Source organism: Arachis hypogaea, chromosome 16, assembly GCF_003086295.3.
Source record: "Arachis hypogaea cultivar Tifrunner chromosome 16, arahy.Tifrunner.gnm2.J5K5, whole genome shotgun sequence".
Classification (NCBI taxonomy): Eukaryota; Viridiplantae; Streptophyta; class Magnoliopsida; order Fabales; family Fabaceae; genus Arachis; species Arachis hypogaea.
In genome coordinates, this window is record NC_092051.1 from 99,436,993 (window position 1) to 99,509,081 (window position 72,089).

General features: G+C 36.4%; 2 protein-coding genes across 2 annotated transcripts; both read left to right on the top strand.

Annotated features, from left to right (window-relative positions):
- The first annotated feature begins 21,019 nt into the window (after positions 1-21,019).
- On the top strand, positions 21,020-27,523 carry LOC112754539 (kinesin-like protein KIN-5C). The gene is made up of 22 exons (XM_025802210.3): positions 21,020-21,443; positions 21,648-21,806; positions 21,890-22,239; positions 22,325-22,463; positions 22,556-22,653; positions 22,773-22,929; positions 23,370-23,439; positions 23,545-23,621; positions 23,820-23,873; positions 23,971-24,051; positions 24,132-24,243; positions 24,329-24,415; positions 24,500-24,675; positions 24,861-25,022; positions 25,138-25,245; positions 25,446-25,604; positions 25,682-25,765; positions 25,863-26,068; positions 26,146-26,247; positions 26,411-26,520; positions 26,720-26,871; positions 26,979-27,523. Exons 1-22 carry the CDS (start codon positions 21,255-21,257, stop codon positions 27,171-27,173), a joined length of 3,027 nt encoding a protein of 1,008 aa, XP_025657995.1. The 5' UTR covers positions 21,020-21,254; the 3' UTR covers positions 27,174-27,523.
- A 2,942-nt stretch (positions 27,524-30,465) lies between these two features.
- LOC112758674 (beta-fructofuranosidase, insoluble isoenzyme 1-like) lies at positions 30,466-34,834 on the top strand. Its single transcript, XM_025807395.3, has 7 exons — positions 30,466-30,740; positions 32,022-32,030; positions 32,426-33,285; positions 33,762-33,920; positions 34,021-34,259; positions 34,359-34,452; positions 34,569-34,834. The coding sequence occupies exons 1-7, from the start codon at positions 30,551-30,553 to the stop codon at positions 34,746-34,748; spliced, it is 1,731 nt and encodes a 576-aa protein (XP_025663180.3). The 5' UTR covers positions 30,466-30,550; the 3' UTR covers positions 34,749-34,834.
- The last annotated feature ends 37,255 nt before the right edge of the window (positions 34,835-72,089 follow it).

Below are 72,089 nucleotides of genomic sequence, written 5' to 3' on the forward strand. Positions count from 1 at the left end.
GAATCTGCAAATCATTTTGAAAGGTTAGCGAAAATTGATGAATTTATTAAAAGGGGTAAGAGAAGGGGATTAGAGTTTAGAAAGGGGGATTTTAGATTGAGAAGGGGGGAAGTGCGTTGGAGATGGGGGATTAAGATTAGGGAGGGGAGGGAAGGATTAGGGTTGGGGAGGGGGGAGAATGCATTCAAGAAGGGGAAGGGGGGGGGGAGTGCGTTGGGGAGGGAGAAGGAGAAGGAGAAGAATTAGGGTGGGGAAGGATATTTGCCATGTCATCAAAACGCAGTGGCCATGTCAGCACTGTGCTTGCCAGAAATGTGCTCCGGTGAACTCGTGGGTACGCTTGTCAAATTTTAAAATCTTTTAAAGACTATTTTGTCAATAACAATAGTAAAGTACCAAAATGTCAGCATTTGAATCTTTCGAGTACTGATTTGGTCATTACCTCTATTTTTAAATGACATTTTCATTCAATATTTTGAATATGGAATGATATTTTTATCAAATAACACATACCCATTTAGCGCTTTTGGATAACACAACAATATGCTTTAATTTTGGATTAATTTTTGGAACTTATTTAAAAACATGATGAAATCTTTTTTTTAATGACAATGCTACATAACTAAGTCATATTAGTACAAATTAGTTCAATAGCTAATTGAAATAATAAAAATCAGTCGAAAAAAATATAAAAATTATAAAAAAATTTTAGTTAAATTTAATTATAAAAATAATTTATTCATTTAATATTTTTTTTCTAATGACATACCTTGTTTGTTATGCTAGCCTATAACAGTCATAATTCGATTTTATGTTTTAATATCATCATTTAATGTAAGTTTTAGCCGAAATTTTTTATAATGATAATCATCGTTAGAGGTCACAAATGAAAAAGTCTATCCCACTCTAAAAATTTGTTTTTGGTGGGCAGTGGGTTAGCCGAGCAAAACCGCTAAATTTCTCTTTTTTTATTATTAAGTATTAAATAATATATATAATTTTATAATTATTTTAATAAATTTATAATTTTTAAAGAAATAAAAAAGTATAATTTTTAAATTTACAAACATTAAAGTCTTTATAATTATAAATATATAATAAACATAATCATAAATTAAATTTTTTGAAATAAAATAATAAAATTAATATTGTCTAAAATAAAATAAATATTGTCCAAATACATAATTAGACATCTACAAGTTTAGAACATAATCAATCAAACGTAAAACATAATTCAAAACACTAAATTAGAACATCTTCAAAAAAATCCTGAGCCCAGTGGGAAAGTCCGCCTGGCGCCGCTAAAATTCGTGGTTTAAACGGTGCGGAGTAGGCGAGCTTTTGATATGTGACGGTCTCAATTTTTTCAACTCGACCCGCCTTTTTAATAGATTACGTGAACCGACCCGACGAATTTAGGCTCGTTTACCACCCTAATCATTGAAAATTTAATGGCCAACACATAGTCAAAAATATCAATTTTTTATGGTAATTCATCCATTAAATGATTACATATATAGTTATCCAATTATGCTAAGTAATCAATTAGGATATCAAGCCAAACAATATTTAATTATTAATTAAGCTACAAACAAACAAACAAAAATATTAGTTGAAAAGAAATATCCAAAAACAAAAGAAAAGAAACATTTAAAATATAACAAAAAAATATCTAAAACTAAATAGAAAAAATCCAAAATCATTATAAATATAATAAAAAATTTTAATTATGGTAAAAACATCTACAATATAAAAAAGAAAACTCGTTCAAAATCTATAAAAAAAAAACACATACAAAATCTAAGAAATGCAAATATTTAAAACTATTAAAAAGAATCATACAAAATCTGAAAAAAAAAATCAATATTATTAAAAAAAATCCTTTTATTTCTCGACTTTAGAAAGGTGGAAGTGGCGGTAATTCAAAAAAGAAGGGAGAGACGTAGAGGGAGAGGCGTGGAAGAAAAGAAAGAAGAAGAAAAAGAGACATGGTGCAAGGATGCATGGTTGCTGGCGATGGTTTTCGAACGCAGTTTATGGTGTAATCGTGACAGTTGTTCTCGTGCACCGTTCGAAGTTGAGGATGCATGGCTGCTGGGTGCGAATGACTTCTGAGAGAGAGACGTGATGGGAAAGGAGAAGAGAGATGAAGAAGAGTAGGGAGATGCGTGTTTTTTTAGCGTAAAATTAGTTTTTGAAAATTTAAAATCATGATTTTTTAAAAAGTTAACTGCTTCGCTACATATAAATAAGTTGGTTTCCTAAACTTTTTTTTTATAGTTATCAGACTCGATTTGAATTGAAAACTCAATCATCCAATCGATCAAACAAGATCCAGTCTCTAAATTAAATTAGATAATCATTTAAATCGGTTAAATAATCAATAATTTAGTCAAATTTAATCAAACCCAATCAAAACGGGCCAAATTTGGTCAAAATCGAAAAACTCAGTTAAATCTAGCCAAACCAATCCAAAGCCAAGATAAGGCTTAGTTTATCACTAGTGTTAGAAATAAGAGAGTAATCTGAAATAGTGTATTATTCAGGTTATGTAAAAGTACAATGTACAAGGGGTGTATATTGCTGCTAGTAGAATCCTACAATTAATATACAGATACGCTATATAAGTACAAATGATACTAATTGATCTAATTTGATTCTAATGATTCTCTTAACATCCCCCCTCAAACTCAAGTGAGAGCTAAGGATACCATCTTGAGTTTGGATAATAGAGTCCGGAAACGAGTCGGATGATGAACCTTCGTGAAGATATCAGCAGTCTATTCCAGTGTTCCAACAGCGATGAGACGAACAGCACCAATAAGGATACGTTGCCAAACAAAGTGGCAATCAATCTCAATGTGTTTGGTGCTTTCATGGAACACATCATTATGGATAATCTAAATAGCACTGCGGTTGTCACAAAAAACATCAGTAGAGGACGATTAAGGAGCACCTATATCTTTGAGAAGCCAACGAATCGAGACAACCTCAGCAGTGGTGTCAGCAAGAGCACGGTACTCAGCCTCTGTGTTTGAACGAGTAGTGAATGTTTGCTTTTTAGCACGCCAAGAAATGAGAGCGTCGCCAAGAAACAAACAGTAACTAGTAGTAGAACGACAATCAGTGGGACCACCAGCCCAATCAGCATCGTAGTATGCCTGAAGGGACAAGGAGGAATGGGCAGAAAAGTAAAGGCCATGAAATAGGGTGCCTTTGATGTAGCGAAGAATGCGAAGAACTACCACATAGTGAGTAGTACGAGGAGCTGACAAGAACTGGCTAAGAATATGAATCGGATAGGCAATGTTTGGTCGGGTGACAGTTAAGTAGACGAGTCCTCCAACTAGCTGTCAATAAAGAGTAGGATTATCCAAAACAGTGCCATTCATAGGAGTAAATCAAACATTAGGCTCAAGAGGGGTATACTCAGTGCGACTATCTGTAATTCTAGCTCGAGCAAGAAGATTTGAAGCATATTTAGCTTGAGAGAGATAGATGCCATCATTGGTGGATGACTTCTAGACCAAGAAAATAGTTGAGAGAACCAAGATCTTTCATCTCAAAAGTACGTTGAAGGGATGCCTTGAGATCAGAGATACCATCAACATCATCTCCAGTAATTATCATGTCATCAACATACAGAAGTAGAAGAACAACTCCACGTTCACTTTTATGAATAAAGAGAGCATTCTCATGAGGGCTGCAAGTGAAATCAAGACTGCATATGGTAGTGCTGAACTTGTCAAACCATTCACGAGGAGCTTGTTTAAGTCCATAGAGTGTCTTGTGAAGGAGACAAACTTTGCTAGAAGGACAAGGATAACCTGGAGGGGGTTTCATATAGACTTGCTTTTTTAAATCTCCATTAAGAAAAGCATTCTTCACATCCATCTGACTGAGAGACCATTTTTTGACTGCATCAATGGCAAGAAGAGCTCAAACAGATGTGAGACGAGCAACAGGAGCAAAAGTCTCTTCATAGTCAATAGCATACTCTTGCGTACAACCCTGAGCAACTAATCGTGCTTTATAATGGTCAATAGAACCATCAGAGCGAGTCTTGATCTTGTATACCCATCTGCTTCCCACAACTTCCTGATTAGAAGGAGGATCAACCAAATTCCAAGTGTGTGCTTTTTCAAGCGCCTGTATTTCTTCTTGCATTGCTTGTTGCCAATTTAGATTTGTGGGGGACTCTCTGAATGACTTAGGTTCACGTTGATAAAGAATAGTAGAAAAATAATGATAATCAAGAAGATAAGGAGGTGGATTTCTTACCCTGGAAGAATGAGTGGGAGGAGGAGGCATGACAGTAGGAGCAGGAGCGTCGGCCGGTTCGAAATCATCGGGAGATGGAGAAGGTGGAAGAACATGAGGCTGTGGAGAATGACTCGAGATAGAACCTGTAGAATCATCACTAGGAAACAGATCAATATTGGGGTTAGTGAAAAAAGGTGACTAAGTAGGAGGAATGGACTTAAAGGATGAGAACCGAAAAAACATGTGCTGCTCCTAGAAGACAACATGACGAGATATATAAATATGGTTAGACAGAGGATCCCAACAATGATAACTCTTGTGTTTAGTGCCATAACCAAGGAAACAACACATACGAGCCCGAGGCTCAAGTTTACTATGTTCATGAGGCTGAAGAAGAACAAAACAGACACAACCGAAAACTCAAAGAGAACTATAATCTGGGGAGGTATGATAAAGATGCTCAAAGGGAGTAACATTACCAAGAATAGAGGAAGGGAGTCTATTGATAACATGGACAGCAGTGAGAACAGCTTCACCCCAAGTACGCTCAGGACACGAAGACGAAAGAAGCATTGCACGAACAGAGTCAAGAATGTGACGGTGTTTGCGTTCAGCTCGGCCATTTTGTTGATACGTACCAGGGCAAGAAAACTCAGACAAGGTACCCTATTCTGCAAGAAAGGTTAAGAGTTTGAAATCACGGTATTCCATAGCATTATCACGGCGAAAAACCTTAATGACCTTGGAAAATTGAGTTTTAATCATAGTGGTGATAAACCACTATTTTATGGTTTATCTTGTGCTCAATTGAGTGGTTTTTATCAAGTCTTTGCACACTTATTCATATAAATTACATGATTTTACAATTCCTTCCCAATTTCGTTCTATGGTTGAAAACTTGCTTCCTAAGCCTTTAAATTGTGTATTTTAATTTCCCTTTATACCATTCGATGCCGTGATCTGTGTGTTAAGTATTTTCAGGCTTTATAGGACAGGAATGGCTTGGAGGATGGAAAGGAAGCTTGCAAAAATGAAAGGAACATAAGAAACTAAGGAGAGAACCAGCGAGGAGCGATGTGCACGCATGGCTCACACGTGCACGTGCTTTGGAGATTTTTATGGCGACGCGTGCGCGAATCTGACGCGTACGCGTGACATGCGAAGATGACAATCGACGCGTACATGTGACTGACGCTTACGCGTGACATGCGCCACGTGCAGAAAGTGCAGAAGACGATGGGGGCGATTTTGGGCTAATTTTGGGCTGAGTTTGAACCCAGTTCTAAGCCCGAAAAACACAGAATAGAAGCTGAAGAGTGGGGGAATCACAATGATTCATTCACACAACTTTCATTCACATAATTTTAGGTTTTAGATGTAGTTTTCTAGAGAGAGATACTCCCTCCTCTCTCTAGGTTTTAGGATTCTTAGGTTTAGTGGTGCACGAAATTACAATCACACTTTTGCAATCCCGCACAACTAACCAGCAAGTGCACTGGGTCGTCCAAGTAATACCTTACGTGAGTAAGGGTCGATCCCACGGAGATTGTCGACTTGAAGCAAGCTATGGTTATCTTGTAACTCTTAGTCAGGATATCAATAATTCTGAGATTTAATTGTAAAAAGTAAAAGAACATGAAATAAATACTTATTATGCAGTAATGGAGAACATGTTGAGGTTTTGGAGATGCTTTGTCTTCTAAATTTATGCTTTCCTACTGTCTTCTTCTTCATGCATGCAAGGCTCCTTCCATAGCAAACTGTATGTTGGTGGATCACCGTTGTCAATGGCTACCATCCGTCCTCTTAGTGAAAATGGTCCAAATGCGCTGTCACCGCACGACTAATCATCTGTCAGTTCTCACTCATGCTGGAATAAGATCCATTGATCCTTTTGCATCTGTCACTACGCCCAGCACTTGCGAGTTTGAAGCTCGTCACAGTCATCCTATCCTAGATCCTACTCAGAATACCACAGACAAGGTTTAGACGTTCCGGATCTCAAGAATGCTGCCAATTAATTCTAACTTATACCACAAAGACTCTGATCTGAACCAGGAGGCTAAAAGATAATCACTCAGTCTAAGGTAGAACGGAGGTAGTTGTCAGGCACGCGTTCATAGGTTGAGAATGATGATGAGTGTCACAGATCATCACATTCATCAAGTTGAAGTACGAGTGAATATCTTAGAATAGAAGCAAGCGTGATTGAATGGAAAACAGTAGTAATTGCATTAATTCATCAAAACACAGGAGAGCTTCTCACCCCCAACCATGGGGTTTAGAGACTCATGCTGTAGAAGATACAATATGAAACGTGTAGAGTGTCATGAGGTACAAGATGAATCACTAAAAGTAGTTTTTATAATAAACTAGTGACCTAGGGTTACAGAAAATGAGTAAGCTAGAATAGTTAGTGTAAAAATCCACTTCCGGGGCCCACTTGGTGTGTGCTTGGGCTGAGCATTGAAGCTTTCATATGTAGAGATCTTTCTTGGAGTTAAACACCAGGTTTTGTGCCAGTTTGGGCGTTTAACTCCAGCTTTCATGCCAGTTCTGGCGTTTTGACGCCAGAATTTCTATGCTGACTTGGAACGCCAGTTTGGGCCATTAAATCTCGAGCAAAGTATGAACTATTATATATTTCTGGAAAGCCCATAATGTCTAATTTCCAACGCAATTGAGAGCGCGCCAATTGGGCTTCTGTAGCTCCAGAAAATTCACTTTGAGTGCAGGGAGGTCAGAATCCAACAGCATCTGCAGTCCTTTTTCAGCCTCTGAATCAGATTTTTGCTCAAATCCCTCAATTTCAGCCAGAAAATACCTGAAATCACAAAAAAACACACAAACTCATAGTAAAGTCTAGAAATGTGATTTTTAAATAAAAACTAACTAAAATATACTAAAAATGTACTAAAAACAATGCCAGAAAGCGTATAAATTATCCGCTCATCACAACACCAAACTTAAATTGTTGCTTGTCCCAAGCAACTAAAAATAAAATAGGATAAAAAGAAGATAATATACTATAAATTCCAAATTATCAATGAAACTTAACTCCAATTAGATGAGCGGGACTAGTAGCTTTTTGCCTCTGAACAGTTTTGGCATCTCACTTTTTCCCTTGAAGTTTAGAATGATTGGCATCTCTAGGAACTCAGAATTTAGATAGTGTTATTGATTCTCCTAGTTCAGTATTGTTGATTCTTGAACACAGTTACTTTATGAGTCTTTGCCGTGACCCTAAGCATTTTGTTTTCCAATATTATCACCGGATACATAAATGCCACAGACACATAACTGGGTGAACCTTTTCAGATTGTGACTCAGCTTTGCTAAAGTCCCCAATTAGAGGTGTCCAGAGCTCTTAAGCACACTCTTTTTTCTTTGGACCATGACTTTAACCGTTCAGTCTCAAGTTTTTACTTGACACCTTCACGCCACAAGCACATGGTTAGGGACAACTTGGTTTAGCCGCTTAGGCCAGGATTTTATTCCTGTGTATCCACTGATGCTCAAAGCCTTGGATCCTTTTTATTACCCTTGCCTTTTGGTTTAAAGGGTTATTGGCTTTTTCTTTTTCTTTCTTTTTCTTTTCGCCAAATATTTTTTTTTCACTGCTTTTTCTTGCTTCAAGAATCAATTTTTTTTTATGATTTTTCAGATTATCAATAACATTTCTCTTTTTTATTATTGTTTCAAGAGCCAACAAATTTAACATTCATAAACAACAAATTCAAAAGACATATGCACTGTTCAAGCATTCATTCAGAAAATAAAAAGTATTGTCACCACATCAAAATAATTAAACTAATTTCAAGGATGAATTCGAAATCATGTACTTCTTGTTCTTTTGTGATTTAAAACATTTTTCCTTTAAGAAAGGTGATGGATTCATAGGACATTCATAGCTTTAAGATATAAACTTTAAATTTTTTTTATTAATTATGGAAAAAAAATAAGACTCAAAAATAAATATAAGAGCAGACCAATAATAGTAGAAGACAAAAATTAAAAACAAAAAAATAAATGACTCTTAAAATAGATTCCTAATAATAAAGGTTATCACAGAGTTAGGACTCAACAACCTTGATTTTGAGAAGTGGATGCTCCTTCAATCTGTGGGGTGTTTGATCCTTCAAGGGAGAGCTTCTGGCGCTTCAGCTCCTGTAGCTCACGCCCCTGCTTCTCATGTTCCTTAAGCAGCTTGCAGAACATGCAGTTTTGATTCTGTTGTTCTTCCTTAAGTTGATCCATAGCTTCTTGCAGCTTGGCGACATATGCTTCTAGGCGGGTCCAGTAGTCAATTTCAGGGATTTCTAGGAGGAACTCCTGCGCCCTCCTTTTGATGAAGTTGTCTTGCACTTGTTGTCCTTCCATTGACTTCTTGGTGATTGGGTGTTCGATTGGGATGAATTCATCTACTCCCATCCTCACCCCAGCATCTTTACATAGCAGAGAAATTAAGCTTAGGTATGCCAGTTTGGCTTCAGTGGAGTTCTTGTTTGCAATTGTGTAAATCTCACAAAAAATCAGATGATGAATCTCCACTTCGTTTCCCAACATAATACAATGAATCATCACTGCTCTTTTGATAGTGACCTCAGAACGGTTGCTAGTGGGCAATATGGAACGCCCAATGAAGTCCAACTAGCCTCTTGCGACTGGTTTGAGATCTCCTCTCTTGAGTTGGTTTGGGACACCTTTTGAATTGGTTATCTACTTAGTTCCAGGGAGGCATATGTCCTCTAGAACTTGGTCCAACCCCTTATCCTCTCTCACCATTCTCCTATTAAAGGATTCTGGATCATCTTGTAGTTGAGGCAGTTTGAAGACCTCTCTTATTTTGTCCAGATAGAAGTAAATAATCCTCCCTCTGACCATGGTTCGGTAGATATAAAAGGCGGTTCTAATTATTCTCTGCTTATCTGTCATCCACAGATTTGAATAGAATTCCTGAACTATGTTTCTTCCAACCCTTGTTTCAGGATTAGCTAGAATTTCCCATCCTCTGTTTCGAATTCACTCTTGGATCTCTGGATATTCGTCTTCTTTCAGATCGAATTTAACTTCCGAGATCACTGATCTTAGACCCATTATTTTATGGTAATGGTGTGCATGTTATTTGGTGAAGAACCTCTCTTGATTCTAAAGATTCTTTGGAGTATTCTCTTTCTTACCTCTTGAATTGGTTTGTTTTTCCTTAGGAGCCATGATCTTGATGAGTCTTAGCTCGGTGATCACAGAAAAATATACCAAACTTAGAGGTTTGCTTGCCTTCAAGCAAAAGAAAGGAAATGGGAGAGAGAGGAGGAGAGGAAAATTCGAATGGTGGAGAGATGGGGATGGCCAAATGTGTATTTATAAGTGGAGGGGAGGGATTTTGTAAATTTTGAAAAAGATATGACATAAAGATATGATTGGTGGAAGAAAATAGAGTCATGATATGAAAAAGATGAGATTTTTAAATGGAAAGGATATAAAGAGGTTAAATCTGAAAATTTGTTTATTCATCTAAGAATTAAGAGATGATATGATGAGTTGGAAAAGATTTGGAAAGAAATTGAAAAGATACTTGAGTTTTTGAAGAAGATTTGGGAAGGATTTGAAAGAAATTTGAAAAGAGATTTAGAAAATTGTTGAATTTTTGAAAATTGAGGGTGAATGATGAAAGTTTGAAACATGTTTATGTAGAAAATTATGAGTCAAAACATGAAAATTTGAAAAATTTTAAAGTGGAAAACAAAATCTTCCCCCTGTCTTTCTGGCGTTAAACGCCTAGAATGGTATCCATTCTGGCATTTAACGCCCATATGTTGGCCATTGTGGGCGTTTAACGCCCAGCCAGGTACCCTAGCTGGCGTTAAATGCCAGAAATCTTTTGTTACTGAGCATTTTTCTGAACGTCCAGGATGTTACAATTCTGGCGTTAAACGCCCAAAATTGTATCTTTACTGGCGTTAAACGCCCAGAATGGTATCCATTCTGGCGTTTAACGCCCAAAATGCCCCTTACTGGCATTTTCTTACCAGTGAGCTCCTTTTCTATGCTTTTTGCGCTGAATCCTTCTGTAACTCTATGAATTCCTACAATTTGATGATTAATCTTAAAGAGAATTTATATTAAACTTCTCTAAGTATTAAGTAAAACAAATAACTTGCTAATGGCTGAGTTGCCTCCCAGCAAGCGCTTCTTTATTGTCTTTAGCTGGACCTTGACTGAGCTTTATTCAAGCCTCAGTTTTGAGCATTCTTGCTCAAAATTGCTTTCAAGATAATGTTTGATTCTCTGTCCATTAACAATAAACTTTTTTTCAGAGTCAAAATCCTGAAGCTCAACATATCCATATGGTGATACACTTGTAATCACATACGGTCCCCTCCACCGGGATTTCAATTTCCCGGGGAATAGTCTGAGCCTAGAGTTAAATAGCAGAACCTTCTATCCTGGTTCAAAGACTCTAGATGATAGTTTCTTGTCATGCCACTTTTTTGCTTTCTCCTTATAAATTTTAGCATTTTTAAAAGCATTGAGTCTGAATTCCTCTAGCTCATTCAGCTGGAGCAATCTTTTCTCTCCAGCTAACTTGGCGTCCAAGTTTATGAATCTGGTTACCCAATAGGCCTTATGTTTCAGTTTCACGGGCAGATGACAGGCCTTGCCATACACAAGCTGGTAGGGAGAGGTTCCTATAGGAGTCTTGAATGCTGTTCTGTATGCCCATAGAGCATCATCCAAGCTTTTTGCCCAATCCTTTCTACGGGCAATCACAGTCCATTCCAAGATTCTTTTTAGCTCTCTATTAGAGACTTCAGCCTGTCCATTTGTCTGTGGGTGATATGGAGTTGCTACTTTGTGGCTAATTCCATATCAGACCATAGCAGAGTATAGCTGTTTATTGCAGAAATGAGTGCCCCCGTCACTGATTAATACTCTGGGGACGCCAAATCTGCTGAAGATATGTTTCTGGAGGAATTTCAGCATGGTCTTAGTATCGTTAGTGGGTGTGGTAATTGCTTCTACCCATTTAGATACATAGTCTACTGCCACCAGAATGTAAGTGTTTGAGTATGATAGTGGGAAAGGACCCATGAAGTCAATACCCCATACATCAAACAAATCAATCTCTAAGATCCCTTGTTGAGGCATGGCATAACCATGGGGCAATTTGCCAGCTCTTTGGCAACTGTCACAGTTACGCACAAACTCTCGGGCATCTCTATAGAAAGTAGGCCAGTAGAAGCCACATTGGAGGACCTTAGTGGCTGTTCGCTTACCTCCGAAATGTCCTCCATATTGTGATCCATGGCAGTACCATAGGATCTTTTGTGTCTCTTCTCTGGGTACGCATCTGCAGATCATTCCGTCTGCACATCTCTTAAAGAGATATGATTCATCCCATAAGTAGTACTTTGCATCAGAAATTAGTTTTTTCGTTTGCACTCTACTGTACTCCTTGGGTATGAACCTCACAGCTTTATAATTTGCAATGTCTGCAAACCATGGTGCTTCCTGAATGGCGAAGAGTTGCTCATCAGGAAAGGTCTCAGATATCTCAGTAGGAGAGAGGGACGCCCTTGCTACTGGTTCTATCCGGGACAGGTGATCAGCTACCTGGTTCTTTGCCCCTTTTCTGTCTCTTATTTCTATATCAAACTCTTGCAGAAGCAACACCCATCTTATGAGTCTGGGTTTTGGATCCTGCTTTGTGAGTAGGTATTTAAGAGCAGCATGGTCAGTATACACAATCACCTTTGAACCTACTAAATAGGATTGAAACTTGTCAATGGCATAAACCACTGCAAGCAACTCTTTTTCTGTGGTTGTGTAATTCTTCTGTACATCATTTAAAGCATGGCTAGCATAGTAAATGACACGCAGAAGCTTGTTATGCCTCTGTCCCACTACTGCACCAATGGCATGGTCACTGGCATCACACATTAGTTCGAATGGTAATGTCCAGTCTGGTGCAGAGATGACTGGTGCTGTGACCAGCTTAGCTTTCAGGGTTTCAAACGCCTGCAGACACTCTGTGTCAAAGACAAATGGTGTATCAGCAGCTAGCAGATTACCCAGAGGTTTTGCGATTTTTGAAAAATTCTTTATAAACCTCCTGTAGAATCCTGCATGTCCCCGAAAGCTTCTGATTGCCTTTACATTGGCAGGTGGTGGTAATTTTTCAATTACCTCTACCTTAGCTTGATCTACCTCTATTCCCTTGTTTGAAATTTTATGCCCAAGGACAATTCCTTCAGTCACCATAAAGTGACATTTTTCCTAGTTTAAAACTAGGTTGGTCTCTTGGCATCTTTTCAGAACAAGTGCTAAATGGTCAAGACAGGAGCTGAATGAGTCTCTGAATACTGAAAAGTCATCCATGAAGACTTCCAAAAATTTCTCTACTATATCAGAGAAGATAGAAAGCATGCACTTCTGAAAGGTTGCAGGTGTATTGCACAGACCAAAAGGCGTCCTTCTGTAGGCAAATACTCTAGATGGACATGTGAATGCTGTTTTCTCTTGGTCTTAAGGATCTACTGCAATTTGGTTGTAACCTGAATAGCCATCCAAAAAGTAGTAGTATTCATGACCTGCTAGTCTCTCTAGCATCTGGTCTATGAATGGTAAAGGAAAATGATCCTTTCTGGTGGCTGTATTGAGCCTTCTATAGTCAATACACATACGCCACCCTGTAACTGTTCTTGTAGGAACCAGTTCATTCTTTTCATTATGAACCACTGTCATTCCTCCCTTCTTAGGGACAACATAGACAGGGCTCATCCAGGGGCTATCAGAAATAGGATAAATAATTCCAGCCTCTAGTAACTTAGTGACCTCTTTCTGCACCACCTCCTTCATGGCTGGATTTAGCCGCCTCTGTGGTTGAACCACTACCTTAGTATCATCCTCTAATAGGATCTTGTGTATGCATCTTGCTGGGCTAATGCCTTTAAGATCACTTATGGACCACCCAAGAGCTGTCTTGTGTGTCCTTAGCACTTGAATTAGTGCTTTCTCTTCCTGTGGATTTAAAGCAAAGCTTATGATCACTGGAAAAGTGTTACCTTCTCCCAGAAATGCATATTTCAGGGATGGTGGTAGTGGTTTGAGCTCGGGTTTAGGAGACTTATCCTCTTCCTGAGGAATTTTTAGAGGTTCTTTTATTTCCTCTGATTCCTCCAGATCAGGCTGAATATCTTTAAAGATGTCCTCTAGCTCTGATTCGAGACTTTCAGTCATATTGATCTCTTCCACCAAAGAGTCAATAATATCAGTGCTCATGCAGTCATTTGATGTGTCTGGATGCTGCATAGCTTTGACAGCATTTAACTTGAACTCATCCTCATTGACTCTCAGGGTCTTCCCCTTTTTGGACGTCAATGAGAGTTCATCCAGTTGCTAGGAAAGGTCTTCCTAGAATGAGAGTTGCACTCTTGTGCTCCTCTATTTCCAGCACTACAAAGTCAGTGGGAAAGGCAAATAGCCCAACCTTGACAATCATGTCCTCAATTATGCCTGATGGATATTTAATGGAGCCATCAGCAAGTTGAAGACATATCCGGGTTGGTTTGACCTCTTCAGTCAAGCCAAGCTTTCTGATAGTGGATGCAGGGATTAGATTGATACTTGCCCCAAGGTCACATAGAGCTGTCTTGGTACAAGTACCCTCTAATGTGCACGGTATCATAAAGCTTCCTGGATCTTTAAGCTTCTCTGGTAAGCTTTTCAGAATGACTACACTCCATTCTTCAGTGAAAAAAACTTTTTCAGTTTCTCTCCAATCCTTCTTATGACTTAAGATCTCTTTTATGAACTTAGCATAAGAGGGTATTTGCTCTAGTGCCTCTGCAAACGGGATCTTTATCTCAAGAGTCCTGAGATAGTCTGCAAAGCGGGCAAATTGTTTATCCTGTTCCGCTTGGCAGAGTTTCTGAGGATAAGGCATCTTGGCTTTATATTCTTCAACCTTCATTGCTGCAGGTTTATTCCCTACAGAGGTGGTTGGAGAAGCCTTCTTAGAGGGGTTACTATCAGCACTTGCAGGTGTCTGATCACTCATTGGCGTTTGAACGCCAGGATTGGGTGTTGGATGGGCGTTTAACGCCAACTTCCCACCCTTTTATGGCATTTGAACGCCAGAACTGGGCAAGGAATGGGTGTTCAACACCAACTTTTCTCCCTTTTCTGGCGTTTGAATGCCAGAAGTGGGCATCCACTGGGCATTTGACGCCAATCTTTCATCCTTTTCTGGCGTTTGAATGCCAGAATTATTTCTCTCTGGGCTCTTGCTGTCCTCAGAGGGATTTTGGGCAGTGGTTTGGTCATCCTCTGTCAGTTGTTCCTTTCTTGGCTTTTTGCTACTTTGAGCTGAATTATTCAATGTCTTCCCGCTCCTTAGTTGGACATCTTGTCATTCTTCTGTTATCTATTTAGATAGTTGCTGTCTTGTCTGATTCAATTGTGCTTCCATATTCTTGTTAGCAGTGTCTTGGAGCATCTCTTTAAATTCTAATAATTGTTTTGTCATAAGGAGTAATTGCTGATTAAGTTCAACAATCTGTTCTTGAGGATTAGGATCAGTAGTTACTGTCCTAGCCTCTTCTTTTATAAAGAACTCACTGCTTGAGTACAGATGTTGATTTCTAGCAACCGTGTCAATGAGTTCTTGAGCTTCTTCAATCGTCTTTCTCATGTGTATGGATCCACCAGCTGAGTAGTCTAGAGACATTTGAGCTCTTTCTGTAAGCCCATAGTAGAAGATGTCTAACTGTACCCACTCTGAAAATATTTCAGAGGGGCATTTTCTTAGCATCCCTTTGTACCTCTCCCAGGCATTATAAAGGGATTCATGATCCTCTTGTTTAAAGCCTTGGATGTCCAGCCTCAGCTGTGTCATCCTTTTTAGAGGGTAAAATTGAGTTAGGAATTTGTCTGATAGCTATCTCCATGTTTTTATGCTTGCTGTGGGGTGGTTATTTAACCACCTTTTAGCTTGATCTTTTACAGCAAATGAAAATAGTAATAATCTGTAGACATCCTAATCCACTTCTTTATCACGTACTGTGTCAGCAATTTGTAGGAACTGTGCCAGAAACTCAGTAGGTTCTTCCTGTCAGCAAAAAACGAGAAAACAGACGACAAAATCGGAAAGAGCTCACCAAAAAATCTTAGGGAGGGCCCCACTGTATGACACGTCAGCTGCCACATCAGATTACACGTCAGTAGGAAGGTGACACGTGGCAACGTATGAGTGGATAAGAGAAGCCTCGTCAGCGCTGAGTCAGCGAGGTGGTGCGCGGGTCGCAAAGCTGTCTGGGTCGGGTCGGGTGCGAGCGCGGGTTACTGGAGGCGCTGATTTCGCGACACGTGACGCTTGCTGGACCGGTGGATCGTTGCTGAAGATCGAACGGTGCAGGGTGGGCGCTGATGTTGGGGGCGTGGCTTCGCGACACGTGGGTCAATCCTGGGTGTTGATGCTGAGATCAGACGATCCTGGAAGCGTCTAGAAGAAGGAGAAGAAGCAAAACAGACGGTGACCTTCAGACGGCGCGTGGCGGCGCGTGCTGTGGTTTCTAGCGACGAGGCTGGTCTCGTTGAACTCGCAACAACGAGACGAGACGGTGGTAGGGGCGGTAACGAACCAAAACTTTAGGAAAGGATCGAAAAATGATGCCAAAGAACACTGCCGGAAGAGGAAAAAATCAAGGGGCTATGAATGAATTTTCATTGGGAAAAAAAAATATATGCTCTTGATACCATGTTAGAAATAAGAGAGTAATCTGAAATAGTGTATTATTCAGGTTATGGAAAAGTACAATATACAAGGGGTATATATAGCTGCTAGTAGAATCAAAATAATAAAAGTATAGAATCCTACAATTAATATATAGATACGCTATATAAGTACAAATGATACTAATTGATCTAATTTAATAGGTTAAATTGTTGTTTATTATACATGATTTTTTTATTTTCAAATTATATTTTTAAATTTAAAATAATATATTTTTTATTAATTTCAATATATTTTATATTTCTATATTTATGGTCTTTATTTAAGTCATTTTATCTTCCAACAGAGAACAAATTTTAAAAGTTCTATAAATTCTTTTTCATATTTTTTTTGTAGTAAATGACTAAAATAATATTTAAAAGTTCATATTGCTGATAAAATTAACTTTAAAAAATACTAACAATAAATAAATTCTCAAATAATTTAAAAATAAAATAAAAATAACACAAAATATAATATTTTTTATAAGTAATAAACAAATTTTGTATTTAATAAACGACTTATCTATTTGATTTCAATTATTGTGAAAACATTTGAATAACTATGTAGAAGGTACATAGAAAAAAAAATTCGATCTATAGGATTTTTTTTTAATTCTTTTAAAAAATTTTGTCATTTGCAAAAAAATATTAAAAAATATTCACTTGATGTAAAATCATTAAATTTTAAGAATAAATATGTATTATTTTCTAATAATACTACAAAAAATCTCATCAAGATCTTATTTTTAAATTTTTTTAAAAATATATATTTAATATCTGATTATGTTTATGACATTTTCATATATTTCAAAAATTTATTTGTTATTTGTATTTTTTAAGATTATTTTTGTTTTCAATATAAATCTTCGAGTATATTTTAGTAGTTTACTGTTTACCCCTTTTTCTTATAATGTTCTATATCATGTATTATACCAGTCATACATACTCATCACTTGAAACATCGATTTTTGAGAAAGGGTTGAGAGTTAAGCTTTCTATCCTAGTCATTAATCATAACAGTGATTAACAAGAATTTATCTTATTTCGTCATCTCTAATGTTGGAAGAAGGTGTAAGTTATCTTCCATGAGAGAAAGTCAAACAAGACTAGTTAATCTCAATCCAAAAATCCTAATCAACTCACTAATTGAATTAGCAAGAGATTAGAATCAATGTAAATAATATTTACTAACAACTCTAGATCACCAATCTAAATTGGGTATTAATGACTCAAGATTGCCTAATTTCTCTTTCCAAGCCAAGAATGCTCAAAAAGTTACTCTAACATGCAACCAAACATTTTGTCAAACACTTGGAAGACATAAAAGGAAAACATAATAAATTGCAAGGAAAGATAAAATCTACAACTACTCAATTCAAGAAAAGTAAAATTAATAACTCAAATCAATAATAAAGGAACATCAAACATCAAATTGTATTGAAGAAAACCAAATCCAACAAGAGTTCGTCAACAAAATGAGAAATTAACAAAAAGACATAGGAAAATCAAGACAACAGAACAAGAAATTATAAAGGAAACAAGATGAGGACAAGAAATTAAACCTAGATCTAAGAGAATTTAACCTAATCCTAACCTAATTCTAAAGAGAAGAGGGAGCTTCTCTCTCGAAAACTAACTAAAGGTTCATCATAACTATTCTAAGTGCTCCCCCCTTGTCCAATCCTCAATCCTGCATGAAATAGTCTCTAGAATTAGTTGGATTTGGGCTTGGAAAGCTCAGAAATCGCCCCCAGCATTTTCACTTTAATGAGGTCACGTGCGAGCTACGACGCGTATGCATGGGTCACGCGTACGCGTCGCCATGCGACTTCATATCCATGCGTGTGCGTCTGTCACGCGTGCGCGTCGATGAATGCACTCCTAATCCTTGATTTTTCATGAATCCTCCACTTTGCATGCTTTTCTTTTCACTCCTTTGATCCATTCCTAGCCTTTTCAACCTGAATTCACTAACAAACACATCAAGGCATCTAGTGGAATCAAAGGTGAATTAAAACTAGCAAATTAAAGGCCTAAAAAGCATGTTTTTGCACTTAAGCACAAATTAAAGGAGAATTACAAAACCATGCTATTTGATTGAATAAATGTGAGAAAGTTGATAAAATCTCCTAAATTAAGCACAAGATAAACCACAAATTGGGGTTTATCAAGTACTTTCTGAATTCTTTGGCATCGTCTTGTTCGGACACATTCTGTACTTCCTTTGTGATGTAATTCTTCACGTCTTTCTCTATAAAACTTAGTTCCTGATGACTGCTGGCTACTGCTATGAATGATTGGTAAGTTTTGCTCAGTCTGATTCCGACTTTTTCGTTGGTTTTGATGGTGCGACGCACGAACATGCTTAGCTCCCTGTGTTGTTTGAGCATCTCTGCATGGTCTGGACAGCAGGGGTGTGAATGATTCAGAATAATTTTGGAAATTGTCCAAAGACCGGCGTCCTTCATTATGTGTACGTAAATCCTAGCTGAACAGTTTAACCTAGCTGAGGGGTTTGTCTTCAGAGTTGGAGATATCTTGGATTTTCACCTCCCCTCTCTACTGCATGTGATTAGTTGATTCTTAACTTCATCTCCCTTCCGAGTCGTGTTCCTTATTTTGGTAGAAAAACCGGCAAGTTTGGAATAATTTTTGTAGAACTTTTCAACTTCTTCTAGTGTCTTGAAAATCATCCCAACCTTTGGAACAAATTGTTTATCCACAACACACTTGGACTGCATAATGAACTGAACATGTTATTAAGGTGAAACAATTGTATAGTACTGAATGAACGGAACATTATCTATTATATAAATTCAAATTCGAAAGACTGTCTGCATAATGAACCGAACATGTTTCATATAGTACTAAATGAACAGAATATTATCCATGATATAAATTCAAATCTGAAAAGCTCACTGCACAATGAACCGAATACCTTATTAAGGTGAAACAATTGTACAGTACTAAATGAATGAAACATTATCCATTATATAAATTCAAATTTGAATAGCTGTCTGCACAATGAACCGAACACCATATTAAGGTGAATCAATTGTATAGTATTAAATGAACGGAACATTATCCATTATATAAAATCAAATTCAAAACACCTGTGTCTACAATTTAGAGATTATCAATTCAATTCAATTCAATTTAACAATTACATTCCAAACCTCGTCCGCTTGATAGGATTCAGAAGAATAATCCAAATCGCTCTCATTCAACTGATTTGAAGTTGAATCATTCATTGTTTCAATTCAAAGATAAATGCTATGTCTAGATCGAAGAAAAAAATGAAGAAGAATGGGAAGAAGAAAACGAAGAAGATGGATGCGTGCAGGGAAGAACGACAAAGCTTATTACGTTGAATGGAATGCAAATCGAAGAAGAAGAACGAAGAACGACAAAGCTTATTACGTTGAATGGAATGCAAATCGAAGAAGAAGAAGAAGAAGAGCAGAGAAAAAGGTTTAGGTTGCAGTAGAGAAGGTTTACGTTAATATGCTAGGTGCATGTATTACAAATGAGTTGGAGAGTGGAGAAGATGCGTCTAACAAAAACTGCTCAGATAACTTGGATGTATTTTTTGTATGGATGTGAAGCATTATTGATACTATAAACCGTTAAAAACTTTAATTTTTCATGTGTTTCATAAAACTATTTGATATCAAATATCTTAAGAAATAGTGTGTTACCAAAACTCTTACTTGTAAACCAAAGATGTATCTGGTGGCTTATCTCATCAGAGCTGTTGTGCACTGTGTTCGCGGTCGAGTTGCTCTCTAAAGGTTAGTTGTTAATATTAAATGCCAAATACCGATCAAAGCTAAGCTTAAGCTAAGACACTTTGTTCAAGACTTGCAATTTGGAAAAAGAAGCCTCTGTCCATTAATTAATACCAGTACGTCTCATCCAGGCAATCGGGTAAGGCTGCCACTACATTTTTTTGCATTTGCATAATTTAAGTAGAAGAAGATTTGTAGCTAACTTTCCATATATAGCTTTCTTGTTGTAAACTCTGTGTCGGTCACCGATGGCTGAAGTCTGAACCCTTTGTGAACTGCCCAATAACAGTTATTAAGGACTCTACTTCTTACAACTATTGTAATATCTCTCTGTTGCGCAAATAATTAAACGATGTCATGACTTATCATTTTCAAACCCGAAGGCAGAGCAGCTACATTTTAGAATTTTATGACAAAAATACAAATACATAAGGTAGCGTTTGGTGGAGAGACAGAGACTGAAAGACTGAGACTGAGAGACAGAGACTAAGAGACAGAGACAGAAATAAATCTCAGTATTCAGTTTGGTGCAAAATGAGAGATAGAAACTAAAACAAGAATGAAACTCTAATTTAATTTGTCCAAAAGGTAAAATTGGAATTAATTAATTGAAATAAGTATATTTTAGGTATAAAATGTTATTAAAGTTTCAGTCTCTGTTTCTAAAAATTTCAGTCTCCTGTGTCCTCATTTTTTGGAGGTACTGAAATACTGAAATTTTAGGGACAGAGACAGAAATTTTAGTACCAGTCTCTGAACCAACAAACATGATACTGAGTTTCAGTCTCTCAGTCTCTGTTTCAGTACATCAAAACAAACGCTACCTAAAAGTTCCACCACAATAAGCAATCAAGCGGGAAAATGAATGAGGCCCTTCTGTTTTTGTCTTTGCATAAGATTAGGTACTTAGGGATGAAGCCCATTAGACCAGGATTGGGGCTCCTTAAAAATGAGGCCATTAAGAAACACACATAAAAGTATATTAGCACAGGGCCTCCAACAGTTTAATAGTTAGGCCTTAAAAAGCCCAATTGAGTCCAGTTCTTTCCAACAACCAAAAATAGTGAGCGACAGGTAGAATATAATAAATTAATAATAGAGACTAGAGAGCCCTCAGGACCAAAAAAAAAAAAAAAAATAATAGAGCGCTCTGGAGAGATTTTATAAATATAAATATAAAGTACAAATATAATACAGATCAAGAGCGGATTACGAAAATTCAAATTTCAAACTCAACAGTCACCGCCCCTCGCTCTCTCTTTCTCTCTCTCCTTCCCCCCGACCCCATTTCACATACATCTCACGCAGACAGAGAGGGGAGTTTCTGAAGCGGATCTATCTATCTCTATCTACTAAACTGAACAAAACAGAGTGAAGAAGAGAGGGTCTTTCTCTATCTATCTCTATCTCCCTCTCCCACAACCGACAATGTCTCTTCGCCACGAGAAAGAGAAGGGAGTGAATGTGCAGGTCCTCCTCCGCTGCCGCCCCTTCAGCGACGACGAGTTGCGCTCCAACGCCCCCCAGGTTGTCACCTGCAATGACTATAACAGAGAAGTCGCCGTCTCTCAGAACATCGCCGGCAAGCACATTGACAGGGTTTTCACTTTTGACAAGGTATTCTTCAATGGACTTTGCTACTGATTTGCAAATAATTTTTTTTCTTGCTTATAAGCCTTGGATTTGTTCAAATTGAAATTAGTATTGTTTGTATTGACAGAAATGAATAATAATTTTGTTACAAGTTTTGAGCAGTGAATACTGGAGCGACTGTTTTTAGGGTATCTGATGTGTGATCATGTTCTATGTTCTATTTTGCAGGTTTTTGGTCCTAATGCACGACAACAAGATCTTTACGATCAAGCTATTATTCCTATTGTAAATGAAGTTCTAGAAGGATTTAATTGTACTATATTTGCATATGGTCAAACTGGTACTGGAAAAACATACACTATGGAAGGTGAATGCAAAAGGTCAAAGGTATGAAGTAGCATTTTGTGCTAGTTAGTATTCTACCTATCACAACGAATGTTATTTTGATTTATTTGACTGCTGTATTGTAGAGTGGTCCCAATGGAGAGTTGCCTGCAGAGGCTGGAGTCATTCCTAGAGCTGTTAAACAGATTTTTGACACTCTTGAGAGCCAAAATGCTGAGTACAGTGTCAAAGTCACTTTTTTGGAATTGTACAATGAAGAGATCACCGATTTGCTCGCCCCCGAAGAACTTTCGAAAGTTTCTTTGGAAGATAAGCAAAAGAAGCAGCTGCCACTTATGGAGGATGGCAAAGGTGGAGTTCTTGTAAGGGGATTAGAGGAAGAAATTGTGACGAGTGCTAGCGAGATTTTTACCCTTCTGGAGAGAGGGTCTGCCAAAAGACGCACTGCAGAAACTCTGTTGAACAAGCAGTCAAGGTAGTTGTTGTTATTATTGCTTGAATTGTTAGAACTTAGAATGTCATATTTTGATTTTATATTAAGATTTAGTTATCTTTTTCAGTCGGTCACATTCATTGTTTTCAATAACAATCCACATCAAAGAGGCAACCCCAGAAGGTGAAGAACTAATCAAATGTGGCAAACTGAATTTAGTGGATCTGGCTGGCTCGGAAAATATATCTCGTTCTGGTGCTAGGGAGGTAATACATTGGGCGGATACCTCCTAGTTTTATCCTTCACCCTAGGCTTTACACAATAATCTTAATTTGTTTGATTTTGTAACATATCTTAGGGTCGTGCAAGAGAGGCCGGAGAAATAAACAAGAGCTTGCTTACTTTAGGGCGGGTGATCAATGCACTTGTGGAGCACCTTGGTCACGTTCCTTACAGGTTTTTATGTTTATCTTTGTTTTTTTGTTTCCCTCCTTTTAATAAACAAATTGGTCGACGCTCTTTGAGTCTTTGTATATTCCTCATTTATATGCTTACACGGAAAAGATGGTATATAGGGATAGCAAGTTGACACGTTTACTGCGTGATTCCCTTGGGGGAAGAACCAAAACATGCATCATAGCGACAGTATCCCCTGCAGTTCATTGCTTGGAAGAAACTTTGAGCACGCTCGATTATGCACATAGGGCAAAGCACATTAAAAATAAGCCTGAGGTATGTTCATGATTAAAGTTATTTAAGTGTCGAGAATGTTTCTTACACCATGCATCTTTAGCAGTATAATTTGGCTCATAAATATATTGCTTTTACAAAGATTACATGACTGTTATTCTGTATATTACATCTGTATCATACATAAAAACATATAAACAGATATAGTGTTTTGGGTACACCATTTGATCAATTATTTGTAATGGCAACGTCTTATGAGAGTTCACTTTTTGGTTCACATGAACCAAGTGAACTGGGGCAGATTAAGTGCTTTTAATCCCATTTTGTTTTTTAAAGGAATTTTTACTAACTAGTCCTTACTAGTTTTGGCTATTTTCTTATTGGAATCTGTACTGCAAGGTAATGGAGATGTTTATCATGTGTTTTGTTGTGATTCATTGCCTTGATTTAGAATTTTTTTCTCCCCTTTTTTCTTTAATTAGGTTAATCAGAAGATGATGAAGTCAACTCTTATTAAGGATCTTTATGGGGAAATTGAACGCCTGAAGGCAGGTGAGTTGCTCTAAATTTCATTGTTGTTCATGGAAAGAATAACTTGGCTCTTCATATTACTGCTAAAATTGCATTGTTGCTGATGAAGTTTGTGATTTTGATCAGAGGTTTATGCTACACGTGAGAAAAATGGAGTGTATATACCAAAGGAGAGATTTTATCAAGAAGAAAGTGAAAGAAAGGTAGTTTTTTCTGCCATCATTAGTACCGATATAGCAATATTAGTTCATAAGAAAATATTTTTCCATGTGATTTCACCTGCTGAGATTGAAATGGAATTACTTTTCTTTTTCCCTCTCGTTCTTGTGCTTGGTATAATAAATTGGTTTCATATATTGTTCTCATGGTGTTACATTGATCCAAGATTTTTCACTGTTTAGGCCATGGCAGATCAGATTGAGCAGATGGGGCAGACTATAGAAAATCATCAGAAGGTTGGTTTTCTTAAAAAACCAATAGCTATATCTGCAGATGATATTGTGCGCCTGTGTATTCCTATTTTGCTTGATATTTTTTTCATGTTTGGACCAGCAATATGATGATTTGAATAGTAGATACATTGAGCAAGTTCGACATTGCTCTGATTTGAGCAACAAACTTGATACCACACAGGTTAGCTATCTATAGGTTTTGGTCCTTTATTGTTATGTTAATATACATCTACTTATCAGGAAAAGAATAAAAAACTACAGAAAAACTTGAACAAGACCAGTGAGTTGCTCACTAACACAGAGGATGAATTGAGGAGATGTAAGTATACCGTGAAAGAGAAAGACTTCATCATTTCTGAGCAGAGAAAAGCAGGTAGATTCATTATTGTGTTTTTGTCTTTATCTCTTATTACACAGTATTAAGTTGAGATGGTGGTTAAAACAATTGTGTGTGACAGAAAATGCTCTAGCTCATCAAGCTTGTGTATTACGGGCTGATTTGGAGAAAGTTCTTCAGGATAATGCTTCACTGTTTTTGAAAATTGGTAGGCATTTATCCTTTTCTGTGCAATTATTGACAAAGAATCCAAGTTGTACCGTTAATGACTTGTATACATCTGTTATCGTAGGTAGAGAAGACAAGCTGAACCTGGATAACAGGGCTGTGGTGAACAATTTTCAAGCAGAGCTTGCCCAGCAGGTTGGTTATCTTTGCAATATTGTTGCGACATCATTGTCAGAACAGAGTGAACATCTGACATGTGTGGAGACGCTCTGCCATTCTTTTCTAGGTGTTCATGATAAGGTGGGTACCTCAATTATCTAATGCTGCTGCTTTTTTTTGGTCATATTCTTCTATGTTTTTATTTAATATGTTGAATCCTCTTAATTCACTGTTCGTTGTTATTTTGGCTTGTTTATTTCATCGCTATGCATTTGCTTGGATGTTATGATATAATTCATTAATTCTCCTCATCTTGTTGCGTATAGGTGGTTTTGGATTTAAAAAACAAAGTGACAGGTTTAAGAAACCTGTACTTATCACACATTGAGGCAGTGCAAAATGTGGTCCGTTTGCATAAGGCGAGCTCAGATGGTGTTTTAGAGGAATTATCTTCTCTGATATCCTCCAATGGTCGTTCTATTCAAGAAGTATGTTTGAACCATCTCAATTTGTATTCCTTGTTATTATATATTTATTTATTTATTTATTTATTTACATCTCTGTTCAGCATTAACAAAGTATTTTTTCCCCTTGGTCAATCAGTTTCTTGAATCTGAGGCCACTCAAGCTGGAGCAATATTTGATGAACTTCAGAGCTCTCTTTCAACTCAGCAGGGTGAACTGGCAGTTTTTGCTAGGGAAATGCGCCATGTATGATCTTTAACTTCTCTCTTCGGCTATAAGACTATAACATAACTATGCACAAATCAATCTTACCTGTTTCATTTTTATTTCTTTATTCTATGCAGTTTCTTTTGCTGTATTTTGTTTATCTTTAGCTGAGTGGTGTTTTTTTCTTTCTTTCTTTTTTTTTTTTGGGGGGGGGGGGGTTCTGTTTATTCAAAATGCAGAGATTCAATCTTAGCGTTGAACAAATAAAGGATATATCTGATCGCTCTCAAGAATTTGTTGATAAGCTTTTTGAAGAATCAAAAAAGCTTGAAGACTTTGCATCAGAGGCTGAGCAAACACAACTGAATTGTATTGCTGACTTTAGGAAGTCTTTCGAGGTTGTGATGTAAAATATTAATATTTATTAATGCACTCTTTCTATGGTGGCTTATGGTGGTTGACCTATTCTTTACAGGAGCAATCAAGATCTGATTCAGAGAAGCTTATTGCGGATATGACCAGCTTAGTTTCTGATCATATTCGTCGTCAAATGGATCTGGTCCGATTTGAGTATTACTTCGTCAATGTTTCTTAGTAAATGTTTCTTATTTGGGGTTGGCAGTTTAGTTTCTTATGGACGATGGTGAATTATTCAGGTGGATGAAAAGCTTGTTGATCTTAGACAGAGCAGCATTAAGAGCAAGACTTTCTTGGACGAACATGTGTCATCAGTAGGAGAAATTGTGTCCCATGCAAAAAGGAAATGGCAATCTTTTTGTGTGCAAGCAGAGAAAGAGACCAAGGATACTGCTGATTATTCTGCAGCAAAGCATTGCCGTATGGAGTTACTCATGCAGCAAAGGTCAGTGGCTTGCCCATGGTTTCTTGATCAAGCCCTCCTTTAGCAAAATTCGTAGTGTCTTATTTTTATATCTGTAGTGTAAGTACCGCTGGATCAGCTTTAGAGCATATGAAGAGGACTCATGAGGCTGTAAATGAGAAAGAGTCCAAGCATATTTCTGCAGCAGTGTCACTAATCAGGTATCTAGTGAATTGATTGTAAGAAACTGAGAATAACTGTCAGTAATGCCCATGCTTATTGAAAATGTGCTTCATTGAGTCCTTATCCGCTCTTAAACTAATACTTTTGTGATCAACTGATTAGTTTGTTCCATGTGATGCAATATCAATCACTTGTGTACAGTAATTCTTCTAATAGCAATGAGCAACATGACATGGAGATCAATTCTGCTCGTGTTGCAGCAGAGGAAGATGTGGCAAAGAACAGCAAGGATCTCTTTGAGCAGTTTGATGGTAAGCGTATGGTTTCATTGCATAGCAAAATTGGTTGCAAAAAAGCAGCTTCAGGTGTCTGCAAATTTATCTTAGCTAAAACAACTTAATGAAGGGGTCTACCTGTTGTGCAGAACAAACTAGTCAAATTTTTTTTTCCTCTTAAAAATGAGTCTCATTTTGCATTCATTTGATCCTCTATTTTATTTTATTTTTGCAGTCATGTCTGCGCAAGAGCGGGAATCCATTTCTGGAATGCTGGATGTAGTAAAGACTCATTCAAATACACTTGAGACCTTCAGAGAAGACCATGCTGGCCAAGCCTCTTCGATTGAAGAGAAGGCTCGCGAAACTTTTCAACAGCACTATAGGGTACTTTAACTCTATTTATTAACTACAAGTTTTATCAATGAAGCATCACTAAACGTTTTCTGCCTTTCATGCATTGCATGGCTTGTTGCTTTGTCTTCTCTTTGCAGGACTATGAGCCTAGTGGAAATACACCAGTAAGATGTGAAACAGACGTTCCGAGTAAAGGAACAATCGAGTCTCTTCGATCATTGCCAGTGGAATCGCTTCTTGAGGAGTTCCGGGAAAACAATTCAAGTGAATCCTCAGTAAAGGAGTTGAATCCATCGCTTATTCCACGTTCTCCTCTTAGCGCACTGAACTGATGGTTCAACTAAATTGCATGCTTTGGTCCTTAATGAAATTAAATTTGTTTGTATCTGTAACATTGCATTGGTTTTTTTTTGGTTACCATTAGTAGTTCCATGCTTGAGAAGCATCAGGTGATGAGATACAATGTGAAATCTAGGCCAAATTACTTATGTAAAATCCCATCTTGGGATGGAATATAGAGGTCAAATAATGTTTGTAACGTTAGGGTAATGATGTCGTATGTAGTTAATTCTTATTCTTGACCTGTCAATTATTTGGCAGATACCTGTTTACTTAATGTCTCTTGTAATGATGAACACATTTATATCAAGTGAAAATGGGAACCAGGGTTATGTTGGAACTATTTAAATGGGAACCAGTTTCTTTAGATGATGGACACATTTATACATTTTTAACCGTATGTTGATAATGTTGATAATATGGCGTCAGCACGGTTGGTGGGGGGAGGGGGTTGCAACAACGCAGGTGAGGCTGCGGCAATGAGAGAAAAATCGGAGATTAGAAGGTTACGATGAAATTAGAAATATGTAATGTAAATAGATTTAATTACTAATCTTAATTTTTAAAATTTTAAAATTTAAAATTAAATAATTAATTAATAATCTAATTTTTAATTATAATTTTACTTTTTTTTTAATTTATTATTTACATTGTTTACCATTATCATTATTTTTCTATATTTTTTCATACTTAAGAGTTACTTGTAATTTATTTGGTGAGTACATGTGTTGATTATAATTTAATTTCTAAAATTTATGGTCAGCTCTTTGACCCACCACTTGAGATCTAAAATTATAATAATACTTAGTAGATATTATTATAATTCTTCTTAAAACTCTTGGCGCTCTTTATTTATCCTTTTTTGGTGTTTTTTCTTAGGAAAAGAAAAAATACTAGTAACTAGATAGACATAACTAATAATTAAGACTACTAATATAATAACACCTCTTAAATGTAAATCTGATTGTGTGCTGTTTTATGGGTAAAACTGTAGAAGACTGTTAGGAAGGTCTAAACATACACTAAAAAATCTCAACATTCAAGTTAAGAAGTGATATCATATGAGGAGTTTTCTAGGGTTTACAACGAAGATATTTTATATCTATAAAACAAATATACTTTTGTGATTATTTTTTTATGTCTCTAATTTATCTCCAATTAGTATTAAATCTATGCGGTGTACAATTTTTATTCTAGTTTAACATGGTAAATTGAATATGATATAAAATATAAATTTAACATAGTAAATTAATATGATAAATTATCAATACGTAATAAATATAGTTAATATGTTATTTTATATTTATTTAATATAAAATATAAATTGAATAGTTTAAAATTTATAATATTTTTTAATTATAATAAAAAAATAAAAAAAACATATATGTAATTGTATTATTAGTATATTAATTGTGTCATATATTTTCTATTTATATTTAAAATAAAAATAAAAATAAAAATTAAGTAATATTTTTTTCCAAACATATATAATTAAATAACTTATGCTCTTTTATTTTATTTTTATATCTAATTCTACTCATATATATATATATATCACATCATAATAATTAAACTTAATAATTAAACTTAAAAAGTTTAGAAATGCGATGAGGGAGGTATATTGAGCCGCTAATAATAATAACGGTCTTATATATCTTTTTATGGTAGGATCATCTCTTATTTCTAGATTTATGAAGCTATTTAAATAAAGATTGCATGTATTTTTTTTAAGATATATCTTTCGTAATAATGTTTTGTTACACAACAATTTAAAATAGTAATAATAAGATTCTGTTATTCTTTTACTCTTTTGTCTATTTCTTTAAAATAAGTCTGAGAGTGTTTGGTTAGAGATTAAAGGAGGATGAAAATTTAAGAGAGTAATTTTGTTTTGTAAATTTGAAAAACAAGTCACCCTAAAAATTAAAACGAAAGAAAAATGTCAGCCACTTACAAAACAAGAAATTTTGGGTTTGTTTTTCAAAATAAATAAAATAAATTCATTATTTATTTATTTATTTATTTATTTTTTACCAAAGATAAGAGACTCGAACCCGCAATCTCTTAATTGAGTATAGGGAGACTGTGCCATTTGAGCTATTACTCATTGACAAATTCATTATTTATTTATATATACTTTTTAAAATATTTTTATTTTTCCTCTTGTTCTTGTTTGAAGAGAAATTTAAAAACTATATTTAAACGTATCTCGATATGTATTAAGTTTTTTTTTTTGTAGCAGTAGACTTAGATCAATTTAAAAGATACAATTTTTTTGGTGACATTTAAAAGATAAAATTAATTAATATAATTTATTATGACGATATCAGTTCATTTATGTTTAAATTAAATCAGTTTTAAATTTGGATATCATATCATTTAAATTACAATGTTTTTAACATAAAAATTTAAAATTAATATAAATTTTTAAAATGATAATTTAAAATTTTTAAATTAGAATTTTTTAAAGTTTAAAAATTAGATAAGACATAATTAAAAAATTACAAATCTTTTAAAATTTAAAATTTAGATGAGATATAAATCAGTTCAATCAAAATCATAAGAATTTGATTAAAAAATAAATACAATATAAGTAGTGATCTTCTGAATAAAATTGAATTCATTTAAAAAAATAAATATTAAATGACAATATCTAAATTTTAATAAATTATATCGATTTTATCTTTTAAATTAATATAAATTTTACTGAAAATATATATATTCTATAAAAGAGATACATATCTGGTATCTCGTTGTTATGACAAATAAATCAAATACTATTACACATATATTTAGTTGCGAACGTCAAAAATAATAAAAAACATAAATATTTTTAAAAATACATATATAAGTAAATAATCAATTTATTTATTTATTTAAAAATATATCGAGTTTGAGGTAGGGTACAAAAAAAACAATGTATCTCTCTAAGATCACGTAGGTAAATGAATCTTTGAAAAAATATAATCGTATTCATAAATTCTTCTCCTTCTTATGTATTTTTAAAATTTTGAATGATGTATTCTTAATAGATAAAATTAGATTCAGTCAAGAAGTTCTTGTGGATTTGACTTTTTTAAAATAAAAGATAAATCCAAAAAAGATACATACTATATTGTAATCTTATCTATAGAATAATAATCTATAACAGAAAAAAGAGAAACTACCGCTTTAGATAAAATCTAAATTAAAAACTACTTTAGCCTTTAACCACTCTTTCTTGTATCTCATCTTATAAATATGGCAATGGAATCCCTTCTTCTTCTCATAGTTTTTGATTTTTCTTCCGTTTTCCATCCAAGGCTACTCCACACAAATTACCAAACCCTCTTTAACTTTTCATAAGATACATTCTATTTGCTTGAATTGAATGAGTCAATTAAGGTGCATCCACTCTTTAATAGCGGTGTTATTTTTTACTGTAATACTCATAATTAGCAATAATGGTGTTGATGCTTTTCACAAAGTACACCCACATCTTCAATCTGTTTCAAGGATTTCTGTGAGCGGCAAACACAGAACTGGATACCATTTTCAACCTCCTAGGAATTGGATTAACGGTTTGTGTAACCGTTTTATTCCCTTCATATTCATATTCTTTTGTTCATATATGCTTCATTTGGATGGTAATTCATCAATGATAAAAAGCGAAGAACAACGTATATAATTTAAAATATTGTTAGCGTTGTAACGACCTCGTAGCATTGTATAATAAAGGTTGGGAATAAAAGATGGAAAATATTAAAATAAACGTCCTGCTAATTACGTTAGGGTTTATCCAATAACTTTGATCAAAGGGGGAGGGGGGGGGGGGGGGGAATAAAATTGGGCTTTGAACTTTGATAGGATAAAATGTCAAACATGTAAATTTTAATTACGTTAGGGTTTATCCAATAACTTTGATCAAAGGGGGGAGGGGGGGGGGGGAAATAAAATTGGGCTTTGAACTTTGATAGGATAAAATGTCAAACATGTAAATTTGGGAGAATGAATTTTTTTAATTTTTTTAATTATTTGGTAAAGTATGATTTTTTATCTAACATTTTTTAAGTAAAATAAAAAAAATATCTAAAAAAATATTAAATAATAAAAAACATACTTAAATAAATAATTAAAAGAAAAAATTGAAAAAATCAATTCCCATAAATTTTGTCTTATTATAAATGTTCCTCTCAAATTTATTTGGAAAGACGTTAATAATCTGAAAATTTCCCAAATTTGTCCTTTCATATGTTCTTGTCAATTAATGTGTTTGCTAGCGTGTGGAATATGTTTTTCTCCCATATAATAATGGCCTTTGATACAGTTAGTTGCTAGTAAAGTTGCTTGGCTATTAGTTTATTTTTTATTTTTTTTATTTTTTAATAATATGAATGCTTATTAGCTATAGAATTTAATTTTACATGTGCATCAAAAGTAAAATCTTAGTTATATATAGAAGACAATAGTACAATATACATAAGCCCAAGCTTATGAAGCTGAAAGTTTATATATGCACTCGGAACTCTTGTTTTGTGCATTTGTCTCTAAAATTATCTTGAAGGGGTATATTAGGTAACTAATAACTTTGTTGAACAACATGAATAATAAACTCTAAATTTAGTTATTATTAGATATTAATTACTCATGTCACTAATTAAATTTAGGATTAATTTACTTTTTTAATTTTATTATTCACATTGTTAGCAATATTATTTTCTATCTATATTTTTTCTATCTTGAATCTTGAATCTCCATTCATCGTTGGTTATTGATACTGGCTAATTAAATTTCTTTGCTTTTCTTAATCCTTTTATATGGTCCCGCAATTGGTTAATGGACGCTACAATCAAATTATGCAGATCCAAATGGTTAGTATTTATTTTTCCTCTTTAATTTCTTTCTTATTTTTTTTAATGATTATTTTTCTGACAACCTTAACCAATATATAGCAATAAATTTATTTTTATTTTTTATTCCTTAAAAAATATTTTCAACATAAAACTGTTAATAGTGTAATATGATATTCAATTAATTATATAAATTATAATACATGTTGAAATAAAAAATCTATGTGAAAATATGTTAATTATACTCTTATTTATAATACATGTTAATAATTTTGAAGAATGCATGTTGGAAATATAAAATTTACAATAAAAATAAGTTAAATTAGATATATTTATACATAAATATATAACAATTAATTTGGTGACTTGTGAATGTCATTTTGAATAGTTTAATGAACACAAATGAATTAATACAGGACCTATGCACTACAATGGATACTACCATCTGTTTTATCAATACAACCCTAAAGGTTCAGTGTGGGGTAATATTGTATGGGCTCACTCAGTCTCAAAAGATCTCATCAATTGGAAAGCACTTGAGCCGGCCATTTATCCATCGAAACCCTTCGACAAGTTCGAGTGTTGGTCAGGCTCAGCCACCATCATCCCCGGAAAAGGGCCGGTGATCCTCTACACCGGAATAGTCGACGCGAACAAGACTCAAGTTCAATGCTATGCCGTCCCAGAAGACTTATCCGACCCCTTCCTCACAAAATGGATCAAACCGGACGAGTATAATCCCATCGTGGTCGCCGGCCCCGGCGTTAATAGCACCGACTTCCGGGACCCAACAACTGCATGGTTCAAAGACGGACACTGGAAGATTTTGGTTGGTAGTAGAAGAAAGCATAGAGGAATTGCATACTTGTATAGGAGTAGGGACTTCAAGAAATGGATTCGAGCCAAACACCCTATTCATACTGCTGCTGGAACGGGTATGTGGGAGTGTCCAGATTTCTACCCGGTTTCTATGGAGGGGACAATGGGATTGGATACGTCTGTGGTTGGTAATCATGTTAAGCATGTGTTGAAGAATAGTCTTGATGAGACTAGGTTTGAGTATTATACTTTAGGTACCTATTTCACCAATATAGATAGGTATATACCGGACAACACCTCTGTTGATGGTTGGGCTGGTCTTAGGTATGATTATGGTAATTTCTATGCATCCAAGTCCTTCTTTGACCCCACTATGAATAGAAGGATCTTGTGGGGTTGGGCTAATGAGTCTGATACTAAGGAAGATGATATTCACAAAGGATGGGCAGGAATTCAGGTACGTTTTAATATGATTAAATAAATTAAAGTATTTAGAATAGATAAAAATATATATATTAAAATTCGTACTCAAAATTATTTCAAGGATATAGAATTTAAAATTTAAAAATTTAGAGTGTATTGATATTGATAAACTTTAATCTAAATTTTTGTATGTCCATTCTAAATTATTTTAGTATACTTTTGTCTATTTATTTTTTTAATAATTTATACAAGTCTTTCATAATTCAATTAGAATAGTACTATATGAGCATATACCATTGTTTCAGTCACCATCACTCACTACAAATGTTAGGTTAAATGTGAATTTGGTTTAGTTATTATAACAAAGAAGAGAAATGTGTGAATATATTTTGTCGGTGGTGGTTATCTTATAGTGTACATAAAGCATTTCTGGTTACTATTGTTAGTATAGTATTAATAAAATTTTATATAAATTTTGATGAATGCATACATCTGTTGTTAAAATTTCAGGCAATTCCAAGAACTTTGTGGCTTGATCCTAGCGGTAGACAATTGGTACAATGGCCTATTGAGGAATTAAATAGCCTTAGGGACAAAGAAGTAGAGATTAGCAATCTAAAGCTTGCAAAGGGAGATTATGTTGAAGTTAAAGGAATTACTGCTGCTCAGGTCAACTTCTAAATTATTTAAACATCAACTTATTAATTGATTTCTATGTTGCATGCATTTTAAAGTGCTAACAATTATATTATATGGCATGACACACCAGGCAGATGTAGAAGTTACCTTCTCATTTTCAAGCTTGAACGAGGCTGAAGCATTTGATCCAAGTTGGGTCAACGCAGAGGATTTGTGTGGCAAAAAGGGTTCAAATATTCAAGGTGGAGTTGGCCCTTTTGGTATTCTAACATTGGCTTCAAATAATTTGGAGGAATATACTCCTGTCTTCTTTAGAATTTTTAAAGCTTCGAACAAGCATGTAGTGCTCTTATGCTCCGATGCAAGAAGGTTTGTGTTTGACGAATAATTCAAATGGATTTTAGAATGTTACCTTATTTTCGTGTCTTCTAATTGATTAACTTACTTCAATTTCTTGTTTTTCAATAGTTCTTCTTTGAAGAGTGAGTTGTACAAGCCATCATTTGCTGGATTTGTAGATGTGGATTTGTCTACTACTAAGAAGCTTTCTCTTAGGAGTTTGGTATGTACAAATGCAAACCCTCCATATTCTTATTATTGGTGTTAACATTTATGTGATATGAGAATTACTATATTAATATTGGCTAACATTCTATGCTATTTTCAATTAAATGACAGATCGATCATTCTGTAGTGGAGAGTTTTGGAGCAGGCGGAAAAACAAATATTTTATCTAGGGTTTATCCTGAGTTAGCTGTGGCAGATCAAGCTCACTTATTTGTGTTTAACAATGGAACTGTACCAATCGTTATGGAAAATCTTAGATCATGGTGCATGAAATCTGCTGTTATAAATTGACATGCCGAAAGATTATTTAGTTTATCTTAAAACTTGAAAAATGTACTTTTATCTATTTTTAATTGAATTTTTTTGTTATCTTTTTATATCATTTTCATAAATTTTAGAAGGTTAATAATTTTTTTCCAACGCACTAATACCCTAATTTACACACAAGTTACAGGGTAGATATGCCCAATTTGGGTAAACAACTTAATTATTAAACTATTTTTGAAAAATAGCTTAAATAATAAATGATTATATTAAAAGTAGTTTATAAATAAATTATTTTGTGTTTAGATTTTTAGTTCTAAAAGCACTTATTTTATACAAATGTGATAAAAAGTAGTAGCATTATGAGAGAAGTCTTTTTTTTTTAACTTCTTTATAAGCTCCTAAATAATTTTTTAGAAAGCTACCATTTGATTTTGAAAATTGTACCAGACATTAATACTATTACTTTTCATAAATCAAAAGTCCAAAAAAATTACTTTTGGAACTTTCCAAACGGACCCTAAATATATATGCACAGTAATAGAATAATAAAATTGATGGTGTAGGAGCAAAAATAATACATATTACTATAAAAAGTATATTAATTCTAATTTATAAAAGATAAATACACATTAGTTATCAGAATACAAAATAAAAAAAAATTATATTAGTCACTGACTTTTTTTTAGTTGAAATCTTTAAGGTATTTATCTTGTATTCATATTTTAAAAATGCTAAATAATTATTTTATTATCAATTTGATTAAATATTTTTTTATACATGTTTTATAGTTTAAAATGAGCTATGATTGGTGTTTAGGGAGATAGTCCCCTAACAAGCCTAACAGATTCGAATATAATATAAATAAAAAGGTTACAAATATTTTTAATAAATTTATATTTTTTAGAATAAATAATTACATATTTAACAAAAAATAAAATAAATAAATATGAATGGATCCTATTTATGATATATGGAGCAGATAACATCTAAGAACTCAATAAAAAAATAGGTATTTATTGCACATTATTACTCTTGAATAGAAAGATTCACATAAATAAATATTTATTCCCAAAAAATATTTTTAAAAAAATGGAATGAATTTTATAACTCAATAACTAGACAGTATATCTATAATTCACATAAAACTATATAAATATTATTATAAAATAATTTTAGTTAAAAAATAATAATTTATATGAATAAGTGAATCAAAGAGTTTGCATACAAAAATCAAACTAAAAGTCCACACTTAGCAACTTCACTTCTACGAATAGTCGTTCTTTCTTGTGTGTTTTAATAATGTGTCTTAATAGAATACATATCTAATATAATTATTTTTGTTTAAGTGTGTTGCTAACTCTCTTAATTATCTTGTCTTGTACTATTAATGTTAATAATTTTTTTTTCATGTTCATTTTGGCCCTTTACTAAAATAAAATAAAAGGAAAATGAAGGAGAAAATAAATTGCATTTTTTGTGATGTTTTATACTATTTATCCATTATTTTATAGTCACGAGGTAAGGAATTTTTTTATTAGTATACTTAATATTTAAAGTCATGATAATAATTATTTTAAAGAGGACTGTGTCAAAGAATTTTTGATAAGAGAAAAGGGAGCATGTTAATTTATGTAATAATTACTGTTTTTAATTTTTATGATTGTTCAATTGTCTTTTTTAGTGTGTATTATCAAATATTTAATTTGTTTTGTTTTGTTTTTTTGTTATTGCTTCTATCTTATTGCTTTGTGGTTTTGATTTATGATTGTTATGGGTATTCTATTTTCGTTCTATGATGGTTGTTGTTTCGTTTTTCTTGCCTTTTTGTGTTGTTGCTTCTCATTAATTTCTTTAACTTCATTTACTTCCAATGTTTTAAGGTTGGTCTACAAATATTATAGATTTTAGAAAAAGTTTGGTAATCAAAATTTTTCAGCCATAATTAACTAAAATTTTCTATAATTCACTTCATTTATATTATTTAATATCAGTTTTATTTTTTATTCCACTCTCTTATCATTCTACTTATCACCGTTCTTATCAAATCTACTTATTAATGATATTAATTATAAAATCATATCCCTTTTTATTAGACATTATTGTAATCAATACTTAATATTTTTTTATAATTTGATTTTTATATATAAAAATACAATAAAGATTAATAATAATTATATTTAAGAACGGTAATTATAATATCAATTACATTAAATAATTGCAATTGATTCTTTGTCCGTTATGGTATTTATTATCAATTATTGGAGATATGAAACATGAAACCTATCCTAATATATACTTTATGTTAATTCAATCATATTCATTAAAAAATCACAAGAATAACACCATTGCAAGAACAATAGTGTATAAGCTAAGAAATTTTACAAGAAATTATTTTTAACTAGTTTTGATGAGATATGGTAATAAACCGGTTTTTTTTTTGTGTTTTTATGTGTATTTATAATTATATTGTACTACTATGTTCATATACATAACATTCATACGTTTATATACATAACATCCATAATTACATACAACTAACATCTAAAAATTAAATTCATGTTTATTAGATATTACAACCATACACGTATCATTTTTTAGTTATTGCATAAGTAACTATTAAGTTAACACAAATAAATTTAAATTTTATCATAATTGAATTTAAAAAAATGTCAAATTCTTAAATTAATTTATTCAATTGATAAATTTACTCATAACATCCATAAATTTATTCACATAACATCTATAATTTCATATTAATAACATCCATAATTTATACTCATAATATTCATAATTTCATACCTATGATGTCTATAATTAATAAATTTTTATAATTAATATTATCAAATTTTAAACTATACGTCTTATTGTATTCTTCAAATTATCTCATATGTGCACTAGTAGGTCGTGATTTTAATTATTTTAATTTTTTTAATATTCATATATATGCTTATTTATTGATTTTAATATGATGAGTTAATAATTATTTTTAAAAAATTATTTTTAAATTTTGTTTATATTTTATATTTTATTTTTTATTTTTAATAGTCTATATGTAAAATATAAGTTGTATAGTAGAAGTTGTTAAAATTTTTTAATTATTTAACTTTCATAATTTTTACAGAGAATTATTACATTTAATGGATAATAATGTGATTGAGAGATGTTAGAGATTTGATTTAAGAGAAACTGAAATTGATTTTGGAAAGACCATTAATGATTCCAAATATGCAGCAAAATGATAGGTGATAAGGAGGATAAGTGATAAGAAAGTGTATGTCACTTGCTTATCAAGAGAATGAAAATTTTTACATGACATTTCTATATTATAATTATTTTTTGGCTACCTAACATTACCCATAGATTTTTAGGCTTTGTATTTTCTTTCTCTTCTTTGATTATAAAAGATTGTGTCCTTTAAAATTAAAAAAAAAATTAAAAGAAGATATATGTTTGTTTATCTAGACTGTCTCTTGACTAATTAATAAATTTTGATATTAGAAAAGTATTTTCAATATATATATATAGTTACTTATTTTTTTTGTCTTTAATATCTTGGGACAAAATTAAAATTGTTTCTAACCTTTTTTTTTCTTATTAATATCATTCTCAAAGTTATTGAATATTTTAAAATTATCTTTTTGAACATAATAATTTTTTAAATGACACAAATGCTCTTTTTCTATTATCACTACCATTACCCCATTCACCGTTATCCCCATTTCTTCCTACCTAAAACAGAAAAACCAAAACGAAGAAAAAGAATAAAAGAGGAAGAAGAAAGAGAAAAAAAGGAAGAAGAAGAAGTGACAACGAAAAAAAGGACGGCTGCTGCCATCGCTTTGTGACTGTAGAGAGAATAAAACAAGGATATGAGAGATAGAACAAGAGAAGAGAGAAACAAAGAAGGAGAAGAAAGGAAAGAAAAGGAAGAAGATGGAGGTGACGGCGGAGAAGCTAAGAGTGCGGTCGCCACCGTCGCGCCATGAAGGAGAGATGACAGCGGGAAAGAGTGCGGCCGCCGCCATCGTATCGTGACTGAAGTGGGAGCTGCTATGTCAGCGTCGAGCTCCTTCACTGTCGTCGAGTTTTTGGTGGTGAGAGGACCTGCTCTTCCCCCTCTCTTGATCTGATATGTCTCATAAAAACATATAGTCTCATGTGCAAATTAGAATGAGCTTAACAAGAATAGATATTTTGTTTTAATAAATCGATCATTCAAGCCAAATTAAAATTTTTTGATAGTAATTTTGATAATAATCTTTGTAAGTATAATTATAAGTTCAACGCACCGTATACTAAAAAAATTATAGACGAAAAGCAAAACAGTTATAAATATAAACTCTACTAACAATTTGGTCCCAAGGAACTAAAGATACCGAACCTGAAGTGCCAAATTCAAGGTAAGGAGAATTGAAATAGAATGGAATAAATGAGTGTAGAATTTGGACCGAGACAGTGACAAGGTGGAATTGGAGATAGTTCTGAGAATAAAAAATAGAGCAAAACTATAGTTGAATTAAAACAAAGACAATGCAGATTAAATGGTGGCAGAATAGGACATAAAAGCTAGAGCAGAATCAGGAAAAAAAAGGCTAGACTGGGATAATGACAGGAATAGTTCAGCTCTGGCGGCATGATGAACGGATTCTTGACGGTTTAGAATTTCTCTAATGAGATCTCGTTGCAAGTATAGTTTCTAAACTAACATTAATCCTTTCATACAAAAATTTGTTTGTCACTAAAACAAACCCCAAAATTTATAAACTGAAGTATTGAACCTCGGGTCGTTCTCCCTAGGAATTGCGATAGAGTGTCTTGTTATTGGTTATGAGTTATGTTTGGGGTTTTGATAAGAGACATGAAAGATAAATGGCAAGGAAGTAAACTAATAGCTTCAAAGGTCTTGGCAAGAGTTGGTGGTCAAGGATCTCTATCCCTATCACTAACCACAACATGAGAATTGGCAAGGATCAATCCCCTTAAGTCATCCTCTAACTAGTAGTAAAGGAAAGTCAAATGAGCTATATCAATCCAAGTCCATAAGTCCTAGTTCTCCACCAATTCAATTAGTGAGATCTAGAGTTAATGGCTCCCAATCATCAATTACTTGGACATTAGTAACTCAAGAGTTCCTAAGTTACCTTCCCAAGCCAAGAGCATAAAATTCTACTCTAACATCCTTCCAAGCATTTTATCAAACACTTAGAAGGCACAAAATGAAAGCATAGTAAAATTGCAAGGAAAGTAAATCTACACTACTCAATTGCAAGGAATTAAACAACAACAAATCAAATGAACAATAAAGGAATATGAAAACATAAATTGTATTAAAGAGAAATAGAAGAACAAAAGTGCATCAACATAGAAGTAAAGAATTACAAGAATTAAATACAAAACTAGAAAGAGAAAAGGTAGAAGAAGAAGAATTACAAGAGAAAAAGTAAATCAAAGCATGAATTAAACCTAGATCTAAGAAATTCTAATCTAGATCTAAAACCTAATCCTAATTCTAGAGAGAAGTGAGAGCTTCTCTCTCTAGAAACTAACTTTCCCTCCAAAATTAATCTAAAACTACACTAGTGTCTAAAGTGTCTCATCCCTCTTCAATCCTTGGGTTAAATAGCATTATAAATGAGTTGGATTGAGCCCACAAGGCTTCTAAAATTGCTGGCCACGAGTTGCATTAAGTGAATCATGTACAACCATCGATGCGTACGCGTACTGTGCGCGTGGGTGCCCCTATGCGCGATGCAACTATAGAAAATCTTATATCATTTCAAAGCCTCGGATGTTAGCTTTCCAACACAACTGAAACCGCATAATTTGGATCTCTGTAGCTCAAGTTATGGTCGATTAAGTGCGAAGAGGTTGGCTTGACAGCTTTTGCGATTCCTTCATTTCTTCATGAGTTCTCCATTTTCACATGCTTTTTCTTCATTCCCTTGATCTAATATTTGCCTCCTAAAACCTAAAATTACTTAACAAACATATCAAGGCATCTAATGGAATCAAGGTGAATTAAATTCAGCTATTTTAAGTCATAAAAAGCCTGTTTTCACTCTTAAGCACAATTAAGGGAGAAGTTATAAAACCATACTATTTCATTAGATAAATGGGAAAAAGGTTGACAAAACCTTCTAAATTCAACACAAGATAAACCCTAAAAATGAGGTTTATTATGGCACCAATAAACTCCGACAGCAAGGATGATAGCTTGATTCAGGTTCACTCGAACGGCGACGGTGATGGCTCCTCCCGACTCCACGAGCAACGATGGTGCACGGCGACCGCGAGGAGGAAGCCTTTCTCCTCTTCCCCATTGCGCACTTCCTTTTCCTCTGCGTCTATCTTTTTTTTTCGCTCGATCTTCCTCTCTCTCTCCTCTGCTCTGTTTCTCAATGGTGACGGTGGCTCCCAGTTCTGTTGGTGCTGTCTCTTTCCTCCCTTCTCTCTTCTCTGAGCATGGGTGAGAATGAGAATGAGAATGCGTGTGTATGGGGCTGAGAGATAGTGAGAGGGTGAGGTAAGTGAAAAAAGTTAGTGTATGGCTAAGATTAGAGAAAGAAGAAAAATATGTAAGAGTAGACTCCACCATCTTACTTATTTATTGATAAAGTCATTTCTAAAGTTCATATACAACTTAATTTCATAAAAAAAAATACACAAGTAATTTTATGAATATATATAATGCATAACAATCAAGTAAAGGAACATAATACATAAATTTATATTACTAAAAATTTATAATATTAGAAAAAAATTGAAAATAAAATATTAAAGAGATTAAAAATTACATAAATAATTTGAATATTTAAATATTTAAAATAACAATAGTTAATTAAAATTCAAGAAAGTATAAAAAAGAAGATAGTTTTACCTCAATAAAGTTAAGTTGGAGTCAAGTTTTTTTTTTTTTTTTACCAAAATATTTGGATTGAGAAATTGAGAAGTTAGGTAGAAATAAAGATAGAAAGAGATAAGAGAATAAAGTGATACACGAATATGAGTAAAAATAGGTTAGATAGACCTATTATAAAAGAAGCAGTCTGTTCTGTTACAAAAGAGACTCAAGCTCAGACTATTATAAAAGTTTTAATATATTAATAAGTCGGTCCTAAGTGGAAATGATAATGGGACTCCATGGGGGCGGGGACCCCTTGCCGCATCTCCCGTCCCTGTTTAGTAAAGCCCTTCATTTCGTCTTCTTCTCGTCACAGGTCCCCATTTATTTTTTCTCACTAGGAAAGCGAATCCTCACAGATATCTATAGATATTAAATTTAAATGAAATTTAAAAAGTAACAATATCATAATAAAATCTAATACAATTCAATTAAATATATCAAATTAAAACATAATCTAAATACAAATTTAACATAATCAATATACACACAAGATTTTCAATGTACAATTTAAAATAAAATGAAATAGAAAAAGCTTCCAACAAAATAATATAACAATTCTTGGTGGTTGATCATAGCTGGATAATAATATCCCCTTGTAAAACACAAATTTGAATAATTAGTTATTACAAATTTAAATATTATACACATCATTAATTTGTTTCTTGATAAAACTTAAAAAAGTCATTAAACATACACTTACATAAAACCAAGTTGGATTGGTCTAGTGGTTAGTTCACTAATCTGCTTAAGCAAATGTTGGGGGTTTGAATCCCGCCTTGTGCATGCTGCAACCCATTGACCAGCAGCAAACCCTTAAATAGAGCTCAATACTGCGGCAGATCAATCATTGGCATGTCAGGTTGGAGGATACCGTGGAAAACTAAAAAAAGATACACTTAAGGATATTTAAGTAATTTTTTCGCAGAAATTTCACGGATAGGTCCCCATGGGACGGGTTAGCGGATACCTCAATTTCCGCTCCAATCCCCATGGAGATTTTGCGGATCCTCATTAGCTCTCCTATCGTGGGTAATCCCTACGGGTATCCACGGATGTCAGACGTGTGGATGCAGATTTTTTTATTATTTTTAGGCCCAAACTTACTGATAAACCACTATTTTATGGTTTATCTTGTGCTCAATGGAGTGATTTTTATCAAGTCTTTGCACACTTATCCATACAAATTGCATGATTTTACAATTCCTTTCCAATTTTGCTCTATGATTGAAAACTTACTTCTTAAGCCTTTAAATTGTGTATTTTTTATTTTTCTTTATACCATTCGATGCTGTGATCTGTGCGTTAAGTGTTTTCAGGCTTTATAGGGCAGGAATGGCTTAAAGGATGGAGAGGAAGCTTGCAAAAATGGAAGGAACACAAGAAACTAAGGAGCTGACCAGCGAAGAATGACGCACGTGCTCACATGACGCGTGCGTGTGATGTGGAGATTTGCACAGCGACACGTGCGCGTACCTGACGCGTACGCATGACACGCGAAGATGACCATCGACGCGTACACGTGACTGACGTGTACGCATGACATGCGCCACATGCAGAAAACGCAGAAACCGCTGGGGGCGATTTTAGGCTGAGTTTGGACCCAGTTTTCGGTCCAGAAACACAGACTAGAGCCAGGAGACAAGCAGAGACTCAACACACATTGACACATTCTCATTTGCATAGTTTTGAGTTTTTAGTTTTGAATCTTAGAGAGAAAATCACTACTTCCTCTAGGGATTCTTCACGTTCATACTTTTAGAGTTTCAGGCTTTTGATTTGGATATTGAGAAGAGTTACTACCTCCGTTGAAGTTTTCATTATTCTAGTTTGTTTCCTTATTCCTTTACTCTTTTTAATTGCCCATTAACCCTGTTCAGATACGTATGTTTATGGTTTTGAAATTTATTAATGCAAAGAACTATTTTTATTTTTAATTAATTTTCAGTTATTATTTAATTTATCATGTCTTCTTCTTATTCCCTTTATATGCTTGTGAATGTTGTATTCATGTCAATGGAGTAGACTCCCAACTTGACTTGGGAGTTGATTAAAAGAAAACCCTTGAGTTGGAATACTCAAGTGTTAATTGGTAATTAGAAGTTGTTGGCTGACTCTCTAGTCTCTGACTCTAATCCTTCCTTAGGAGAGGATTAGAACTTGGGATTCAGAGTTGGTTAGTTAGTTACTTGACTTTCCTTTATTCAGTAAAGGATAACTAAGTAGAACAACAACCTTTTACTATTACACTTGGGAAAATCCAACAAGGATAGAAATTCCAATTAATCTTCTCCCGGTCAAGGCTTTTATTTTAATTCTATAAACTCTCTCGTTAATTTTCATTGCTTTAATTTACAATTGTTTATTTTCCTGTTCTCCAACTCTTAAAATTTCTCGGAAAACTTCTGATCAATAATTCGCACTCTTTTGTCAACTCGTTGGGAGACGACCTGGGATTTCTAATCCCAGTATTTTTATTCTAATTTTGTGACAACCCTTTCTAAATTGATAAGCAAAATTTTCGTCGGTTAAGAACTGTACTTGCAACACTGTTCTTATTATAATTTCTTAATCGGCAATTTTCCGCCACGTCAATTTTTGGCGCCGTTGCCGGGGAGTTGCAGTAGTTTGCTAAATTATTGGTTGGTGTAAATATTTTTAATTTTTGCATATTTTATTTTATTTTATTACCATGAGCTATATGTTTCTTTCATTGAATGACACGTTCACTGCCTAACTCGAGTTTAGCCGCCTTTGATCCTGAAATTGAAAGAACTATTTTACGTATTAGGCGAGCTCAACGTCGGTTAGCCTCTGAGGGTGGTGAAGTGGTTCTCACCAATTCACCAATCTCATCAGAGGGCGAATCTGAAGCGCCATCTGAGGAAGAAACAAGCTCCTATTATACTAATTTGGTTGATTTACGTGCAGGTAATATGGCGGAGCCCAGAAGGATTACTCTACAGGAAGCAGGAGCTCCAGACTTTACACTGCAACCGTATCAAGCGCGTCACCCAAATCTGGCTGTAGATATTGAGCTGAAGACTGCGCTGATCAACTTACTGCCCAAGTTTTATGGCTTACCTGCTCAAGAGCCTATCAAGCACCTCAGGGATTTTCAGACAGCCTGCTCAACTACTAAGCATCATGGTGCAGAAGAGACTACTATTTGGCTGTATGCCTTCCCATTTTCCCTTGAGGAAAAGGCAAGGGAGTAGTTCTACACTCAACTTGAAGCAGTCGTTACCAACTAGAATCTACTCAGAAGAGAGTTCCTGGAAAAGTACTTTCGAGCTGAAGTTACAGATAGACTAAGGAAGGAGATTTCCTGCATTATCCAAGGTGAGACAGAGACTCTCTACGAATACTGGAAACGCTTCAGAAATCTCCTGGACTCCTATCCCCACCACAAGATTGACCAAATGGTATTGATCAGTTACTTCACATAAGGCATGAAGCCTCAGGATAAGACCACATTAGATGCTGCAAGCAATGGCTCTCTGAAGAAGTACAAGACGGTGACAGAAGCGATGACCAACATCCTGAAGCAGCTACAGCTGAATCAACAACAACCTCAGCCTCTCCCACCACAACAGAATCAACAGTTATTTCCTCAAAGAGTGTGCGGGATATGTGCCTGCTATACTCATTACACTGATGAGTGTCTGCAGCTCCAACAGGAAGACAACACTTTGGCAGCTACTCACAATTTCTATGACCGCTCGAATCAAGGGTACTATCAACAAGGTGGCAATTATAACCAAGGTGGGAACTATAACCAAGGTTGGCAAGATAGCTCCAACCAAGGGTGGAGGGACAACTATAACAGAGGAGGTAGAGACAACCAGGAAAATCAAAGGTAGAATAATAATAACAATCAACAAAACCGATATCAGCAAAACCCTCCCTATCAACAGCAGAACCAAAACCAGCCTTACAGAGCACCTCACCTCAGGCAGTCCCTGATGACAAGTCATCTTAGCCTAGTATCACTAGTCTTTTTTTTTGTTTTCAAATGAATTATGCACTTTCTTGAGCCATAAGCAAGCCAATTGGGTAGATTTTCATGCTTCCTTTGATTTAATCAACCATAGATGAATTAATGCAATTTCATGAGGTTTTATGCTATAATTGTCACATATTATGAAAGAATGAATATCTCATGATTTTGAGCATAGCTTTGATGTGTTTGGTTGATTAATAATAGGTGAAGAAAGCTTGGAGAAAGGTTGAAGCAAGAAGGAATGGCTAGGAGGAAGAGAGGACAAAAAGTTTGAGCAAAAGTTTGCCTCAAACTTTAGCTCAAACTTTTGGAATAAGTGAAAACGAACCAGGGAGCAAAAAGCTTGACCAAAAGTTTGCCTCAAACTTTTGCGCAAACTTTTGGGCAAAAAGCTTGAGCAAAAGTTTGCCTCAAACTTTTTGGCAAACTTTTGGGAGAAAAGCTTGAGCCAACGTTTGCCTCAAACTTTTTGGCAAACGTTGGCCTCACAAATCAACACCCTGGAGAGCAAAAGTTTGCGCCAACGTTTGCCTCAAACTTTTTGGCAAACGTTGGCGCCATGAACAACACACCCTGGAGAGCAAAAGTTTGCGCCAACGTTTACCTCAAACTTTTTGGCAAACGTTGGCGCCATGAGTGTGCAAGGGGGAGCCAACGTTTAAGCAAAAGTTTGACCCCAAACTTTGGCTCAAACGTTGGTAGCAGCAAGGATGGGGTGGCTGATATAAAAAGTTTGAGTAAAAGTTTGCCTCAAACTTTTACTCAAGCTTACATGATTCCGAACCCGGTTCACTTCGGTTCTTCTCCAAACTCCAAGAGCAATCAACCAAGGCCTCTATCAACCCAATTCCATCAAGAGCAAAGGCCCAATTCAAGGCTTGAAGACCATTTGAAGAAAGTGTATAAATAGCTTAGGATTTGAAGTTTCAAGAGAGCTTCCTTTTTAGAATTTTCATCACTTACAGTAGAGGGCTTTCTTTTCGGTTTGGATTGAATGCACTTAGTAGAGAGCTCAACTTTACATTTAGCATTGTTGTTTTAATTCAAGAGAATTTGGGATGAGAATTGATCTCTCTTCTTCCTTGTTCTTGCCTAGCACTCTTTACTTTTCTTGTCTTGGATCTTGGGTTGGAGAATTGAAGGAATTCTGTTTCAATCTCATCCTGAGATCTCTCTGTTTAATTTTACTGCATAATTGAATTCCCAATTCTGTTACTTGCTTCTTCATCTACTTTCTCTGCAATTTACATTTCCTTTGAAATTGCTCTTGTTGGATCTAGGAAGGCATTGAGATCTAGACTTGGTTATCTAGTCTCTTGGGTCCTGAGATCTGAATTATCATTTTACTTTCTCTGTTTAACGCTTTTCATGTTCATTTACATTTCCGTTTTAGATCCGGTTCAATCCAAGCCATCTTTTACTCTTCTGTTTGTTGAATTTTACTTTTCCTTGTTTAATTTCTGCAAATCCAACTCCCAATTCCCTTTACAATTTAAGCCATTTACATTTCTTGCACTTTAAGATTCTGCAATTTACATTTCTTGCGTTCTAAGTTTCTGCCATTTAATTTCTTGCTCTTTAAGATTCAGCACTTTATTTCCTGTTCCCTTTAATTTCATGCCAATTACCCATTCCCTTTATTTTCCATGCAATTTAAATTCTGCAAATCACAAATCACTCAACCAAATCTTGATTCGCTTGACTAAATCAACCACTAAACTAAAATTGCTCAATCCTTCAATCCCTGTGGGATCGACCTCACTCCCGTGAGTTATTATTACTTGATGCGACCCGGTGCACTTGCCGGTGAGTTTTGTGTCGGATCGTTTTCCGCACATCAAGTTTTTGGCACCGTTGCCGGGGATTGAAAAAGATTGACAATGAATAAGTGAAGTGGAGATCTAGATCAAGCACTTTTTCTTTTCTATTTCTTTAACTTTTGACTAACACGCTAACTGTTTGAATTTTTGCCTAAGCTAACTAATGTTTCACTTCAGCCATGGATTGAAGTGTTATTGCTTTTCTGGTATTGTGTGATTCTTGTGTTTTGCTTGTATGTCAGATGCAAGAAGAGAGATCCCTACCTTTCATGAAACTGACGAAAGAATCCTCCGAAGGCTAAGAAGAGAAGCAAGAGAAAAAAATGTTGCTGGAGAGGAAGAATCAGATGAAGAATATCATGAATTGGAGGAACACTCAACAAATCCAACAAATCCACCAGTGAGAATGGCCAACAACAATGGTCAACCCCAAAGGAGAATCTTGGCTTCATATACATTTGCTAATCCAAGGCATTGTGGGAGTAGCATCCTTACCCCAAATGTCGATGCAAATAACTTTGAATTGAAGCCCCAACTCATCACCTTGGTGCAGAACAACTGTTCTTATGGAGGAGGCCCCTTGAAAGATCCAAACCAGCACCTATCCACCTTCCTGAGGATATGTAACACAGTGAAGACCAATGGTGTACATCCTGACAGTTACAAATTGTTGTTGTTTCCATTTTCCCTGAGGGACAAAGCTACTCAATGGTTGGAGTCATTTCCAAGAGAAAGCATCAACAATTGGGAGGATCTAGTGAGCAAGTTCCTAGCAAAGTTTTATCCTCCTCAAAGGATCATCAGGCTCAAAACAGAGGTTCAAACATTTACTCAGATGGATAGAGAGTCATTGTATGAAGCATGGGAGAGATACAAGGCTCTAATCAGGAAGTGCCCTCCTGAGATGTTTAATGAATGGGATAAACTCCAAAATTTCTATGAAGGACTGACAATGAAAGCTCAAGAGGCACTTGACTATTCCGCAGGAGGCTCGATGCAACTTATGAAGACAGCTGAAGAAGCTCAGAACCTCATTGATATGGTGGCAAACAATCAATACTTCTTTGCTCATCAGAGACAACGCCAACCATCACTAAGGAAAGGAGTGTTAGAAATGGAAGGGGTGGACACCATCCTAGCTCAAAACAAGATAATGCAGCAGCAGATTCAAGAACAATTTGAGCAGATGGCTAAAAAGATTGATAGTTTACAAGTTGCAGCAGTGAATACAAGCCAACCATCAACCACATGGGGACAAAATAAAGAAAACCAAGAAAATCAGCAGCAGGAACTACCTCAATATGTGCACAACCAAGGCTCAGGCCAAAATGAGGTTTATGGTGACACCTACAATCCATCCTGGAAGAACCATCCAAATCTCAGATGGGGAGATAACCACACCCACAGCCAGCAACCGTGGCAGAAAAACTCAAACCAAAACAACTCAAGAAACACAACTTACTCAAACCACGACCAGCAAAACACTAATAATAATCAATACAAGAAACCACAAAATACATATCAACCACCCCACCACAATCCACAAACTCATCAAAATAGCATTTCCGCACCAACATCTAACCCCCAAAACTACCACACTACCCCTACAAATAACTTCCAGCAACCACATTCCACCCCCATCATACCACCAATAGACCATCATGAAAGTAGAATTTCAAGTCTTGAGGCAGCCATACAAGCAATTGCTCAGTCCACTCAAAGCTTAGTCAAAGTGCAAGAGAGAAATGAAGCTACCATGAAGAGCCTTGAACGACAAGTGGGACAATTGGCCAAACAAGCTAAACGGCCAACCAATGTTCTCCCAAGTGATACAATCTCCAATCCAAAGGACAAAGGAAAAGCTACAAAGTGGGAGGAGTGCAAAGCAATCATAGTGGGAAGTGAAAAGACTAGGGAGAAGGAAGCCATCAATCAAGAAGAACACAACAGAGAAGTTCCACAAGAAGAGACAGAAGAGAGAAGTGAAGAGGAGAGAAAGACCAAGAATGCAAAAAGCTCAAAGAAAGATGAGGACATCCTTGAAACACAGCTACAAGAGAAGAAGGAAGGGGTGAAGCCAGATGTCCCCAAACTTCCGTACCTTCAGAGGTTCAAAAAAGAAAACGAGGATAAGCAATACTCAAAATTCCTGGATATATTCAAGACTCTCAGCATCAATATTCCTTTCTTAGAAGCACTTGAACAGATGCCATTATATGCCAAATTTATGAAAGAAGTACTCACAAAGAAAAGATCCCTGAAGGAAGGACAGATTGTTGAGATGACAAAGGAATGTAGTGCTATCCTCCAAAGAGAGTTGCCAGAGAAGAAAGATGATCTTGGGAGTTTTTACATACCTTGCACCATAGGAAACATAACAATTGAAAAGTCATTTTGTGACCTCGGTGCAGGTATAAACTTGATGCCTTTGTCTCTAATGAGGAAACTTCAAATTTCTGAGCTGAAGTCCACACGAATAGTTCTCCAAATGGCTGATAAATCCATTAAGCAAGCACTGGGAGTTGTGGAGAATGTGTTGGTAAAAGTGGGAAAATTCTTTCTCCCAGCTGATTTTGTCATCCTGGATATGGATGAAGACCCTAACACTCCCATCATCCTGGGGAGGCCTTTCCTGGCTACGGGCAGAGCATTGATAGATGTTGAAAAATGAGAATTGTTGTTAAGAGTGCATGATGAGCACCTAGCATTCCATGTTTTTAAAATCCTGCATGAGCCCACTCAAGAAGAAGATTGTATGAAGGATAAGGCCAAGGATCAAAGCTTGAAGGAGGCATTCAATGAGTTAACTCCAAGACTTCTACATCCATGCTTGAAAGAAGTAGAGATGGTGCAACAGACCAAAGAAATCAAGGAGGAACTAGATCCAAAACCCCCAGATGAGAACCTCAACATTCCAGATAAAGAACCACCAAGGCACGAATCATCTCTTAAGAAAGAAGAGAAGAAGAAGAGGCCAAAAGGGTGGAAAAACAAGAAAATTCCCACTAAAGGCTTTTCACCAGGGGATAAAGTAGTGTTAAACACCCAACCAATGAAGGTGTCCCCACAATCATCTGAATGCTATACTGTGAACCGGATCCTTTCACTTGAACACCTAGAGATCATCAAAGAGGAGACCGGAAGAAAGTTCACAGTAAGAGGAGAAAAGCTGAGACACTATGATTTTCAACCTCCATGATCAAAAGAACAAGATGTCAAGCTAGTGACATTAAAAGAGCGCTTGTTGGGAGGCAACCCAACCTGAGGTAATTTTCTTTTCATAGCTTTTTCAATAAAAATGTTGAATAATTAAGTATGTATTGCAAGGAGCTAAGTTTGGTGTTGCGCACCAAAACAATTTAAGGGAGAATGAAGGATTCTAAGTTCGGTGTTCCACCAAAATCTCATTTAAAAGCATATTCTCACCTCTTGCATAATGATAGCTCCAAGCAATCAGACAAATTATTCAACCAGTTAATTGCTTCTTAGTGTGGTTCCATAACCTTTAGCAAGGCCAAAAGAATTTATAAATGTACAACCTGTTGCATTAGAGACAGTGGCAAGGAATTAAGTTTGGTGTTCCCACACCAAATTGAATCCAAAAAGCCACACTCAATTCATGCATACTAACCAGTCACCTAAGGGCTTGAGAAGCAAGCAACTTTTGAGAATTATGCAGGGAACGAACCACCATTTGAAGACATTATGCATCATGACTCAAAAGGGGCACAACAGAAGGAAGAACAAAAGAACTGCAAACCAATAGGTTGTATTTATACTTAACTTTTGCTGTTGAGAAGTGCTTTGATTTATGTCTTGCTAAAGTGTTCATCTAGTTCAAGTAGATTCAATTTTCTTTTGCAATAAGTAAGCTAGTCCAAGTGTGTGCTTGTATGTTTACTTTCACTTAACTAACTGCATGCTTTGTCCCCTGCATCTTTAATTCAATAAAAAGAAATGTTTAGAATGTGAAGTAAGATAGTTCTCTGTTAGATAGAAGTACAATAAAAGTAAGTGGTGGTATGCATGTGTGATTGTATGATAGCTCACTTTTAGTGAATAAGAGAACTAGGATGTCTCCTTCTAAGTAGAAAGTAGCCTACTGTCTATGAATCTCAATCAAATAAAATTTCTTGGTTAAAAAGAAAAACAAAAAGAGAAAAGAAAAAGGCCAAAAATGGCAACAAAACAAAAGAAAAAAGAAATAAAGCTAGACACCAATAGCTTGAACCTTAGAATATATGCCTGTGGTGTCTTTGTACTAGGATCTGCTTGGATTATTAAGTTCTTTGGAGTGCATCAACACTTGGTGACTTGGGTTAACTAACCCGGGATCATCAGCTGAAAGTCCACTATCAAGAGCAACCTAACTACAAGGCATTTAGTAACCCAAAGAGGTGCTGGGCATCAATGTTTTAAGAAGGAATGTAAGCCAAGTGTCTATAGTGAATAATGTGTCAAGTATAAAGAAAAGAAAATGAACTTGCTACACATGACACTCAAATAAAGCTTATGAACAAAATAATAGCCAAGGATAAAGGAATAATGAGAGGTCATAGCAGTATGTTATTTGAAGCTTGAAGGAGACTTTCTAGGCTTAAGAGTCAATAAGAAGTGAGTGTTTACATATCCACATAAAACCCCATGAACTACCAATAACACTCTACTAGCATGAACATCCTCTTCCATTTCATTCTTTCTTCTCAATAAATCTTCTCTTGCTTGGGGACAAGCAAGCTTTAAGTTTGGTGTTGTGATGACAAGTCATCTTAGCCTAGTTTCACTAGTCTTTTTCTTTTGTTTTCAAATGAATTATGCACTTTCTTGAGCCATAAGCAAGCCAATTGGGTAGATTTTCATGCTTCCTTTGATTTAATCAACCATAGATGAATTAATGCAATTTTATGAGGTTTTATGCTATAATTGTCACATATTATGAAAGAATGAATATCTCATGATTTTGAGCATAGCTTTGATGTGTTTGGTTGATTAATAATAGGTGAAGAAAGCTTGGAGAAAGGTTGAAGCAAGAAGGAATGGCTAGGAGGAAGAGAGGACAAAAAGTTTGAGCAAAAGTTTGCCTCAAACTTTAGCTCAAACTTTTGGAATAAGTGAAAACGAACCAGGGAGCAAAAAGCTTGACCAAAAGTTTGCCTCAAACTTTTGCGCAAACTTTTGGGCAAAAAGCTTGAGCAAAAGTTTGCCTCAAAATTTTTGGCAAACTTTTGGGAGAAAAGCTTGAGCCAACGTTTGCCTCAAACTTTTTGGCAAACGTTGGCCTCACAAATCAACATCCTGGAGAGCAAAAGTTTGCGCCAACGTTTGCCTCAAACTTTTTGGCAAACGTTGGCGCCATGAGTGTGCAAGGGGGAGCCAACGTTTGAGCAAAAGTTTGACCCCAAACTTTGGCTCAAACATTGGTAGCAGCAAGGATGGGGTGGCTGATATGAAAAGTTTGAGTAAAAGTTTGCCTCAAACTTTTACTCAAACTTTTACTCAAGCTTACATGATTCCAAACCCGGTTCACTTCGGTTCTTCTCCAAACTCCAAGAGCAATCAACCAAGGCCTCTATCAACCCAATTCCATCAAGAGCAAAGGCCCAATTCAAGGCTTGAAGACCATTTGAAGAAAGTTTATAAATAGCTTAGGATTTGAAGTTTCAAGAGAGCTTCCTTTTTAGAATTTTCATCACTTACAGTAGAGGGCTTTCTTTTCGGTTTGGATTGAATGCACTTAGTAGAGAGCTCAACTTTACATTTAGCATTGTTGTTTTAATTCAAGAGAATTTGGGAGGAGAATTGATCTCTCTTCTTCCTTGTTCTTGCCCAGCACTCTTTACTTTTCTTGTCTTGGATCTTGGGTTGGAGAATTGAAGGAATTCTGTTTCAATCTCATCCTGAGATCTCTCTGTTTAATTTTACTACATAATTGAATTCCCAATTCTGTTACTTGCTTCTTCATCTACTTTCTCTGCAATTTACATTTCCTTTGAAATTGCTCTTGTTGGATCTAGGAAGGCATTGAGATCTAGACTTGGTTATCTAGTCTCTTGGATCCTGAGATCTGAATTATCATTTTAATTTCTCTATTTAACGCTTTTCATGTTCATTTACATTTCCGTTTTAGATCCGGTTCAATCCAAGCCATCTTTTACTCTTCTGTTTGTTGAATTTTACTTTTCCTTGTTTAATTTCTGCAAATCCAACTCCCAATTCCCTTTACAATTTAAGCCATTTACATTTCTTGCACTTTAAGATTCTGCAATTTACATTTCTTGCATTCTAAGTTTCTGCCATTTAATTTCTTGCTCTTTAAGATTCAGCACTTTATTTCCTGTTCCCTTTAATTTCATGCCAATTACCCATTCCCTTTATTTTCCATGCAATTTAAATTCTGCAAATCACAAATCACTCAACCAAATCTTGATTCGCTTGACTAAATCAACAACTAAACTAAAATTGCTCAATCCTTCAATCCCTGTGGGATCGACCTCACTCCCGTGAGTTATTATTACTTGATGCGACCCGGTGCACTTGCCGGTGAGTTTTGTGTCGGATCGTTTTCCGCACATCAGTCCCAAGCGCCTCAGAACAACCAACATCAGACCCTTCAAATCACTTACCCCTCTTCCTCTTCTAATGATGAGATACTTCGTTCTCTTACACAAGGACAACAAGACATTCAGACTACACTTAACTCTACCATAAACGGTCTGAATGCCACTTTACAAGCTCTCGTCTCCCGGATGGATTCATTGTCTACCCCCAACAATCAACCTTCAAGCTCCAGTGCAATTTCTTCTCAACCTTTACCCAACCCCAAAGGTGGAATCAATGCCATCACTTTGAGGTCCGGAACCACACTACAAAAGAGGAGTCAAGCTCAAAGGAGAACATTCAAGTTGAAGATATTGTTGAGGTGGAGGATGCTGAAGAGGAGGATGAAGTACAAGACATGGTTGAAGAAGAAGCAGCTCAACCAGAGATTAGCGCACCAAAGGAAGCTGAAGCTACAAGAGACGCCATCCCTATCCCCTTTCCACACCTTGCTAGGAAGTCCAGAAAGCAGATGGAGCTCGACCCAAAGATAGTGGAGATCTTCAAAAAGGTTGAGGTAACCATTCCCCTTTTTGATGCCATTCACCAGGTACCTAAATATGCGAAGTTTTTAAAGGATTTGTGCATGCATAAGGATAGAATACAGGATTTAGAAACTATTCCCTTAGATAGCTCTATATCTGCTTTAATGGGTGCCATACCAAAAAAATATGGGGATTCGGGGCCATGTATGGTTACCTGTACCATTGAGGATGTAACATTTTCTGACTGCATGTGTGATTTAGGAGCGTGTGTTAGCATTATGCCATTGTCTGTATATGATGCTTTGAGGCTCCCTCCCTTAAAAAGGTCGGCAGCTCGTTTTGTTTTGGCAGATAAAAGCATAATCACGGTGGTTGGAATTGCTGAAGATGTGCTGGTGAGCATTAAGGGGCTCACATTTCCTATTGACTTCTATATTTTGGAGATGCCCCCTAATGACTCAGGAAGACCATCATCCATCCTGCTTGGAAGGCCATTCCTAAAGACTTCAAAGTTCAAATTGGATGCCTTCTCAGGAACTTACTCTTTTGAGATAGATGGCAGAGCAGTGAGCTTCAACTTGTATGAAGCTATGAAGCACCCTCCGGAAGATGATTCCATCTTCCAGTGCAACATCTTTGATGAGACTGTAGCTGCAGTTCACCAAGAAGAAGTAGAAGAGATGCACATGAAACACGATCCAAGTGTGGGAAAACCCTCTGAACATAATGAGGACACTTTGCCACCATCACTAGCTCCAGATGATCAAATGCCTAGCCATGGGCAGAAAATGGGGTTAAAGCCCTTTCCACCCCACCTCAAGTATGCTTACCTTGAGGATAATCAAAAGCTCCCAATTATCATTACAAGAGAACTCACATCCCAACAGGAGGAGCAGCTGCTTAGTGTGCTGAGAAAACACAAGAAAGCAATTGGGTGGAGCTTGGCGGATATAGTAGGCATCAGCCCTCAAGTTTGTGAGCACAGAATATTTTTAGAAGAGGGAGCAAGGCCTGTCCATCAACCTCAAAAGAGATTTAATCCTACCATCTTGGAAGTTGTCAAGAAGGAAGTGACCAGACTGCTTGAAGCTGATATCATCTATCCAATCTCGGATAGTAAATGGGTAAGCCCAGTACAAGTGGTACCCAAGAAGTCTGGAGTCACAACAGTGAAGAATGAGCATGGAGAGCTCATAGCAACTAGAGTGCAGAATTCCTAGAGAGTTTGCATTGATTACAGGCGCCTCAACCAGGCTACTCGCAAGGATCACTACCCCCTGCCATTCATTGATCAAATGCTTGATCTCCTGTCAGGTAAATGACACTACTGCTTTTTAGACGGTTACACAGGCTATTTTCAAATTCATATAGCTTCTACTAAAGATCAGAAAAAGACTACGTTTACATGTCCCTTTGGAACGTATGCATACAAGAGAATGCCTTTTGGCTTATGTAATGCACCGGCTACTTTCTAAAGATGCATGATGAGTATTTTCTCAGATCTTATTGAGAGCTGTATGGAAGTTTTTGTGGATGATTTTAGTGTGTATGGTGATTCTTTTAACCTTTGCTTGGATAGTTTAGCTAGAGTATTAGACAAGTGTGTTAGTTCAAACCTTGTATTAAATTTTGAAAATGTCATTTTATGGTAAAACAAGGAATTGTTCTAGGACATGTTGTTTCCAATACTAGTATTTCTGTAGATCTAGCAAAGGTAGATGCGATTTCTGGTTTACCTTACCCCTCCTCCGTGAAGGAAGTTCGTTCTTTCCTTGGTCATGTAGATTTCTACCGGAGATTTATCAAGGACTTCAGTAAGGTAGCATTGCCTTTATCCAGACTGCTGCAGAAGGATGTTGAGTTCGAGCTGAGTGAGGACTGCATGGAAGCGTTTGATAAGCTGAAGATCACCTTGACTCAAGCTCTGATTGTGAGAGGACCAGACTGGAGCCAGTCATTTGAGATTATGTGTGATGCCTCCAACCATGCAGTGGGAGCGGCGCTAGCTCAGCGCGAAGGTAAGGACCCTTTTATAATTGCATATGCCTCTAAGACCTTAGACGCTACTCAGTCTAACTATATTACCACTAAAAAGAGCTTCTGGCTATTGTTTTTGCTCTGGATAAATTCCGAGCCAACTTACTTGGTACTAAGGTGGTAGTACACTCAGACCATTGATGAACGAATTTTTGACGGTTTAGAATTCTCAAATGAAATCTCGTCGAAGTATAGTTTCTAAACCAACACTAATCCTTTCATGCAAAAAATTTGTTTGTCACTAAAACAAACCTCTAAAATTATAAACTGAAGTATTTAAACCTCGGGTCATCTCTCAAAAGAATTGCAGGGTAGTATTCTTGTTGTTGGCTATGGACATGTATATTTTGGGGTTTTGATTAGCAAACAAGAAAAGTAAATAATAAAGGAATTCAAATGATAAAAAGGTCTTGGCAAGGGTTGGTGGTCAAGGTTCTCTATCCTTATCACTAACCACAACATGATAATTGCAAGGATCAATCCCACTAAGTCATCCTCTAACAAGTAAAGGAAAGTCAAATGAGCTATATCAATCCAAGTCCATAAGTCCTAGCTATTCACTAATTGAATTAATGAGAGCTAGAGTCAATGGCTACCAACTATCAATCACTTGGATATTAGCAACTCAAGAATTCCTAAGTTACCTTCCCAACCTAAGAACATAAAATTCTACTCTAACATCTTTTCAAGCATTTTGACAAACACTTGGAAGGTATAAAAGAAAAACATAGTAAATTGACAACAAGAATGGAATCTAACAATAATTATTGCAAGGAATTAACAACAAAAATCAAAAGGAACACAATTATTATGAATTACCTCAAATTGCATTAAAAGAAAATAAAAGAAACAAAAGTAGATCCACAACAAAGTATAGAAACAAAATAGAAGAAATTACAACAAGAGAATGAAAGAACAAGATATAGAAACATAGAATTGAAAGGTAGAAGTAGATGAAAGCAAAGATTAAAACCTAGATCTGAGAGGAGAGATTAACCTAAACCTAATCCTAATTCTAGAGGGAAGAGAGAGCTTCTCTCTCTAGAAAACTAAGCTAAAACTAGATCTAAAGTGTAATGAATGTCTAATGGTGTGAAGTGATGCCTTCCCTTTCAATCCTTAGTTTCTTTTATCTTTTCCTTCAAAAACTCAGCTCCAAATGAGGCCAGAAACCCTCCAACATCGCCAGGCACGAGTTTGACTAAGAAAATCACGTATGGCCTTCGGCGCGTACATGTCCATGGAGCTTTTCGCAATCCACGTGGGAGCGCTTAGTGCACGCGCGCGTCCATGGGCGTTTTCCAAATCTTTGACTTTTCATGATTTCTCTACTTTGTATGCTTTCCTTTCACTCCTTTGATCATTTCCTAGCCCTTTTCAATCTAAAATCACTAACAAACAAATCAAGGCATCTAGTGGAATCAAAGGAAGATAAAAATCATCAAATTAAAGGTCTAAAAAGCATGTTTTCACATCTAAGCACAAATAAAGAGACAACCATAAAATCATGCTATTTCATTGAATAAATGTGAGGAAAGGTTATCAAAATGCTCTAAATTCAACACAAGATAAACCCTAAAAAGGGGTTTATCAACCTCCCCACACTTAAACCTTAGCATGTCCTCATGCTAAATTAAGAAGGAAACAAGGGGAATGACATTTATTCAATGCAACTAAACTATCTAAATGCAAACTATCTATATGGATGCAAATGCTTGGTCAAAACAAATCAACTTCCAAGAGAACGTATACAAGCACAAGGGCTAACTCAATAAGAATCAAATCCAACCCACAATTGTATTGAACTATTAAAAATATTTACAGACTTGCAAAAATATAGATGATAGTGGTGAATACATGTAATTGAGCAATCGAACCCTCACCGGATGTGTATCCGCTCTATTCACTCAAGTGTTTAGGGGTTGATTCACTCAATTCTCCCCTAATCATGCTTTCCAAAATTTGTTCTTCATCTAACAATCAACAATCATTCAATGCATGTATACAAATATCATGAGATCTTTCCATAAGGTTGTAATGGGGCTAGGGTCAAGGTAGGATCATGTACGGTTAAGTGGACTAGGATTTGAATTTTTGATTAGTCTAGACTTTCCCACGTAACCTATATAATAACCTAGTACTAACCTAACTACCCATCCTTCACTTTTCACATACTTATGCATTTTCTCTTGATTTTCACAACACTTATGGATTGGCTCTTATTGGACTTTACTTTAGGGCATTTTGTCCCCTTTTATTGTTTTTCTTCTTTTTCTTTCTTTTTCTTTTTTTTCTTTTCTTTTCCTTTTCACATTTATTTTTTTTCTTTTTCTTTTGTTTTTCTCATTTTTTTCTTTCAAGTTACATACAAGAATACCAATGCATAAGGTCTATACATTTAATCAATACATGAGTACGCACCTAATTCCCAAATATAGAAATACAAAACACCCTTTATCCCAACCAATGTTCCCAAATCTCCCTAAACTTGAATAGTAAACACTCTCACTAGTCTAAGCTAATCAAAGATCCAAACAAGGAATTTTTATTGTTTTCCGCTTTAGGCTTGTAATGTGCTAAAATAAAGAACAATTGGGTTAAGCGTAAGCTCAAAATTGGTTGACAATGGAGAGTAAAAGGTAGGCTATTTGGGTAAGTGAGCTAATAAAATAATGGCCTCAATAATATAAATGCATAAATACAAGGAATAATTGGACATATAGACTTAAACAAATCAAGGATCACAATCATAGGAAGAGAACAATTTCACACAAGAAGAAAAATAAGTGGTTATAAGATGTAACCACACAATTAGGCTCAAAACTCACAAGCTTGTGTTCTTAGCTCAAAACATGCTTCACAAAATATGAATTCATGCAAGTTCATCAAAAATTTTTCAATCAATTGAGGTGGTGCCCTATAGATAAATTCCTTGGAAAATTTTATTGTTTTGACTAAGCTTATTAATGTAATGTTGTGATTGAGAAATTTTAAAAATTCCTTAGTTAATCCCTTTTTCAATCAAACGGTGTCATATGTAAAAAGGGTCAATTAGGTCTCAACAGTCCAAAATATTTTTCTAATCACAACCAAAGGCTCAAACAAGCTATAACAACTATATAGAGCAAAAGTGAACATATAAAGCAAAAGTGTAAAATCCAGCAAACTAAACAAAAGTATCCATGATAAACCACTATTTTATAGTTTATCTTGTGCTAATTTGAGTGGTTTTTATCAAGTCTTTGCTCACTTATTCATATGATTTGCATGGTTTTACAAATCCTTCCTTATTCTGTGATATGGTTGAAAACATGTTTCCTAGACCTTTAAACTGTTAATTTTGAATATCCTTTATTACCATTCGATGGCGTGATTTGTGTGTTAAGTATTTTCAGGCTTTATAGGGCAGGAATGGCTTAGAAGATGGAAAGGAAACATGCAAAAGTGGAAGGAACGCGAAAAATGGAGTTTTGAAGAGCTTGCAGCGACGCATACGCGTGACTGATGCATACGCGTGAAAAGGAATTCGCCAAATGACGAGTACGCATGACCTACGCGTACGCGTGACATGCATCACTTGCAGAAAGTTGCAGAAAGCGCCGGGGGCGATTTCTGGGCTCCTTTTTGGCCCAATTCCAAGCACAGGAACACAGAATAGAGGCTGGAGAATGGGGGAATCATTGATCATTCATTCATAATTCACAATTTAGGTTTTAGATGTAGTTTCTAGAGAGAGAGAGAGGCTCTCTCCTCTCTCTAGGTTTTAGGATTTAGGATTTCTCTTAGGTTAAGTTTACTTCTTCTCCATTCTAGGTTCAATGTTCCTTTAATTTAGTTTCTCTTCTACTTTTATTTATTCTAGTGATTTGGTTCATCTATTTCTCTTGTTAATTACTTATTTTCCCAATTTGGTTTATGAACCTTCCAATGTTAGATTTGATTTTATATTTAATACAATTTGAGGTATTTCAGATTTATGATTTTAATTTAGCTTTTTACATTCTTAGCTTGAATTGATTAATTCGAGACACTTGAGTTATCAAACTCCTTTGTCAATTGATAATTGGAATTTGTTGGTTGGTTTGGATCCCTCTAAAGCTAGTCTTTCCTTAGGAGTTGACTAGGGCTTGAGGAATCAAGTTGATTAGTCCATTTGACTTTTCTTTATTTAGTAAGGGTTAACTAAGTGGGAGTAATGAACAATTCTCATCACAATTGATAAGGATAACTAGGATAGGACGTCCAGTTTTCATACCTTGCTAAGAGTTTTATTAGTTATTAATTTAATTCTTACAATTTACTTTTCCTTGTTCCTTATTCAAAAATCCCGAAAAGATAATCTTCTATAACCAATAATAAATACACCTCCCTATAATTCCTTGAGAGACGACACGAGGTTTGAATACTTTGGTTATTATTTTTATTGGGTTTGCTTTAGTGACAAACAAGTTTTTGTACGAAAGGATTCTTTGTTGGTTTAGAAACTATACTAGCAACGAGGATTTATCTGTGAAATTTCTTTACTGACAGAAAATCCATTCGTCAATCCACAATCCACAATACTAATATATACAATGATCCAAAAGGTGCAAAATAAAGCAAAATAACATAAACTAGGAGATAGTGCCCGAAAATGTTCACCAAATCCACCGACGGCGACGATGGTGACCTCCCCACACTTTATCATCCTCGATGCTACTGATCAGGCTCATGGTGAGGGTCAACAGTCGTATCTGGCTCCGGCTGGGTCTCAGGCTGGGGCACTGGCTCCTCGGGAGGCTGCTGAGTGTCCTGGGTAGCCTGCGTCTGTGGGGGTTCCTCTTGCTGAGTCGGCTCCTCAACATGCTCCTCCGCGTGCTCTTCCTCGTGATTCTCCTCATCGGATGCGGAAGAGTTGGGAAGAGGGGGTAGTTGAATGCCCTGTGCTGCGAATGCCTGATCCACTCTATCAAGGCGCCGCATAATACGGCACTCACTGCGCTCTATGAATCGAAATAGACGCTGAACCAGAAGATAGGTCGGCTCGGGTCCTGGTGGTGGTAAAGGTGCTACTGCTGCCACTGAAGAAGAGGGTCCTACCGCTGCGGTAGAAGATGAAGGTCTAGCTACCTCTACTGCTGCTCTACTCAAGAGCGGCGCCTGGATGGGGGCTTCTCGTGCACCCACGTACCCCACAGAATAGTAACCTCCTTGTCGTCGTCATTTGGGGGTGGTGGTGTCACGTCATCGTCCCTCCATGGGGCCTCGACTAACTCAATCATCCTAGTGACCAATGTGGAAAATGGTAGTAGGCCACGGATGTGTGCTTTCCACATGCATCGCCTGATCAACCGGGGGAAGTATACCTCCTTCCCCTCCATAACACAGCCAATCAGAAGAAGCATATCCATCGGAATATCAGAAACATGGGTAGTAGGCAGGACATAGTGGGCGAATATCTGCTGCCAAGTCCTAGCCTCTCTAGACAGATAAGCAAATAACATCCCCTTGGGCCTCTTGTTGTCAGAATCCATTACCCAAGGGGTGTTCGGTGTGGCAATAACGCACTTCAGCGCCTCATAATCAAAGGTCATAGTATTTATTGCGATCTCCGCCTGCTGATAGGCACATGTGTCACCAGTCTGAGGTAGGCAATGCAATACACCCTCAATAGCAGCCTCAGTCACTAAGATCTGCCCGCCCCGTAGGTAGACTGAATCAAGAGTTATGCGAAAGAAGTTGCAGTAAAACTCCTTGACCCATGAAGTGTTTATTCTTCCCAAATCCCTATCAACAAAGCCTAAGCCCAATCCCTGAATACGGGTATTAATGGAGCATCTCAGGTCATTGGGAAGGGCCAATTTCTTCTCAATATTCAGATTTTTCTTTCGATAGGTAGGGAAACGAAGCTCACAGTACAGATTCAGAAATCTGTCCGTGTCAGTAGGCAGTAGCTGCTGATTCTCTTTATCCACTTCATTAAGTGGGTTCTTGGCATAGTTGGCATAAGGAGAGATAGTAGAGGCATGAGATTTCTTCCTCTTTCTTGAGGTAGTAGCCTTAGCTTTTCCTTTATCCGACATTCTGAAAAACAGATATGATATGAGTAATTAGCCAGGTAGAGGTATAGCAAGCAAGGCATGACATATTCATGAAGTGACTGAAGAAGATGGAATTCTTGGAATGCAAGTAATCACAAAGTAGAAAAGAAAACAAGGTCACAAACCAAGAATGCAAACAATAATCACATCATGCTTGTAGCTCAATGAGCATCATACCCAAAAAGAATGGTTAAAGAGTTACTTGAAAACTAAAAAGGAAAATTCCGTATGTTAGGCAAGTTAAAAGTTAGAAAAACTAGTTCAAAGGTTAGGGATGTGACGATCATTTGCTTAATTAGGAAGAATGCAGAAAATTAAGGATAACAAGCATACTCACAATCATGAGGGAGAAGCAGTCATTGATGATGAAATATGAGATTGCAAAAGAAGCAATTAATTGAAAGTAAGTTATCAATCAATGTCACGGTCACGGATTAAGCAATAATTGGTGTTACAAAGGGTGAAATGCACTTTGTGTAACATAAACCAAGTTAGAAACCAATTTGAATCAAGTGGGTTACACAAGTGAAATACACCAATTATTGTAAAAGAGGGAACCATGTTCAAGGAAATTGCCAAGTTAAATCAAATGGTGAATGTAGCACAATTCAAAAGGCATTTTATTAACTTGAAAAATGAAAGCACGTACAGGTTCGAATGGATATCACGGGAATAAAAGGAAAGACATGGAAATGCCGACCAATTCATCCTATGAACTGAACTTGGCGAGGTAAAGAAATCTGAATTATTAAAAGTTACAAGTTCAGTCATAGGTGTCAAGTTTTAAGAACAAACATTTCCCAGAAATTTGGGCAGCATTCCAGTAGTAATTCAGATGTTCCTGGATAACAAAAAAGCAGCAACAATTCACATATGTATTCAGAAATCTCATCAAGCAGGAGAGAAGCATGGAATACATATACACAGGCAACATGAAACATAACAACTAGAATTCAGCAGGGCAGCAGTGAAATAGCAGCAAAGCAGTATCAATATAGATACAGAACAACTCATCATCCATCACTCAGCAAACAAGGAATATGCATTCGGAAGATAAACAAATACGGAGCAATTATCAGGCCTAGAATCATCTAACCACATCCTAACTACCTAACCACATTTATTTCTATCTAGCCTATCATGCAGAATTAATCAACTAACTAATCTAATCTAATCATGCTAAAATTAATGAAAGCAGTAAGGAAACAGAGCAATGGGGCAGGGGGAGGTGGATGACCTGGGGTGAAAAAGTAGAGTGAAGTCGAAATAGAAAAAATGGGAAGGAGGGGGCAGCAAAGCGGTGCTGTCAGCAGCGGCGGCTCACGGCGGCGCCGGTGGTTGCAGCGGTGGAGCAGAAAAGGGAAGCGCAGAACAGAGCACGGTGCAAAGGGTAGCTCTGGCGCAAGGGTGTTGGCAGAGTAGTGAGTGTGAGTGGTGAGAAGAGAGACGAAGAGGGAGAAGAGGAGGATTGGTGGTGGTGGTGGGTGACCGCGGTGGTGTGCAGTGAGAATGAGAGGCTGAGGGTGAGAGAGAGAGAGCAGAGAGGAGAGAAAAGAAGAGAGGCTGGAGGAGAGGAGAGGATGGTGGCGGCGGCAGTGGCGTCGCCAGCGCGGTGGTGGGTGGTTGCAGGGATTGGGGTGGCTATGGAGGTTTGAGAGAATGAGAGGGAAGAGTGAATGTTGAAGAGAAGAGGGAGTGAGGGTTGCGCGACTGCACTAGGGTTCACCGCGTCCTTGGGTTAAAGTTTTTTGAATCTACGCGTGCGCATACCGTGCGCCCCGCGTGGCGGGGAAATGAGTGAGTGGCACAGAAGCGTCAGGTGCGCCTTCGCGTAGATGGGGATGTAGGCATGGGTGCGGACGCGTACAGTGCACCTCCGCGTGGGGTGAGTTGGGCCAGAGGCTTAAGACTAGCCCAGAGTTAGCACACTCTCGGGTTATAGGCCTGGGAACTACGTCAGCGCATTGACGCGCACGTGGTATGTGCGTATCCGCGTACATTTCCTTCTAAGCGTATGGGCGCGCATGCGTGTTGTGCGCATCTGCATGTATGGAGTTGTGCTTGAAGCATAGTGTTTGCGCAGGGGTGGCCTAACTCTCTGGAAAATGTATGGGCCTGCATCCGCGTACGGACGTGCACGCGCACAGCGTGCGTACGCGTCCTTGCCCCCTTTGTTTTTTTTTTTTCAGAAATAGCAAAAACAGCTCAACATCCTCCTAACACTACCTACAGCTCAAAATTAGCCAAAAATACAAAATGACAAAAATTCTTTTTGGCTTTTTGAGAATCTTCAAATACAAGCAAAAGAGATTTGCTCTACAAGCAACTTATAACCAATTTATTGAAACAAGTATATGGAAAGAAAACTATCTACAATGGTAACTCAAATCACTTATTAATAAAAAATGCAAGAGGATGGAAAGAGTTTACCATAGTGGGGTGTCTCCCACCTGGCACATTTAGTTTAAGTTCTTAAGTTGGACATTTGGGAAGCTCTTTGTCATGGTGGCTTATGCTTGTACTCATCCTTGATTCTCCAAGGATCTTTACTCCTCAAATGGTTGACAGAAGTTCCAACCATCTTCACCAAGTTTAGATGGAGTTCCACCCAAGATACGAGCTCCCATAGTTGGTCTTCGTGCTTCGATCCGGGATCCCATATCTTATTTTTGCACCCGTCTTCAAGTTGATCTTCATGAATTGTCCATTCGGGTGGTTGACAAATAGAATTCTCTTTAGCACACCAAGTCTTTTTCCTAGACCCATGTAAAGTAGCATTCATCCAATCATGGTCCCTATACCTTGAGAACTTGACCTCAATGAGCCTAATTTCCAACTTCCAACCACTACACAACTCCTTTTTACCCTTAGTTCTACAAAGAGCTCTAAGTTGTCCATCTGTCTCAATCAAGCCATATTCAAGTGAGAAAGTGAAGCTTAAGGGTAAGATTTTTACCCACTTGAATGTTGTGTTAGATGGTGGCTTAGGGAGGGGAACCTCCCCACACTTAGACAATGCAAGGTCGACTTCCTTATGCTCTTATTTGGGTATCTCAACCTCTTGACAACTTCTTTCATCTTCTTCTTGCTTGTTGACTTCTTCCAATTCCTCCTCATCATCAATCGAGTCAAATTTGGGAGGTTGTGTGAAACCTACTTCCATATCAACTTCACCTTTGATGGAAGAGTCTTCAATGAGATCGCCAACATCATTTGGTGTTGAGTTGTCTTCAATAGCGTCAATTTCACACCCCATGGGAGAGGATTCAATGTTTGATAAGAAATCATTGATGATTGAATCCATCTCTTGATCAACCTTCTCATATTCTTCAATCTTTATATGCTCCGGAGGTTGTTGAGATCCACATGGTGGTTCCGCATCTCCTAGATCTTCAACCACTTCTTTCTTTTCTTCAATGACCCTAGGTTTCTCCAATTGCTCCAATACAAAGCTCAACTCTTCCTTCTTCACCAGATTTTCCAATCTCTTTTTCATGCTTTGCTCATCTTTTGATTTTTCACATGTGGCCACGGAAGCACCTTGAGTGTTTAAGCATTGGTAGGCTAAAGTATGCACTACCTTAGTCAAGTTAGTCACAAACTCTAGGGTGTTCGTTTGCATATTTGCTTGTCCTTGAAGTAGCAAGGTGAGAGAATCGTCTATTGAGGCTTGGGGTGGATAGGAGGGTTCATTATTTTGGAGAAATAGTTCATAGTAGGAAGGCGGTTTTTCATAGTAGTCATGATAGGGCTGTGGTGGTTCCAAAGGTTCTTGCTCATAATAGTCACAAGGATGTGGTATAGGTGATTGGTCATACAATGGATATGGGTCATAGAAGGTGCTTGGTAAAAATGGGCTTGTGAGCATGGTTGATAGTCAAGTTGAGAATGAGGTTCATAAGCTTATGGTGGTGGTACTTGATTATCGCAAAAAGAGTCATCATAGCCATTGAATTGGCATGCACTAGGATGTGAATTATACCTATAAGTATCCGGAGGTTGTTGCCAATAGGAGTGATCAATTCCTTGAGACTCCTCCCATCTTGAAGTGTTCCATCCTTGGTACATGTTGTCATTAAAGTCCACATTTCCTACAACATAGTGAGAACTAAACTCATAGCCAAAGTGAGAATTCATAGTGGAAAAGCAAAATAAAACTAATAAAACTAGAAAACAAGCAAAAGACAAGCTATTCACAATATTCACATATATACAATAACCAATAACATAACACCATTGCGATTCCCCGGCAACGGCACCATTTTGATGAACGAATTTTTGACGGTTTAGAATTCTCAAATGAAATCTCGTCGAAGTATAGTTTCTAAACCAACACTAATCCTTTCATGCAAAAATTTTGTTTGTCACTAAAACAAACCTATAAAATTATAAACCGAAGTATTTAAACCTCGGGTCATCTCTAAAAGGAATTGCAGGGTAGTGTTCTTGTTATTGGCTATGGACATGTATATTTTGGGGTTTTGATTAGCAAACAAGAAAAGTAAATGATAAAGGAATTCAAATGACAAAAAGGTCTTGGCAAGGGTTGGTGGTCAAGGTTCTCTATCCTTATCACTAACCATAACATGATAATTGCAAGGATCAATCCCACTAAGTCATCCTCTAACAAGTAAAGGAAAGTCAAATGAGCTATATCAATCCAAGTCCATAAGTCCTAGCTATTCACTAATTGAATTAATGAGAGCTAGAGTCAATGGCTACCAACTATCAATCACTTGGACATTAGCAACTCAAGAATTCCTAAGTTACCTTCCCAAGCCAAGAACATAAAATTCTACTCTAACATCTTCTCAAGCATTTTGACAAACACTTGGAAGGTATAAAAGGAAAACATAGTAAATTGACAACAAGAATGGAATCTAATAATAATTATTGCAAGGAATTAACAACAACAATCAAAAGGAACACAATTATTATGAATTACCTCAAATTACATTAAAAGAAAATAAGAGAAACAAAAGTAGATCCACAACAAAGTATAGAAATAAAATAGAAGAAATTACAACAAAAGAATGAAAGAACAAGATATAGAAACATAGAATTGAAAGGTAGAAGTAGATGAAAGCAAAGATTAAAACCTAGACCTAAGAGGAGAGATTAACCTAAACCTAATCCTAATTCTAGAGAGAAGAGAGAGCTTCTTTCTCTAGAAAACTAAGCTAAAACTAGATCTAAAGTACAATGAATGTCTAATGGTGTGAAGTGATGCCTTCCCCTTCAATCCTTGGTTTCTTTTATCTTTTCCCGCAAAAAACTCAGCTCCAAATGGGGCCAGAAACCCTCCAAAATCGCTAGGCATGAGTTTGACTAAGAAAATCACGTGCGGCCTTCGGCGCGTACATGTACAGCGCGCGTACGCATCCATGGAGCTTTTCGCAATACACGCGGGAGCGCATAGTGCGTGCGCGCGTCCATGGGCGTTTTCCAAATCTTTGACTTTTCATGATTTCTCCACTTTGTATGCTTTCCTTTCACTCCTTTGATCCTCTCCTAGCCCTTTTCAATCTGAAATTACTAACAAACAAATCAAGGCATCTAGTGGAATCAAAGGAAGATAAAAATCATCAAATTAACGGTCTAAAAAGCATGTTTTCACATCTAAGCACAAATAAAGAGACAATCACAAAATCATGCTATTTCATTGAATAAATGTGAGGAAAGGTTATCAAAATACTCTAAATTCAACACAAGATAAACCCTAAAAATGGGGTTTATCAACCATGCAGCTCTAAAATATTTATTAGCTAAAAAAGAGTCCAAACCAAGGTTAATACGTTGGATATTGTTGCTGTAAGAATTTGATTTAGAAATCAAAGATAGGAGTGGTTCCCAGAATTTAGTGGCGGACCACTTGAGTTGCCTAGAGCACATTAAGACTGACTCCACTCCTGTCAATGATGCTTTTCCATTTGATAGCTTGCATGCAATATCTGAAGTAGTTTCTTGGTATGCACCTATAGCTAATTATTTAGTTAGTCATAAATTCCCTCCCAATTTTACTAAGCATCAAAGGGACAAGCTGAAAATCGAGTCCAAATATTATATATGGCATGACCCATATTTATGGAGGTATGGTGCTAACCAGATAATTAGAAGGTGTGTGCCTCAATCAGAATTCCAGTCAATTTTAGAGGCCTGCCACTCTTCTAAGAGTGGTGGACATTTTGGTCCTCAAAGAACAGCTAAAAAAATTTTAGACTGTGGATTCTGGTGGCCCACTCTTTTTAAGAATGCTACTGCCTTTTGTAAATCTTGTTCCCCATGCCAAAGGTTTGGGAACATGTCCAAGAGGGATGAGATGCCCTAACAGCTTATGCTATTCTGTGAAATTTTTGATGTTTGGGGCATTGACTTCATGGGTCCATTCCCAAATTCTAGTTGTTTCTTATATATCTTGTTAACAGTTGATTATGTTTCTAAATGGGTGGAAGCAATTCATGCCCGTACTGATGATGCTAACATTGTTGTCTCTTTTGTTAGAAATCATATTATCTGTCGCTTTGGATCACCACGAGCAATCGTGAGTGATCAAGGCACTCACTTTTGTAACAGGAGATTAGCAGGTCTACTAAAGAAACATGGCATTATTCACAAGGTAGCCACAGCTTACCATCCCCAGACCAATGGGCAAGCAGAGGTGTCTAACAGAGAGATAAAGCGCATCTTGGAGAAGATAGTCAAGCCTCACAGGAAAGACTGGAGCACCAGGGTTGTAGACGCACTTTGGGTTTATCGGACAGCATACAAGACACCCATACGGAAAGGCTTGTCACCTCCCAGTGGAGGTGGAACACAAGGCTTTCTGGGCTGTAAGGGAATGCAACATGGGATTTGAGAAGGCTGGTGCTGAAAGGAAGCTGCAACTAGCAGAACTAGAGACCCTTCGACTCGAAGCCTATGACAACTCCAGGCTATACAAAGAGAAGGTGAAGGCTGTGCATGACAAGCATATCAAGAGAAGAGAGTTCAGACCTGGGGAGCTAGTTCTCCTTTACAACTCAAGGCTGAGGCTCATGCCAGGCAAGCTGCGATCAAGATGGGAAGGCCCCTATAGAGTAAAGAAGGCGGAGCCATACAGAGTCTTCCACCTGAGTTATCCCTCAAGTTCCAAATTCATCAAGGTCCATGGACATCGCTTAAAGCTGTATAATGGTGAGAAGATGAAGAATAACAAGGAGCTAGAGATCTTCCTCTTGGAGGATCCACCAACAGAAGCAGACTGAGCTTGTGGACCGCCCAACTTAAGGACGTAAAAGTAAAATGCTAGGTGGGAGACAACCCACCATGGTATGATCGTCCCTTTTCATTCCTAGTTTTATTTTATTTTGTTTTTCACAAGTGTTCATGCATAATCATCTGCATTCTGCATTCTGCATAATAAAAAAAATAGTGGACGACGCGCAAGCGTCACTGACGTGTACGCGTCATGTGTGAGTTCACACCACCAAAGAATTGACCCGAGAGTCAGGCAGGTGCGGCGCTGGAAGTGTGCTTTGCGCACAAGCAAGTCCACGCGTACGCGTCTCTCACGCGTGCGCGTCGCTTGCGCTTTTTCCAGTCCACGCGTATGCGTCCCTCACGCATACGCGTCACACTAGAAATTGGTGTAATTTGATGTTTGACCTGAGAGTTGTGCTGCCCTCATGCTGGAACTGTGCTAGAGGCACAAATTGACCCACGCGTACGCGTCCCTGACGCGTGCGCGTCAGTTTCACAACTGGGCGATCCACGCGTGCGCGTACTTGACGTAATTGGCACAAACCGCTATCACGCGTACGCATCCCTGACGCGTGCGCGTCACTTCAAACATGGGCGATCCACACGTACACGTGTCGTACGCGTACGTGTCGCATGCGACGCACAATTACACCAGTTCGCCACCTGATCTCCAATCTTCCCTCCCCCAATCCTAATTATCTTTCTATTATCATTCTTTTTTCTTTCTTCTTCCTTCTTTCTTCCTTATTCTTTCTTATTCTCTACTACTTTCTTCTTTCCCTTTTTCATCTTCTACATCAGGTTTCTTCCTCTCCTCCACTCTTTTCTTTTCTTCTTTTATTCATTGCATTTAATTACTTTTCCTTCTTCCCAATTTTTCTTTTATGCTTAGTTATTTATGGTTTCTTTTTCATTCTTTTCTTGTTCCATGCATTTTCATGTTGGTATTGGAGTTTTATTTGGGTAACACCTTATTATCATTAAGCTTGTGGATATTACGAGGAGTGATTTGACAATTGACATTTAATTTTGGATCTCATATACATTTGGATACCTTATTTTCATTCCTATTATAAGTTGCACACTAAGTGTTTGTGAAAAAGCTCTTATGGCTTTTTGAATCATATTTTCTTTTACTCTTTTACTTGAATGCCTCTTTTTTATAACACTTGTGCTCCACATGTATTTGGGATTATCATTCACAATTGTCATAATTACAAATGCTCTTTTATTTGGCACATTTATTACTTGATGCTTGAGTTATGCTTCTCATACCTATTACTTGCATGCTTTTACCCTCTTGCATCCAATTATTCTAAATTGCCTTTTTGCTTTTACTTGATGTCTTACCTACATGTTGTAGCTACCATGTATTTAAGCTACTATCTTTTCTTTGGCATTCATTATTACTTGGAATTTTCTCTCTTCTGGTTTTTAGTTATCTATATTTACCATTCTTCCTCTTTTCTTCTTCCTTAGGCATAGGTACCAAGAAAGGAAAAGAGAAGGCCACTAACAAGCCACCAGCAAGGCGAAGAACCAAGAGAACACCAGCCAAGACACCACCATCTACCAGTGTTAAGCCACCAACAAAGAGGGTAAAGAGGATCATTAAAGTTGACGAATTAGAGAAAGCCTTCCCCGCACGGGACTCCTCACGGTTCCCTAACTATTATTGTGAACAGATGTTCCCCATCCTAGCCGAGAGGAACTACAATAATGAGCATCTACTCATTGTTCCAACACACTTTATTGATTTTGTGGAGCCCCGCATAGAGAGGAGACAGTAGAGATTTTTGAGGAGGCAGCCGCGGGAGGCCAACTTATCATGGGTAGTTGAATTCTACTCCAACTTCTACTCGCCTACCCTCCAGATTGTCTATGTTCGTCAGCAGCAAATTCCTGTCTCCAAGAGTGCCATACAGAAAGCACTGGATCTTCCACCCAGTCCAGAGAGATTGGATGCATATCAAGAAGCCTCTCTAAAGCGCCAGATGTATCAGTTCGACTGGGCCAGTGTCCTTGGAGTTATCGCCCAACCTGGCAGCACTTGGATCTATGGGCCGCATCGATCAAAACCCAAGAGCATCTCAGCCCAGTCACTTACCTTGGAGGCTCGCGTGTGGGCACAGATTATGTCCCACTATATCTTTCTGAGTACTCACGAGTCCACATTCACAGCAGATATGGCTGTCCTCATCTG

Coding starts and splice junctions, on each gene's coding strand:
- LOC112754539 (XM_025802210.3), top strand. CDS start 21,255: ATGTCTCTTCGCCACGAGAAAGAGAAGGGAGTGAATGTGCAGGTCCTC. Junction 22,464..22,555: donor CTCGTTCTGGTGCTAGGGAG/GTAATACATTGG, acceptor AACATATCTTAG/GGTCGTGCAAGAGAGGCCGG. Junction 26,069..26,145: donor GAGTTACTCATGCAGCAAAG/GTCAGTGGCTTG, acceptor TTATATCTGTAG/TGTAAGTACCGCTGGATCAG.
- LOC112758674 (XM_025807395.3), top strand. CDS start 30,551: ATGAGTCAATTAAGGTGCATCCACTCTTTAATAGCGGTGTTATTTTTT. Junction 33,921..34,020: donor AAGGAATTACTGCTGCTCAG/GTCAACTTCTAA, acceptor ATGACACACCAG/GCAGATGTAGAAGTTACCTT. Junction 34,260..34,358: donor TTATGCTCCGATGCAAGAAG/GTTTGTGTTTGA, acceptor GTTTTTCAATAG/TTCTTCTTTGAAGAGTGAGT.